The sequence below is a fragment of the Hyaena hyaena genome, unplaced genomic scaffold (genome assembly GCF_003009895.1).
Source record: "Hyaena hyaena isolate Hyena2069 unplaced genomic scaffold, ASM300989v1 scaffold_81, whole genome shotgun sequence".
NCBI lineage: Eukaryota > Metazoa > Chordata > Mammalia > Carnivora > Hyaenidae > Hyaena > Hyaena hyaena.
The window spans coordinates 3,040,886-3,112,974 of record NW_024080714.1 but is presented as its reverse complement, the minus strand read 5'-3'; the positions used below and the strand labels follow the sequence as shown (position 1 = coordinate 3,112,974).

The following is a 72,089-nucleotide window of genomic DNA, read 5'->3' as shown; positions in this document are numbered from 1 at the left end:
ACTCCCTTTTATGTGGAGACTCCATTGCTTGAATTTTTTCTACAGCTTTCTGATATTTTCTTTTTTTTCATTTTTTACCTCTATTTAATTATGAGTATTCTTTATCACTATATCTGCCAGTTCACTCATTTCTTTCTTTTGCCATCTAACCTACTGTTAATCTCATCCAGGGTATTTATCCTCTAAGAAATTGTATCTATCATCTTGAAAAGTTTAATATGGGGATACATACATTTTTTTTTCTATTTCTCTACTTAATGTGCCTAATCTTTCCCCACTTTCTTGAACATGTGGATGATGACTACAATAACTGTTTTAACAGCCTTATCAACCAATTCTGTCACATGCATCAATTGGAGGTTGTTTCAGTCAATTTTTAGTTTTACTTCTCATTAAGGATCATATTTTTCTGCTTCTTTGGCACAGCTGGTAATTTTCTATTGTTTGTCAACATTATAAACTTCACCTGATATGTTGGATATTTTTGTATTTCTATGAATATTCTTTACCTTTATTCTGGAACAGATAAGTTATTTGATATGATTCTTTCAGTCTTGATTTTCAACTTTGCTAGGCAAAAGCAGAACAGTATTGAGACTATGGTGAATTTTCACCACTATTGCAATAAGAATTTTGATATCTGATGAATTAAGAGGTTTTTATTCTGGCTGGTGGAACTATTCTCAGCCCTAGTTCAAGTAGTATTTTCACTAATATTTTAAGTGGTTTTTTCACTGGTCTTGGTTCCCTCACATGCATGTACTTACCAGTATACACCTATATAAAAAGACTTTAGTAGGAACTCTACAGGTCTCTCTAAATACATCCATCTCTTCTCTAGTAATCTGTCCTACAAATGACACCATGTTGACCTCCATGGACTCTCAGCCCTCTCTTTTCAGCTGAAGGAAACCAGTAGGTTCTATCTGGGTTTTAATCTCCCTGTATGTCATGAAATTTTTTTCAGGCAAGGAGTTGGGACAATGTTCAAGTTCACCTTGTTTGTTTCCCATTTTCAAGGCATCACTATCCTTTGTTGCCTGATGTCCAATATCTTAAAAAGAACACTTTCATATATATTTCATATTTCTTTAGTTATTTAAGAGGTTAACTTATTTAAGAGGTTAAATGCATTTCCACTGGAAGCAGAAGTCCCAGAATTGAAGATTTCAATTTACAAAGTACTGATCCCAAATTAAAATAGACTCCAAAATAGTATAATATACCCTGATTCTTCCAAAGGATATAATTATTGGTACAAGAAAATGGATGATTACTAAGAATGGTAAAGATTGATATTTTCTTAATATTTTTCATTTCATACACAATAAAAGGAAGAAGAAAGATTTCTCCCATTAAAGACATCTGAATCTGCCCCTACTTTTTATTCTCTCAACTGATATGGTCTATTAATTTTTCCATCAACTACTTCAAAGGAAAAACATTTCACCAAACAGAGTGACTGGTCAGCTGTCATTCTGTCTGGACACTGTTTTTTTTGCATTGAGAATAACACAGACAATCACTCTGGGAATAATTTGGGGAAGACTGTGAATAGTGTTCAGTTATGTTTCCCTTTTACTGCTGCTTTATATTGTACTTGGGCTGAAGTTCACAGAAGTTTTAATAAATGTATGCCCAGGGAACTCATAAACCATGTCCCAAATTCTACAACTGTAATTGTTCGTTATTTTTCTCTGCTCTAAGGAATGCTGACACACACCCATTTCCCAAAAAAATTTTTTTCCACTCTAACTTATATGTTTATTTGAGAAATATTTACTGAATGGCTACTGTGTCAAAACATTGTATGAGACACTAAGGTTGTAATATGAAACAAAAAAATAGTCTTTTTACTAGTGAAGTATATAATCTAGTGAAGAAATGGATAATACAAGTAAGCAAATAATTATTTAAATACAAGATGTATTAGGTGCTGTGAAGGAAATTAACTAGGGGCTATGCTACAGAATTTTCAAAAATCATTTTTTAACATAAAAGAGTCTTACCTAAGACAGTAAGTTAGTTATAAAATGACCCACTGAATGAAAAGAATCAATCACACGAATAGCACAAATGAGAATGGGCACGGAGATGTGTCTGTGCTGAAATTCCAAGAAAAATTAACTTGGCGTGTTCAAAGATATGAAATAAAACAACTGTGGCTGAAATATATAGCAAAGGAGATAGTAGAACCCGATGAGGTTGAAAGAGAAGCAGAAGCCATGCCTTACAGATCCTAAATGCTACAGTCACTGAAGAGTTTAAAAGCATGGGGACAGCAGAATCATCCTTATGTTGCTAGAAGACCACTCTAACTTCCGTATGTATAATAGATCAGAGGAAGGCAACAGTGGAAGTGAAGATGTCAAGTGGGAGACTAATGCAGGAGTCCAAATAAGAACGATGGTGAAATACATGGAAGTGCTGGAGATGCAGTGAGTAGTGATGACTATATTTGGACAGAGAGTTTGCATATGGATGGGGATGGGAGGGGGGATAAGTTTCTGGTTTGAACAACTAGGTTAAAAATGATGTCAATAGCTGAGGTGGTAAAAGACTAAGTGACAAAAAGCTTTCAAATCAACTGAAATCAATTTAGTTTAGAGATGTTAAGTAGCCGGCTGAATAAAATGATTTAGGGGAGGAGCTTGAAATGGAAATATTATTTTGATGGTTGTTAAAATTTAGATTATATTTTTAATAGTTTATTGTCAAGTTGGTTTCCATATAACACCCAGTGCTCATCCCAACAAGTGCCCTCCTCCATGCCCATCTCCCCCTTTCCCCTCCCCCCCACCACATCTTCCCTCAGTTTGTTCTCAGCATTCAAGAGTCTCTCATGGTTTGCCTCCCTCCCTCTCCCCCACTATTTTCCCCCTTCTTCTCACCCATGGCCCTACGTTAAGTTCCTCCTAATCTTCCTATACATGCAAACCTATGGTATTTGTCCTTCTCTGCCTGACTTATTTCGCTCAGCATAACACCCTTAAGGTCCATCCATGCTGCTACACATGGCCAGATTTCATTCTTTCTCATTGCCATGTAGTATTACATTATATAGATAAACCACATATTCTTGATCCATTTGTCAGTTGATGGACACGTAGGCTGTTTCCATGTTTTGGCTATTGTTGAGAGTGCTGCTATGAACATTGGTGTCCATGTGCCCCTATGCATCAGCACTCCTGTATCCCTTGGGTAGATTCCTAGCAGTGCTATTGCTGGGTCATAGGGGAGTTCTATTGTTAATTTTTTGAGGAACCTCCACACCGTTTTCCAGAGGGGCTGCACCAGTTTACATTCCCACCAACAGTGTAGGAGGGTGCCCATTTCTCCACATCCTCGCCAGCATCTAGAGTCCTCTGATTTGCTCATTATAACCACTCTGACTAGCATGAGATGGTATGTCAGTGTGGTATTTAAAGGCATGGGATTGAATAAACTCATCTAAGGAGAGAACATAATCAGGGGAACCTAGGGCTTACCTCAAGTGTGATGGTTAATATTATGTGTCAACTTGACTGGATCACAGAATGCCCAGATTATCTGTTTAAACATTATTTCTGGGTGTGTCTGTGAGAATATTTCCAGAAGAGATTAGCATTTGTATTGGTAGACTGAGTAAAATACATTGCCTTTCCCAGTATGGGTAGGCACCATCCAATCCACTGAGGACCTGAACAGAAGAAAAAGGAGGAAAGAAGTACTCTCTCTTTCTCTCTCTCTCTCATTCTCTCCCTATCTCCCTCTCTTTCTCTCTTTGCATATTGAACTGGAGCATTGACCTTCCCCTGTCTTCAGCACTTCTAGTTCCCAGGCCTTTAGGCCTTCAGACTCAGACTAGAATCTACACCACTGGCTCTCTGGCTCTCAGGCCTTCAAACTATGACACTGAGTTTCCAGCTAGAATATGGAAAATCATGAGGCCTCCCAGACTCCACAATCAATTGATACAATTACCAGATAGGTAGGTAGGTATGTAGATAGGTAAGTAGGTAGATAGATAGATAGATAGATAGATAGATAGATAGATGATAGATAGATAGATGATAGATAGATAGATAGATAGATAGATGATAGATAGATAGATAGAGAGATAGAGAGATAGATAGATAGATAGATTCTATTTCTTTGGAGAACCTTAACCAATATACACCAAGGAACTCCAACGCCTATATTTCACACAGAGTAAGAGGAGAAACAGAAAGTAAAAGAGAGCACAGTGTGACATCATAAAAGCCAAAAGAGAAAAGTGTTTTCAGAAAGATAATGTGAATAGGTTGTGGAAAGACATGTGTCAATCAGTTCTAAAGCCCAATAAGACTCTTGTGAACAGTTTTGTGAAGGATTAAGAGTGACAGCCAGATTGAATAGGGTGAAAAGAAGTAGGAAGTGAGGAAGCAGAGACTGAATGTGGGACAAACTTGGAAATATGATCTTGAAAGAAATCAATGAAGTACAGTAGTAAATACAAGGAAACATGGAGTCAAGGCAAATAAAGATATCTATAGATAAATAGATGATAGATAGATAGATAGATAGATAGATAGATAGATCTTTACAAATAAAGATATATTTTCCTCACTAAAACAGACCCGGAAACATTTGCCATGGTACCAATCTGAAGCATATAAATAAGTTATGGAAAGAAATCAAAGTTTCCAAACAACATCAAGGAAGAAAAGATGCCTACAGTCCTGAAAGACATGTGGAAATCCATTGTCCATCAATATTTGTGCAAACCAACCTATTGCAAAAATTCATTAGCATCAGCACAATTTTACAAAACAACTATCTAACCAAAAGATATCCTTTCTCTTTAATAAGAAGAAATGGCTTTTTGACACAGATTATTATAAAATTGCAGTAAGTCGTGTGACCTTTGTCACTATGAAAGCTTTCTTTTTCTGACTGTATAAAACAAAGCACAACCATCCAAAAAAGAAAAAAAAAAGCACTAAACACAACCAGAACAAAGATAGACCTCAGATTTATCTTCTAGGTGTGGTCATTAAGTTTACGACAAAAAGAGCCAAACTCACAGGACATTTTCAGCAAATAAGAGAATTCATTAGGTCTCCCAATATGGGTGAGATACAGAGAGGTGAAAAATAGATAAATAAGCTAAGATGAATGACTGAACAGAGCATATAGTTGCAAGGGAGCAAGAAACTAGTCTTATTATTTACTATGAAAACATACAAAGTTTAAGTGAAGGGACTATTTTTTAATTTAACAGTTTCCACCCAAGTAAGGCACCGAGCCTATTCCATTTGTTCTTGCTGAACACAATGAGGTTGGCCTTATTATTTTAATTTTAAAGATGAGGATTTTTATGGAATGAGGATTTTTATGGAATTTTAAAGATGAGGTTATGGAATTTAAACATCTTACCCAAGGACACACAACTGGTTAGATACCAGAGCCAAGGTCTAAACCCAGCTTTTCCAACTCCAAAGCCCATGCTCACAAAGATGCATAGTGATCAGCAGTAGAGGCAAGTGGTTAGGACTGTAGGCTGGAAACCAGACTGCGTGAGTTTGACACCTAACTTAACCCCAAATTAACTCTGTGAACTTGGGCCAGTTGTTTGTTCTACTCTAGGTCAGTTTTCTCATGTATAAAAGGGATCTAATATTTACTTCATAGGATTAGTAGGTAAATTAAATGAATTCAAACAAGACTTGGACCATGGATTTCAATAAATGACAGTCATTAGCATAGGAACAATTCAATCTGGTAAAGTCACCCTATTAAAAGAGTGTTCAGTGACTTCAGTGAGCAAATATGCTTGCCAGTCAAATTAGCCTAAACCACTTTTGATCTGGTACCTGAACACAATTAGAATTTCAATGTCAAATTATGGACAAAATCATCTTCAAATTATGTGTCTCCTTCTCTCTCTACTCTTACCCCCACTCGTGCTCTGTCTCTCTGTCTCTCAAAAATAATAAAAGTTAAAAAACTCTGAAGAGTCAAGATGAGACAACCTTCTAAGTAACTTAGGCCATACTTTAACTATCAACAAAATAATTAAGTTATTGGACTTCCATTTCCAAATGTAAAAACTTAACTCTCTTCTGATAACCATGAAGTCTCTGTCTTGAGTACACAGCTGAAAGAGAAAAATAATTGCATCTTTAGCACTTCTGTGATGGGATCAGTTCAATAATACCAATTGAAGTATTTACAATCTTCCTTCAACAAATAATTTAACATGGGCTAAATAATAAAAATATAGTAAGCTAATATTTTTATAAAGGTAGGTTTGAATATTTGACAAATTTCTGAAATAATCTTAAGCAAGTAAAACAGAAATAAACATTTGTCTTCTAATTGCTGTCGTGATGGAAATTTTCCATACATGACATATATCATTGAATTATACTACTCAGAAAGGAGCCTTAAGCAAATCATCAGCCTTAGGTCTAGATTATCAATGGCTACATCTCTGCCTTCCTGGCTAGATTATCAATGGCTACATCTCTGTCTTGCTGGTAAACTTAAGCTGAAAATACAAATATGTGGAGCTCCCACTATTGGCAAAACAGTGGCATTTATGATGACACCTGATTTCCAGAACCCTTTGTGGGTATCATGCCTTCAAAGCATTAATGTGGCAAATAAAGCCACACTCTAACACCTGTGAGCCTAGCCTAGAGTCTCACATTTAAAAGCAGAATTTGGGTCAAACTTGGCCTAAGTTTTTTATTACAGTTCAGGCAATTATAAACATTTTCTCTCTCTTTAAACTTATTTATCCTCAATAATGTTCAAAAATAAAAAAGTTTGCATTAAATATTTTCTAAAAATAAACAAAATATGAGATAATTTGTTTAGTAATATTTACTGCTCATTATACTTAATCAGTTTAGGCAGAAGAGGAGAAGAGAGTTTCAAGTGGGTATTAACCTTGACCCCCAAATATTTTTATTCCTGCCTTTATAAGTCAGCCAATAATCCAGAGAAAATAAGAACAATGAAGATGGTTATGTGTAGAATACCAGCCAGGTCCAGCCAGCACATTTTCAAAGAATAGTGTATGGAATTCTAAGAAGGGTTAAAGACAGTTATGTGCACTTAATTTAAATCACAGCATAAATGTGTGTGAGAGAGTAATTAGTTTGAGAAAGTCTATTAATGATGTTGTTCAAGTGTCTGAAATAATCAATACATGTTAAGAAAACTTATGGAAACAATTTGTGAATTTATTCATCTAACAACTGTTTATTGAGAAACTACTCTTGCCAGAAATTGGAATTAGTATTGAATGGTAGAACACAATAAACACACAAGTAACATATAATTAGTTCAACCTTAAAAGCATGGATTTAAACTGCACGAGTCCACTTATAGGGATATTTTTCTCAATAAATACAGTATAGTGTTGAGATTTTCCTTGAGATTTCCTTAATAACATTTTCTTTTCTATAGCTTACTTTATTGTAAGAATCTAATACTTTATTGCAACAGTGAATAATACATACAGCATACAAAATATGTGTTAACCAACTGTATTATCAGGAAGGCTTCCATCAAACAGTAGGCTACTTACAAGTAGTATAGTTTGGGGCTAATCAAAGTTATGCATAAATTTTCAACTATGTGGGTCTCAGCACCCTTAACTCCAGCATTGGTAAAAGACCAGCTGTAATTGTTGGATAGCGGTAAGTGTTAAATAAAGCTTAGTGCTATAAAGTAAAATCAAGTGGCAATGGTGTGTCCATTAGTTAACCATTACAAAAATTGTGACATTAAGCAATAAGTGTTTATTGCACATGTTTCAACTATGCTGATCTGGCTGGGGTTGGCTGACTCTAACTTGGTCAAGGTCAATCTCAGCCAAGGTATTGGGGAAATTTAGCTCTAATCCACATTTCTCAAAAGTCCAACAGGCCAGTTTGAATGGGTTCTCAGGGCCTTGTAAGAAGAGTGGGAGAACATATGGAAACAGCCAAGGCTTTTCAAGCCCAAGACCTAGACCTGAAATGGGCATAGTGTCACTTCTAGTTCATTCTACTGGCAACAAAAAGTCTTATTACTGAACCTAGACTCAAAGAACAGTGTAGGTCACCCTACCCACTGGTTTCAAGGAAGAACTGGAGTTAATAGTAAGGGTATAGACAAAAGGAGGGGTTAAAAATTGGGCTAGGGATACATCAACCACAGTGTGTTGAAAAGAGTAGTTAGGAAAGGGGTTATTGATCTATTTGATCCAATTGATCAGACACCGTAAAGAACCAAAGGAATGAGACATTGTGATTAATGGGAGACATAGTACAAATCCAAAGGCTATGAGGTAGTAAGGAGGCTATGAGGAGAAAGAGGTAGAAAATGAGGTTACACAGATGTTAGAAGGGGGTAGATTAAGGCATAACATTATAGGGCCTGGTAAGCCTTTGAAAGAATGTTCATTTTTTTCTAAGTAAGATGAGAAGCCATATAAGTTTATGAGATAAGACAAAACAAACCTTACATTTAAGGGGACTACATTTGACAAAATGCTGGGCAGGCTAAAAATTGCCATGAAAATTGAAAAATTAAGAACCATAGAGAAATATTGCCTATAGACAATAAGAATAATGGGTAAATTCTACATGTGGAATCATATATACAAAACTGCATACAATAGCCCCCCATTACTCACAAGGGTTATGTTCAAAGACCCCTAGTGAGTGCCTGAAACCACAGATAGTACTGAATCCTATATGTGCTATATTTTTTCCTACACATACAAACCTATGATAAAGTTTATTTTATAAATTAAGCATAGTAAGAGATTAACAACAGTAACTAATAATAAATAGAACAATTACATTAATATACTTTAATAAAAGTTACGTGAATGTGGTCTCATTCTCAAAATATCTTACTATACTGTCCTTACCCTTCATTTTCTTCATGTAATGGTATGAGACTATAAAATGCCCATGTGATGAGATTAAGTGAAAGAAATGACATGGACATTGTGACATAGCATTGGTGCCTCTTGACCTTCTGACTATTTCAGAAGGAGGATCATCTCCTTCCAGACTTTGGTTGACCATGAGTGACTGAAACCATAGGAAGCAAAACTGCAGATAAGAAGTGACTACTGTATACAGGACCTTGAAGGAAAACTAATGGCTATTCAAGGTAAGGTTAATTATAACATTCTTGTGCTGAATTTAGAAAATAGCCCAACTAAGCAGAGACTTCAGACTTCAGTATGAGCTACGGCCTTGAATTTATTACTGAGAGGCTCACTAAGCACAGATATTCTCTACATTATGAAGGATATGCATTTCTGAAAAGTTTTCTGGGGCTTTGAATTTTAAACAAAAGTAATTTCCCAGTGGCTATATTTTAAAACATTTAACCTCATGCAAAAACAAATTGAAGCCCCTAAAGTAAAAAATTTACCATATACAATAATGAAACTTAATAAAGTAACAGGTATAAAAAGTTAAAATACAAAAACTATACCACATACACATACACACATACATACACACACACCCCACATATATATGACACATATATGTGTGTATTATGTATATATACACATATAGATGTTAATATATAGTATAGCTTTTTATATGTTTATATATGTTTTTATATATTTATATGTGTAGTATAAATAAATACATATATATAACCAAATAGAAGATATAATAGAAAATAACACATTTGCAGTAGCAGAAAACAATAATAGCAATAATATAAGATACCTAGGCTAAGTTTTAACAAGAGATATCCCACCTCTATGAAGAAGTCTTTAAAACACTCTCACATGACATATAAGTAAGTAAAAGTAAACAAATGGAAAAATAGACCTTGTATTTAGGTAAGAGGAATCAACATCATAAATAGATCAGTTTTCCCTAAGGTAATTTTGAAATTTAATACAATGCCACTTGAAAAACATTAGCTTGTTTTTCTTTTCTAGAACTAGACAAGTTAACTATAAAGTTCATTTTTAAAAAAGCAAGAATATTAAAAAAAGAAGTGGAGAAATGGCTAGAGCAATCAGTTAGTAAAATATACTATAGAGCCTAATTAACAGTGTAGAAACTGATGCATAGAAAGACAAAAAGACTACTGGAACAGAATAAAACATTCAGAATAAACTCAGCTACATATATATGTAATACATATCACACAAATACATCACATAAAATATAGAATATGATAAGGAAGTGGCCTCTCAAGTCTAAAGGGAAAGATGAACTATTTTGTAAGTGGAATTATGATAACCAGACGGTCATATGAAAAAAAGATAAAAATTAGATCTATGCCTTACATCATAAATGAGAATGAATCCCCAAAATATCAAGAAGTAGATTGTAAACAATAGAACATCATAGTACTAGAAGTCAACATGTCTAAATTCCTCTATAATCTGGGAAAATTTGCCTAGCTTCTGCTCAAAATCCAGAACTAATACAAGCAAATATGGACACATTTGAATACATAAATTAAAAGTTTTTGCATGGCAAAAGATACCTTGAACAAATAAAAAAAAGCCAAATGATAAACTGGGAAAAAATACTAACTGAAGTGTTAATATCTCTAATATATAAACTGCTCCTAAAATAAGGAAGAAAGAGACTAATGACTCTAATCTTTTTTAATTTTTTTAACCATTTTTAAAGTTTTTATTTGAATCCAATTAGTTCACATACAGAGTTATATTAGTTTCAGGTGTACAGTAGAGTGATGCAACAATTAAATGACCCTATTTTTTAAATGAAACAGGAAACTTAACAAAGAGCACAAAGAAAAGTAAAGACAAATGGCTGGTTCTTAACTCTAAGGAAAAATGTTCCAACTTTATGGATAAGAGAAAGGCAAAGTAAAATTTCTAATATACCATTTCTCTTCTACCAGATTGACAAAAAAAATCGAAAAGACTGAAACCACTCTCTGTTGTTAAATCAATGAAGAATCAAGCACTTGCATATTTCTGTTAAAGCTGCAAAATATAAACTTCCCAATGAGAGGAGTTTAATAATATCTAGCACAATTATGCTGTATTTACCCTTTGATTCAGCAATAATTCCAAGAATCTATATAAGAGACATGCTGGCAAAAAATATATATGAAAAGCACAGGGCTTTTCATAGCAAAAGCCTGAAAACAATTCAAATGTCCACTAAAAAGGCATTAGTTGAAGAAACTATGTAACATCCACACAAAGGGGTTACATACAGCTATACGAAGGAATGAATAATATCTCTACATATCAGTCTTCTATCTTCAGAACATTTGTTAAAGTAGTAGATGATAAAATTAACACGCACAAAGTACAAGAAAGCAATAAGGAAAAAGAATGTATGATGTGCTAATAATTATCCAAGAAAGGAGGGCACTGTTAATATATTTATGTAGCTATTTATAATTTAAAATTTTATGGAGAAAACATAGAGTTAAAAATATCATTACCTTTAAGTTGGAGGAAGAGAGAAAAGTGGTGGCTAGAATGTAGCAAAACTTTAGTAAAGTACTTTGCATACTTCATTTTGAGAGTTTAAATTGCATATAAAACATCTTTTAATAAGCTTTAGAAATAAATTTAAAGAATTTATATTGAAAGTCATTTTCAAATTTTGAAAGTCTTTTTAAAACTTTTAAAAAATGTTTATTTTTGAGAGAGAGAGAGAGCACGTGCGAGCAGGGGAGATTGGGGATCTGAAGCAACCTCTGTGCTGACAGCAGCTATACTGCGCTCAAAGTCACGAACCATGAGATCATGAGCTGATCTGAATCCTGATGCTTAACTGACTGAGCCGCTTGGGGCTCCTCAAGTCTGCAAATCTGATTCAACTTTTGATAGCATAACATCAAGTTATTATCTATAAATAAACAGATACCTTGGCATGTGTGAAAGCACAGCATGGATGGACTGTATTTTTCACTGATAGGTGCTCCATCATTATACGGTGAAGGAGGAGATTGAGACTGATAGCAAGGTTTCTCAGTTGAAAACCAGGTTATCAGCCAAAACTAAAAAACAGTTCTTTAGAAATAAAAACCTCAATAGTAAATAATTGTATAAAGAAATAAAAATATGGTTGGGCTTCATTCTCTTAATGGCTATGATCTCATTTACATGAATGAACACAAGTATCCCAATATACGTCTCACTCTGGTTCTTCATTGGACCAGCAATCTGATTTTAACACAAAATTGACTTGTTTTTCCTCTAGCACTTATTATCTTCTGACAAGTCATAAATTAGTCATAAATTAGCTGATGTTTTTTTCTCCCTTTCCAACTTCCCCCCCCCCCACTTCCCTCCCTCCCTCTAGAATGCAAGATCCTTTAACTCAGAGACTTGGTCATTCTTTTATCCTAGTGCCTGATTCCAGTGCCTGGCATACACAAGTTGCCCAGTAAATATTTGTAAATAAATTAATATGTGAATGTTCTGGCCAAGTATCTACCTAAGATTTGTTATGGTTCTAGTATGTTTGACCATGTGTATAAATTCAGATGTTGATGATGGACAGCATAACGTCTAGGCTTTCAATGGCATTGGTGTGCATGAGATCAACTGAAGTCCTTCATTTCACCCTTTCACAGAGCCTACTTTACTCACCTGTATAGAAAGATTCATGATAGTGCCTACTTCATGAGGCTGTTCCAGATAAAGCACCTACCACTGTGCCTGACATACAGTAGGCTCCCAGAAAATGTCTTATTCATATTCATATGCTGTGAGAAGGGATTGAGAATGGAAGACTGAAGGAACTGGCCTCCTAACAACTCATTTCCTCAAGTCTCTGTTCTACTATGTTCCAAACAGGTGATCGTGGTTAAGTTGTTGAAATAATTTGAGCTTCAGTTTCTGAGTTAGTAAGATGGAAATGAAATGATTCCTAATCAGCTACCATACCCAGGTTGTTTCCAAAATCAAACTGGACAACCTAAATGGAATTGCTATGCTACTGTATGATGTGGAAAACAGATGCAAGTGAAAAATTAAATTTCCTTCAATCCACTGACAAGTCCTTGAGACAAACAGAATGAATGACCTTCTTCTGGGAGCTCAGCTGCCTCAATGATGAACTTTGCTAAGTGCCGAAGGCAATCTTAGTTTAACATTATTCTGACCCACCCAGGATGCTGTGAGTCAACTTTAATGGATATAAATTCTTTTGGAAACTTCTTTTATCTTTAGCCTCCCAGATGTACGTTGGCAACAATCTTCCAAGCTTATGGCCCCTGACATAGATCTGTAGCATTTCATGACTGAGCATTCCTAAACAGTAATAAACGACCTTGTCCTAGCGGTAGCTAGCACCTCCAGGTCCTGGAAACCTTACTTCCAAATTACCTTAGAGACATATGTTCTCCCTAACTTCCTCCCAGTTTGAAGGGATATCATCAGCCACCCATCACAATCGCAACACACCTCTTTCTGCCCATGGGTCTTTGCACCAAAATTGTCTCACGAATTCTTTCTTGGCTGTCGGCTCCAAACCCCAACACTTAAAACCACATCATTATTCAACTGTGCTGTGTCCTATGCCATATACCCATTCAAACCATGTAGTCAAGGAAGTCAACTGCTCAGTCAATCAAATAGTACCTACTTATGATCACACACCATGTGAAAAGCACTGAACTCCTCACCATGTGGAATGATTTAGCTGTTCGTGGAACTGCCCAAGGAAACCATAAAAAGATCCAATAGTGTCTTCTGACTTTTGTTTAACATCTGGCTGCTGGCACCCACATGTAAACATAGAAGCAATTTTCTTCACAACACATCCCTAGGTTCAAAGTTCTTTCTCATTTTCCATTTCCTCCCAGCAACTCCCTTTCTGTTTTCTGGTCATGCTCATCAAAAATATGGGAGTCCAAAAGCTATTATAGTTCTGGGAAATAATAAAAAGAGACTAAGGTTACTTATTGCACAAGAAGAAAGCATTAGATTTATCTTTGAAGCACAGTGTCATTCTCTTACCCACATTTCAAGCCCAGGAATGAGTATTCAAGTTCTGAAAATACTACCATGCCCGGATAACCTTTCTCTTTGTGTTTCATACCTCTGGGAAAAAGAGAGCATCATCAATTTAGGTGTAAGATCCACCCTCCTTAGATCTATCATTAAGCTCTTCTCCCAGGCACTCTACTCCCACCCCATTAATTTCTCTCTCTTCTCTTTTTGAACATGGAATTTCTCCATCACAGAATTTTTTTTCATTATATATTACCTCTTTTCTGACAATATGACAATCTTATTTGGTCCAGTTTATAGGTTCTCATTCTTTGTACAGGTCTCTAGATCCCTTCCATGGGGCTTCACTGAACTCAAATAAAAATTCATACATTAAACAATTCTGCCTTTATGCTTAGATCTTTCCTTATAATATTTTAATATATATAAGACTGACATTTTCTGAGGTAGTATACATGCAACATGACATCAAATTGAATTTTTTTTAAGTTAAGCCCTCTAGAACATAAATGAAAGTACTTTTTAAAAAAATTTTAAGATTATTTACTTATTTCAAGAGAGACAGAGACAGCACAAGCAGAGGAGGAGCAGAGAGAGAGGGAGAGAGAAACCCAAGCAGGCTCTGTGCTGTCAGCTTAGAGCCCAATGTGGAGCTCAAACTCACGAAACATGAGATCATGAGCTGAGCTGAAACCAAGAGTCAGACATTCAACCGACGGAGCCACCCAGGTGCCCCAAAAGTACTTTTTATGTGGTTATTTTGTGAGATTCTTTTTCTAGAAATGCTTCCTGTTTAAAGAACCAACCTTCAAATTGTCTTCAAAAAATGTATAAACCAAATATTTTTAAAAATTCAGCTCTATACTCTAAGGCTGACTATCTCATTTTACACCCCATATAAAATGACATAAGCACAATACATAAACTTGGCTCTAAATGACTTTTTTATTATGTTAGAAAATGGATCTTAACCTCAAAGAAAGAAAACTAACAATAACAGCTATTTCAAAGGATACATTAATAATTATAAAAAAGCACAGTTCCAGATGAGATTATTCTATCCAGATGAGATAGACTATCATTGATAATTCTGATGGTTTCTATCAGGAAATGTTTGAAAAGAAAAATTCCCATTTATTTTTATATTCAGGAATGTTCCCATAAACATTCAGAGTATACCTGACATACTGTACACTTCTGAGAGTCTCTTCATATTACCCAGATATGTATTTACATTTAAGAAGGCATATTAACATATTTACAGAGAAGTGTAAGTCCTGGTTTTTGCTCTTGAAGTTCTTAAACTTGTTTAAGGAAATAGCTTGACAAGTATTGTGGAAACACTAGAATTTTAGAAATTTTCACTTATGTGGAGAAAAATTGAAAAATTCAAAATAGGACTATGTCTGGATCATTTAAGAATTAAAAATTTTTAATAGTGTATTATCAAGTAGAAGCTTGGAAGCATTAGCTTACTTAAATCAAGCCTTACTATATGTCTGAATTCTTTCAAGAGAAGTCCAGAGAAAAGTAAAATTATAAGCTAAAAATGAAAGGAAAATAGGTAGTGTTAATCAAAGATATGTACTCAGCTTTCTTCTCACAAATTTGTTTTTGGTAAAGACAATTTGGGGATATTTTCATCACAGGATTTAGAAAGTACAGGGAGATTGGACTAGAGGTTTGGGTGATGGATATTGTCCTACATCAAATTTTGTGCAATCTATTCACTGAAAAGAAGAAAAATTATATGAAGATCAGAAGGACCCAAAGTTAAAAACAACTCTAAAAATTTATGCATTGCTTTCATTGTTCCAGTAAAAAAAAAGGGGGGGGGGTCACAGAAAAGACAAAAAATAGGGCAAAGTTATATTAATATATCTCTCTGACCCTGTAAATGGATGCAGATGAAGGCTAGAATATGTAATCCAAGATAATGGGCAGAAATTACAGCTGCAAAGAATCCAAGTTCTACCTAATGCTAACGTTTTCATAGACATTTGTTTTAATTTTGTAATAAAAATAATAAAAGAGGCACCAAGGTGTCTCAGTCTGTTGAATGTCCCACTTTGGCTTAAGTCATGATCTCACTGTTCATGAGTTTAAGCCCCGTATTGGGCTCACTGCTGTCAGCACAGACCCTGTTTCTGATCCTCTGTGCCCCTCTTTCTCTGCCCCTTCCCTGTTTGCACTCTCTTTCTCTAAAATAAATAAAATATTTTTATAAATAAGAAAAAAATCAAAGAAAAATCTATGATAGTTTAATCCCATCAAAAGCTCCATAAGGGTCTATATCTTTTGAAATCCTATTTCAAAAACTCACCATCTTAATGTTAACATAAAGATATTGGCATTTAGACAATTTTACATTATTATTTTACTAAAGGTGTTTAAGGGTGAAATGACTAATCAGTTGTTTGGTACAAGGGAATTAAGTTCTGAGATATTGCACTCCCTATGTCCAGAATTCCTCTCTCCACTGGGTCTTCACCACATTCCTGGCAATCAGTTGTTACAGAATGTTCACTGAAGGTTTGCTGAATTCCTCTCTCCACTGGGTCTTCACCACATTCCTGGCAATCAGTTGTTACAGAATGTTCACTGAAGGTTTGCTGTATTCTATCACTGACCAGTCTACACTATCCAGTGGGGCCAAAACAGTGCCTTATAGTCAGTCAACAAATATTTATAAAATACCTCCTGTGTGCCAGAGAAGAAAATGATCAAAATACTGAGAAAAGAAAGAATATGGCAAGTACAGAAAATTGTAAGTTGTTCAGTATTCATGGGGAGCAAAGTACAAACAGTGAGTACTCCAGAGATGAAGCTAAAAAGGTTTATGCTTAAAGACTATATGTAGCAGGAAATTCAACTTTATCCTACAATAATGAGCTAACAAACATGACCAATAGTGGCACAGTCAGATTTCCATTTGTAACGTCTCCTTTTGGCAGCACTGTGTAAGGTGAATGCATCGAGAGAGAGAGAGAGAGAGAGAGAGAGAGAGAATAGCTAAGAGGTAACTATTTAACTCTACAGGAGTAATAAAAGGCTGAGCTAAAAGACTGATAGCAAGAATGAGAGGAAATTTAAAAGGTAGAGTCATCAATCATGGTAATTGAATCTGGGAATAAAAAGGTAATTGAATCTGGGGATTAAAAGGGAGTGGGAGCAGTGTATGAATTTATTTAACAAATATTTAGATCATGTTTACATGTGCCAAGGACTTTTGTAAGTGCTTCTATTAACAACAACACATGTAATGCCCATTAAAGCCCTACTGGGAATTCAACTTTATAGATGAAAAAACTGGTTATTAGCATGTTAAGTAAATTGTCTACAGTTGCATTGCTTGTTTGTGATTAAAATGGGATTTTACCAATAAATGGGGCACCAGAGTTCATGCTCTCAACCACTACAGGATGCTGCCCTCTAGAAGTGCTGAGGATGGCTGCGCGGTTTCTCAGTTGGAAGATTCCGGGGATGGTGACACCATGAAGAGAAGTATGTTTGGATAAGATGCTAAAAATACTTTGGATGGATGGCATTTCTGGAACCCATGAGCTGTTCATGTAGGAAAATCCACCAAACCCCTGGGTATTAGAATCTGAAGCTTTAGATAAAGGTCAGAGCTGGAGATGTAAATTGATCAGGTCCATCATCATATAGGTTAAAATCAAGAGTGATTTGACATTACTTTGGAAAGGCATGTTGAGAAGGTTAGTAGATAGGATGCTGAAAAACATCAGCATCTACAGAACAAGTACAGGAAGGAACTATTAAAATAAATTAAAAGGTGTGATCAGAGTGATAGGATAATTAAGAAATGGAGTTAAGGAGAGAGACAGTGAAGAATATCAAGAAGACAAATCCTGTAAGACTGAAAATGCCAGTAGGTTAGCATTATGAAAGTCCCTAATGTCCTCAGAAATGAAGGTCAGATTTTTTAAAGTGTGAAGAAATATGAGGCTATGACAGAGGGGAAAGACTAAGGGCAAAGCTTGGATTAGAGATAAAGGCGAGAATAAAGTACCATTTTAATGAGAATGGAAGGGGCGTGATTTTATTAACACCAAAGTAAAAAGGTCTTTTGTACAAAGGCAAATTTGTAATGGTTTGAATACAGAATTAACATGCTAGGAAAAAGCTGCCACCATCATTTTCTATGTGATCTGTGAAGCATGGAAGTTCAAGGACAGGGGAAATGGGGAAATGAATCAAGAAAAAAGAAACACAGAGTAGTATGTAGATAAGAATGCAGGTTAATAAAGTTGGTTTAGATGAGTCATTAAAGGCTATGGTACAAACGAATGATTTGCTCAAGAACTGATTTTAACAAGATTTGTATGGCACTAACACATATGATCAGTAGATTGACAGGAAACAGAAAACAGGAAATATTTATAAAAGTCTAAACCCATGGTTCTGAAAGTGTGGTTTATGGATTCCTGGGGGGGCTCTAAGACTCTCTCAAGGGAACCATGAGGTCAACACGATTTTTATAATAACGCTAAAAGCTTATATAGCTTTTTCACTGAGTTGAAATTTGCATCAATAGTGCAAAAGACATGATGGGTGAAACTACTAGCACCCTCATAGGAATCAAGGCAAGAGCTCAAAACTGTGTCACTGTATTTTTCACAAACACATATTCACAGAGAAAAAAAAATATTCACTTTTAAAATGTCATTGACAGATCAGTAAAAATAATTAGTTTTATTAAATCTTGACCGTTGAGTATATGTCCTTTTGATATTTCAGATGATGAAATGGGAAGTAAAGCACTTTTGCCACCTCCCAAGGTAGAATGGTTGTCCCCAGGAAAAGCATTTCTGTGATTTAGTGCAAACTAAACTTAATCTGTCACTTTAAGGAAAACTGAAGATATTTCCTGCCAATGATAAAATTCAGGCTTTCAAGCAAAATTGGAAATTAGAAAATTTTTGTCTTTCATTGTAGCTTGACAACATACCAATATCTGAAGAAATTTCTTAGAATACCACTGGTGACATTAACAAATGTGATTTTTTAATATTATAAAGTAGACTATTTCATCATTCGGAAAATTGTCATAATCCAGTAAACTAACATTTTCCAAATCATCAGTGCATGATGTTATAAAATCATCCATGAGTAGCAGATTCATTCAAAATGGAAGATAAAGCAATGGCTTTTAATATAACAGAACACACACACAAATCACTATTTCAATTTCCACATTTCAACCTTTAAGTAACTAGCACTTGCTAAATTTGGATTTAGTATCAAAGAAAAACATCCACAATTATCTGCAAAGACTATTAAAATACTCCTCCCATTTCCAACTACATATTTGTGTATTTTCTTCATATCATTCAACCAAACAACATATTGCAACTAATTGCATGAAGAAATGTCTTCTTCTAAACCAGACATCAAATATAATTGTCTAATATAAAACAGTACCACTCTTTTCACTAAATATTTTACTTTGGAAAATATAGTATTTTCCTAAAGAATTACGTTTACTTGTAATAAATTTACTGTTTTTTAAAAAAAAAATTGTTAATGTTTATTTATTTTTGAGAAAGACCGTGAGTGGGGCAAGGGGTAGAGAGAGAGGGAGACACAGAATCTGAAGCACACTCCAGGCTTTGAACTGTCAGCACAGAGCCCAATGTGGGGTTTGAAACCAAGAATTGCAAGATCATTACCTGAGCCAAAGTTGGATGCTTAACCTACCAAGACACCCAGGCACCCCAAGTTTATGTTATTTTAAATGAATTGAGGTTTTTAAAGTTTTTTGTTTTAATTTTTAATGTGATAAGTTGTAATAATGATAAACCACATAAAACAAAGGTTTTTTTGAATCCTTGATAATTTTTAAATATGTAGAGTCCTGAGACCAAAAATATCTGAGAACTTTTTGTCCAAATATAAAGTGGAAAAAATAAATAGGATAATGGCAGTCCTCTATAACTGGAGATTGAAGAGAAAGACTCAAATAGAAATGAGAACCCAGATTTTAAGAAAGATATTTAGACCAATGAATCACTTAAACTAACTGCTTGAATTATTCAAAAGAGTTAACTGTTTGGATCCATAGACACTACCTTCAGGTCCTTAAAAGAATCAGCTCTTTAAGGTCAATTTTATGCTATTAAATATAGCGTAATGTTTCCACTAATTATTCTTTCTAATATTCAAGCCACATACAACAAGATATGAAATTCCAAAAGGTAAATTATAAATACTTTCACATACAATGGAATATTAGTCATTAAAAAGAATGAAACCTTGTCATTTTTGACAACATGGATGGACATAAAGTTTTATGTTACATGAAATAAGTCAATGAAAGGCAATACCAAATGTTTTCATTTATACGTCAAATCTAAAAAACAAACAAGTGAGCAAGCAAAATAAAATAGAAACAAACTGATGGTTGCCAGAGGAGAGGAAGGTAGGGAGACAAGCAAAATGGGTAAAGGGGAGTAGGAAGTACAGACTTCCAGTTATAAAATAAATAAATTACAATGATGTAATGTACAACATAAGGTTTGTGGTCAATGGCTTTGTAAGAGCATTGTATGTTGACCGATGGTAGCTACACTTGTGAGCACAGCATAAAGAGTTATTGAATTGCTCTGTTGTGCATCTGAAAATAATGTAACATTGTGTCAACTATATTTCAATTAATTTAAATTACAGGACAGCACCTGGACAATCCGAATAAAGAATTATCCAACATTCTCAAAATGTGAATCACTATTTAGTACACTTAAAACCAATATAATATTGTATATCAATTATAATTCAATAAATAAATATTTTTAATGTTTTAAATAAATAAAGTCTAAGGCTTTTGACCACTCTATCCCAGACATCTCTCTCTTAGGTTTATCAAGTTGAGGTAGTTGTGAAATTATTTTTTAAATTTTTGTTCTATTTTTACCATGTAAGTAAGTGTACCTGTTGTATTATACTGAATGTAAAAGCAACAATACAGTAATCAAGAATAATATTGTATCATAATGCAATTAAGTCCTTTAGTTATACAGATTTAGATGTTAGATGGCATAGTTAGATGGCATAAATATCAGTAAATAAACTCATAAAGTGTTTTTCTAATGAAACAGATGTCCACTTTTTTCCTGAACATCCAACCACTGTAATACTTTTATGCATTGTATTTATGTATTCTTCATTAATGGCTGTTAATCTTGTGTTCCATTAACGGACTCAAAAAATCAGGACTAAGCTATTTAAATATGTGTGGGGTAAAGGGAATTATATGAATAACTAAAGCCAATGTATTTTGAAATTCAAAGAAGAGGATTGTCTTTTAGCATTTGTTTAGAATCTATTCCATTACCAAATGCATTGCTTTGAAGCAAATATTTTTATGAAAAAAGTGTCTTATGATGAGGTTTGATATCAATGTTAAATCTTGAATTGTAGATAAGTTTTTCCCTCTTCAGATAGAAAAATCTAGGCTAAACAAGAAATGTTAACCAAAAAAAGCAGATATTCCTATTATACATATTAAGGAAATTAAAGGCTTAAGGAATTTAAAGATTATATGGCTAGAATCCATGTTATATAAAATAATTAAGCATGTAATAAATTGACTTATGTATTTACATTTCACCTCCTTTTCCAAGAGACCTGAGCTTTCATAGCAGGCTTAAGACCACTCAGGTACGGAACATACAATTATGGAGAAAAGGGAGAACACCCCATAAAGCAACTAAAATATAACAGAAGCTATAATTTGAAGTCCTTTTATAGTATATATTAAGTGGTATAAGTTTTTATTCCCATCACAGCTCTTCCCCTGGGTTTATCAAAACTTTCCTAAGATATTTATTTGAAAGAGAAATTAAGTTTGTTCTGCATTTTTCCCAAATTGTATATTGAATAGGTGGGAGATACTGAGATATAGATATTAAAATAATTTAAGAAAAGACTTGTGATGGTGTCCAGAAAATCCTACATTCAAAATAGAAATGATAATCTTCTTAATGAAACTTGAGAAAGAATAGCAGAAAAGGAAAACATCGAATTTCAGTTAAAAATATATAGTTGAAGCCCAGAGTTCAAATTCCTACTCAATAGAATGATTATATATTTATAAAATAGAATAAAAAACAAATAATGTTTCTAGAGAAAAACCATAGGAATTCATACTCTGTGACAGTAATTCTAAGAGAAAAGTCACATGGCTGGTCCATACATCTATACATTAAGTCCTGGCTAGTGAACAGAATATACTGACTTTACAAAAATAAATGTTATTATTATACTCATAAAAGGGTTTTGTTTTCAAGCTGTGCTATTTAAAAATCACCCAGATTATTTTAGATGAAGTATTGTCTTACTCAGTTTGGGCTGCTATAATAAAATACCAGAAAGTAAGTAGCTTATAAGCAAAACAAATTTATTTCTCACAGTTCTGGAAGCTGGAAGCCCAGGATCAGGGTGACAGCATGGTCAGACTCTGGTACAGGTCTTTTTCCAGGTTGTAAATTGCCAAGCTGCCCTTTTCTCTTTGTACCCTCATATGATCAAATATGGAGTTTCTTTTATAAGGGAAATAATCCCATTCCTTTTTTAAAATGTTTATTTATTTATTTTGAGAGAGAGAGCAAGGGGGTGACAGAGAGAGAGGAAAACAGAGAAGCCCAAGCAGGCTCAAGCTATGAGTACAAACCCAACACTGGACTCAGTCCCATGAACCATGAGATCATACCTGAGCTGAATCTAACACTAATCCCACTGAGCCACACAGGCTTTCCAACAGTCTCATTCCTGAAGGTTCTACCCTTATGACCTAATTGCCTCTCAAAGACCCCATATCATAACACTGAGTGTTAGTATTTTAACATATGAATTTTGGGGGGACACAAACATTAAGTCCATAACATTTATGAAACATATGCTGGACACCTGGTGGCTCAGTCAGTTGAGCCACAACTCTTGCTTTAGGCTCAGGTCATGGGTTCGAGCCCTGCATCAGGCTCTACACTGAGAATGGAGAATGGGATTCATTCTCTCTCTCTCTCTCCTGCTGACTTGCTCTCTCTAAAATAAAAATAATTAAAAGAAACATATGCTAATTGTATCTCAATTAAATTAACATATTATAGATGTATATATACTTAATACAGAGAGGGAAAGAGTCCCCTATGTATTAAATACTATGTAGTGAGTCGTCCTGCCCTCAGGAATCTTCTTGCACAATATATAAAGCTGGGAGGGTAAATAAAATATATCAAGTAGGAAGTAGGCATACAAAAGATGACAGAATCTTAATTCCAAAAGATTTTGTTACATTTGAATCATGAACTAGATCTAACAAGATGTCATTTTAAAAATCTATTGTGTTGTGCTCAGATTCCTCTAAACAACTATAAGTTTATAGGAGAGGAAAAACATAACTTATGAGGCATAAGAAATAAGCTCCAATTGTATCTAACTTTTAAAACTGCAGAACATGGCTCAAAGTAGACCTTTAATAAATATCTATTGAACTCACTTGGTTCATGTTTAGGGAATGTCATCAATACTAAATATAAGGAGAAACAATAAAGCAATGTGACTTCCAAAAAAAAAAATTTAATGGGGCCTTCTAATAACTGTATTGGTAGAAAGAAAACTTTACAATCTTGCTCAGTTTTTATTGGTCAAGCCAAACTTAGGGCACTGTTTTTAGCTCTGGAGCTATACCTTAAGAACAGAAAGAAGTAAGAAAGAGGGAAGGAAAGGAAGGAAGGAAGGAAGGAAGGAAGGAAGGAAGGAAGGAAGGAAGGAAGGAAGGAAGGAAGGAAGGAAGAGAAAGGAAGGAAGGGAGGGAGGAAGGAAGGAGGAAAGAAGGAAGAAAGAAAGGAAGGAAGGAAGGAAAGAAAGAGGGGAAGAGTGAAAGGGAGAAAGGGAGGGAAGGAGGAAGGGAAAAGGAAATAAGGACATACAAACAATGTGACTGGAAAAAAGGCAAGGTTACAGAAAAAAACCAAAAACTACAGTTTATAAGAAACAGCCAAAAGAAAGTAATATTTAAATTATAGAAGAGACTACTTAGTTATTTTCAAATATACGAAGTAGAATATTATAAATTATCATTACTAACTACTATTGTATTGTGTATCTCACTTAATCCTGCTAACTCTATTATTAACATTGCTTTTATACTGATAAGAAAACTGTCACTCAGTGTGATAAAGTAACATATTCAGATTCACACAACTAAAAGTTGTAAATCTAAAATTCACAAAATGATTCGAGTCAAACACCAGGGCTTATTATAGTGTGCCTATTTGCCTTTCATACTAAGTAAAGCTTAGATTGGTTCCATGTGTCCTCAAGACACCAAATAATGCCAGACAGATTTCAGTTCAGTGTGAGTAAATTGATATACTAGTTCACACAAGAATACGTGGTAAGGCATTTTCATTAGTCTTTGGGTAATCTCTGTAAACTTTTATTGCTGAAATTATACCCTTTAGTGTAAAAGGATAAAAATAATACTGAATATTGGCAGAGTTATGATTAGTGGAGTTTACCTATGAGTTATATTTTCAAAAAAAAAATGATAGGAATAGTATTGGAATTAAAGGTTTTTTCCAAGCCCTTTACCCCACACCTGTCTCTGTTCCCTGAGAGTGTTGCTTGCTACAACCAATTGAGGATACCTAATACCAATGTTTATTGTTAAAAGACATATACACACACAAATCCACACATGTACAGATATGAGAATTACTTCAGCATTAGTGTTAATTAATCAAAAAACAAAGAAACAAAAAACAACAACAAAAACATCTTGCCCTTCGTTTACTTACAAATTTATTTCTAAAATAGAAATATTTGGGGTCCTGGAAGTGAGGTATCAAATTTTAAAATGTATCAATATTCCTCAGCCTTGTATGGGCCACTCCAGTTCCAGATATCTATGGGATTCCTTTAGGAATCTCTACAGAAGGAAACAGACTGAAATAATGCAAATGTTTTATTTTGACATGCTTCAACTGAAAAGCACATGTCCATGTGCCTGGCAATAAAAGAGATAATAAATAAGTCTAAACAGATCTATGAGATGTAAGTGTGGAGGATCACCTTTATCTTTCGTTGAGTTTCCTGGATGCCACAATGCCCTGATTTATGTAACCAGTTCTTGTGCCTTTTCCCCACCAGAATAGAAATCAGTCATAACTAAAGTTTCTACTCAGGAGAAATTAAAGGAATATAGATGGAATGGAATACGTTTCCTACACAAAAGTTTCTTTCTCACTTCTTTTTCAGAGAAAGAACCACTTTTTTTCAGATAGGTTTGTAGGGCTCAAAATTCTCATTCAGTGATGTAAAAACACCTTTGCTTTGTGTAGACACGCAGGACTGAGACAAAGAGACTAAGGAAGAGGACTTTGTGTGCCCTATGCCAAAAGATTTCAGCATACTAGAGGGCTGGAAAAGGGTTAGGGGGTAAGGATTGTCCAGGTTGCACCAGGCCAATGTGTTCCCTGTCGTAATACACAGAGAAAACGGCGCTGGGAAAATAGAATGATGTCAGCCCCCTTTCTTATGTCTCCCTGCTGCCAAGAACTAACTCTCTCTCTCCCCCAACCCTTTCCTCCAACTCCCTTCCCCATTCTGCTCCTCCTTAGATATGTTTGCAGGGACGAGTACCGAATGGGGAGACAGACCAACTGGTTGGATCGTTTTGCGCAAAATCCACCCCCTTCTCTCTCCTCCCTCCCCTCCAGCCTCTGGATCCCGCACAGCCCTCCCTCCCCTCCTTCCAGTGGTGTTGGGTTGAGGATGTGTCTCTACTACTAAGGCGGAAGGGGGCTACAAGCAGCGGATAATGTCAGATGCCCAGCTCTCTCCTTCTGCCTGAAGCTTCTCTCTGGCTGCACCAGGGTTAGTATCTGTAAGAAACAGCAGAAACTGTGGTAGCGGCGGCGAGAGGAAGCGGCTGAGACGCGTGGCACCTGAAAAAGTCTGGGTGCTCGCGGTTCGCTCACAACGAGGTCCCAGCCAGGCGTCAGCACCATGGACAGCAGCGCCGTCCCCACGAACGCCAGCAACTGCTCGGATTCCTATTTGCACTCTTCAAGTTGCTCCCCAGCACCTGACCTCGGTTCCTGGGTCAATTTCTCCCACCTAGATGGCAACCTGTCCGACCCGTGCGGTCCTAACCGCACGGAGCTCGGCGGGAGCGACAGCTCATGCCCTCCGACCGGCAGTCCTTCCGTGATCACAGCCATCACCATCATGGCCCTCTACTCCATCGTGTGCGTCGTGGGTCTCTTCGGAAACTTCCTGGTCATGTATGTGATTGTCAGGTAAGGAAGGCGCCAGGGCTCCCAGCAGAGGGGAGCTAATAAGGGCCTAAAAGGATACCTGACCCCTGGGGCAGTGTTTGGCGGGAGGATGAGAGAAGAGAGGTAAACAGGGAGGAGGGGGGATATTATGGGAGCAACAGTGGATAGAGTGGTCGTTGTGAGTGCAAAAGTCTACTTTCCTATTTTTCCCTCCGCTGTTAAAGAATCAAAAATTTCAGAAACAGAGAAGTTGCTTTGGTAGAAGCTGCAAAGCTCTGCGAAAAATAAATAAATAAATAAATACTCTATCTACAGCTCACTTACACTGAGCCAAGAAAGCTCTTGGGCACAGAATCTCACAGTCCCTTCCACAGGGGCTGTGGACACAGTAACTTGTGAATAACGAAAGAGGAATTTTAGTTAGATGTCCTAATTAGGGGGCCGATCTCCTTGTCAGTTCTTTTCAGAGAAGAATCTTGGCAACTTTCCTACCCCCTGCTGGTGTCCCTGTACTTTTTGCACCCCCCACCCCTCCCCTTCCTTTGTCACACTTGCCCTTGCCTCACTAATCCTTCTATCCCAAGGCCACACTCAGTGGGAAAGTTTTGGTGTCTCTCCACAGTAAATAATGTTGCTTTCTTGTAATAAATACGACAGTTGTGTTGCCTAGACCATTTTGCAGTTGGCGGCTGTACCTCTGCTATGGGAGTCACAAACCGAATGGGGAATAGAGAGTGTGATTCAGGAGAACTGCAGGGTATAACCGTTTCTCTAATCTTCTGAAAATGAGACCCAGTTAAAAGTGACTAAAAGCGGCATAATTCTGGATTTACAAACTGTGACATAAAGAATGTGAAGAAGTTACAATGGTTGCTCATGGGGGAAGAAAGTGTCTTTACTCAGTGAAATTATTTCAGAAGAGTTTGTGGACCGTTTTCTGTTTACCCATATGCTCCAGGTTTATTTGGCAGAGTGTATGAGTTTTCAATATTAATTGAGATTAATGCAGACTGCGTTAGTGACATTGTGTATATTCAAATCCTACATGCTAATATGGAATACTATTTATTCATTTCTGTTTAAGTAAATAAAAAATTTCACACTTTAAAATGGGGTTTCTTCCTGCTAAGGGTTATTTGTATGTGGTGAACATGGTACTTTCATATTTAGTTACAGTATTCACTTCATCTGTTCAGCAAGTATTGCAGGGTTTAATGGAGTTCCTCAACCATTAAATAATCATTTTTCCTATTATACTTTCATGAGCAAGGTGCTGCAGGCTGCTTATAATCGATTCTTTCTTGTATGCCTGGTTTCTTTATTTAATGATTGTTAAAGAATAAAACTAATTTCTCTAATCTTTTGCTGAGGAATAATTTAAGTAGTGTCTCTGAGAAAAGAGCACCATCTATTGAGAAGAAAGCTAACAACAGAAGTGAAAATGCAGGATGGAAATCAATGGAAGAATTTCTTTTTGAAAACATTTACCTTGTAATAATCCAATACAAAGATTCAAAGACAAAAACCAAATGTCATTTGCAGTTATGATAATAAAAGTAAATAAATAAAACATAATTAGAGGACTGCCTTATAAAGAGGAAATATGTATCCCACTTGTCCTAAGAAAATGCATAGAATCACAAGCTGATAAGGCTAGAAGAGACCCTAGAAGTCACCTATCCTAGATGAGTAAGCTGAGGCACAAAAAATATCAATGATTTCTTCAAAGAAGATAGTTCATTAGTTCAATAACACTATTAGTTCAACATAATATCTATATTAGCCAATATAATTCTCTTTTTATTAGAGTGGCAAATTGTGATTTGAGTTAATTCAACTAAAAGACTGACAGAGTAGATTTAGTTAGCAGTAATAATGCGGAAATAATAAAGTATCCTAAATTTATGTCTGGAATCATGGACATGAAGAAGAGAAATTACCAAAGTGTCTAGAAATCTGTCTGAAGCATAATCTTTTATTTCCTTTTCTTTCTTCTCTTGGTATTTTCCTTCCTTATTTTTCTCCCTTGTAGTTTATGCTTTCCTATAAAGAGAGAAACAGTAAAATGGCAACTGGCTGTGAGCTAAGAAGACTGGTCTTATTTCAGTGTTTCAGAGATTGTTGGCTTGGTGAGTTTGTTTTCAAGACATCTCACCTCTTGATGGCTTGGAGATGGATAGTGACATTGCATCTTAGTGGACCATGATATTATGCTTTACTTTTCTGTTCTAACAAAAGGCAGTATGATTTGAAAGGTCATTCCAAACACCCACCTGTGGCAATTCCATAGTCAAGTAACCCTCTGGGAATATGACCACAAAACAGAAAAATAGACAGTTTGGTGGCCGATGGAGTGATGAAGAAAGCATCTGGGGATTGAAGAAAATATGTTTATTGAGCTTAGAATATATAATTGGACTGTCTCCAGGCTGTGAGATTTTTACTACAAAAATGATAGTTCAGAGATATTATTGCCCCTGTTAAAAAGAAGAGTAAAATGCTACATCTATTAGATCATTGAGGTAAAATGCTCACTTCCTGCTATTATTTAAAGTTCAACAAATACTTTTGAAAGGTCAAGTACAATTAACGGACAAGTTACAGTTTCTAACCAGATTAAGTTAATATTTATTAGTATGTTTTAATACATCATACAAACCATGAGACTCAAATGACTATGGCAACCAAAACAACAACAAAAGCAACTGGTCATACAGATACCATGATTAATACATTTGTGCTCTCTCTCAACTCCATCATCATCATACCTTCATCAACAACATTATTAAATATTATAATTTAAGTAGGATTCTTACACAGTGATGTTCTGAAAAACATGAGGGAGGAAAAGAGATACCATCATATGATCTAAAGATTTAAAACCCAGATGTTAAATGGTAGAAATGTTATAACTATTCATCACACAAAAATTTTTCTTGGTTTTAAAGTAAAAAATTAATTGCAAGATAATGTAAAATTACCACACAAATTCTAAAAAATATGGTGATAAAATATTATAAAATGTAGCAATTATTTAAAATGGGATGATGGTTTATTATTGTCAAGAGTATTTTTCAGGGGCGCCTGGGTGGCTCAGTCTGTTAAGCGTCCGACTTCGGCTCAGGTAATGATCTTACAGTTAGTGGGTCTGAGCTCCCAGCTAGTTCAGAGCCTGGAGCCTGCTTCAGATTCTGTATCTCTCTCTCTCTCTCTGACCCTTCCCTGTTCACGCAGTCTCTCTCTCTCTCTCAGCAATAAATAAAACATTTAAAAATTTTAAAAAAAGAATATTTTTAAAAAATCAACCAGAATAGTATACAAAGTTATAGCCACAGGAATGTTTAATTTTTGGAGAACACTTGTCCAAAGTATACAATTAATCATAAATATAAAAACTATTATCCCACATATATTTATATTTATAAGCTTTTTATTCAAAAAGATTGTCCATGTAGTCATGAACATGGTCTATGTAGACACTATTAAAAAGGAAAGAAAGAAAGAAAAGGTAAAGGATTTGGAAACTGTTAGATCTCTATGATCTGTGTAAATCACCCTGACCAATAAAGTTCCAATGAAGAGTGCCAAATGAATGATATTGCCTCCATTTTTCAGATTATTTCTTAATTTAACTCAATAAATTCTCAATATGATTAGTTACCAGAGCAGAGCATTTATATATATATATATATGCAAGATGTTATTGTCGCTTTTGTTTCACTCAAATGTATTTCTGACTTTAAAGCAAGTCCTATTGAGCTTATACTTGTTCTATATACTAAATATTTGATTCAGAATCAAACCACAAAATGATCAGGCATGACTGATTTGAACAGAAGTACAAGCTTTTTTACTTACTTCGGATATAAGTAACTGAGAAAATAAGGAATAACAATGTTTTATCTAATTTAACCATAAATATAAATTAATTAATTAATATACATAGATACATATGAATTAATTTTAATGCATAAATCCCTGAATATGGTCACTAGTAATTTTCATAAAATAAAAAAGATAATTGTTTATTTAGAAAGCTCAAATGCTAATAAAGCTTGCTTTCTTTTTTAAAACTATAAAATATCCATGTTAGAGGATGAACTTTTTTTTTGAGGATGGATTTAAAGGGAAAAAGAATCATACTAAATAAAAATCTATCCTTAACATAATGGTTTACAAGAAAACATAAGAATTTAATTGTATTCCTTTTACTTGCAATAGAGAGCTTCTGGTAGTATCTCTTGCAATTTCAACTTTAACTATTTCCCATACTGGTGCTAATTCTATCATGACACTGTTTTTCAGTGTGTCCTGAGAACACTAAGTTGCTTTTCATTTCCTCTGTGGAAATGTCTCTGTGTCTGTGTCTCTGTCATTCTCATAGAGCTATCACTAAGTTTCTTTTCCTTCTCTCCTTTCTTTCTTGAAAGAATGAGCTAGCTTATATTTTACAAACTATTTCCAACACAAAGGAATGTATAGAGACTAATAAGATTCTTCACCTTCAAAAATTATATGTATAATTATAATAATTATATATACTAGTAATATATATTATATATAATAATGTATTACATACTTTATATAATATATAATACATAATTACATATTTATACATTATAAGTAATATGTAATATAATGCATAATTATATATACATAATAACATATAATATGTAAATCATATTACACATATGATATATATATGTGTATATATATATCTTATATATATATATATATAAGAAGCCTCTTCATTTTTCCTATTATGTTGATTCCCCAAAGGCTATTACTATTGTAAATTTGGTGGTTATTATTCATAGATACATTTTTAAACTTGTATTCTGCAGTGCTTCCACAAAGTATAATCTTTTAAACATGCCCTTTGAACTTTATATATTAAACACTTATATTTTATATTAATATTAGTAGACATAATTTCGCTATTTTCCCAGAGCTGTTCTAGTTCCAGCAGACCAATGATAGAAATAAGATGTTAAAGAACTAACTTTCCTTTATACTGTTAACTTATCTCTAAATCTGTGTTAAAAAGTATTGTAAATATTTCTTCACAAGTGTTTTCCTGAACAAATATTTTCATTAATACTTACATGCAATATTTGGGGAAAAAACTTCTGACAACTGCTACAGTAAATAAAGCTGTTCATGAATAAAATCTAGGTATAATTTATCTACTTCTAAGAAGGAAATAAAAATAATTGGCTTTGGACCACTTCAAAATGTCTTTCAGGTGATGCTAACAATAGTTACTTTGGGATTTTGAATGTCTTAGAGAACTCTTTACACATAAAAGTTGAAACTGTTATTTCTTCCAGAATTCCACTTTGGATTTTAATTGAAATGAGATTATTTAGGTCAGCAGGAGCAGAAAAACTGCTTTGATAAATAACGTAAAACAATGTGACATCTTAAAATATATTAATGATAAATGCCAAAACTAAATGTTGTGTAAAGTTTTTAAAATATGAGAATTTCATACATTTAATCTTCATAACGTTTAATGTATATTAATGAACTAAAATAATGATATGACTATAGTCTCCAAACTTGTTTTTAGAGGTAGACATTTACTTCAAGAACTCCTGAGCCAATATAGTTGGGCAACCAACACTTTCGTGGGCATTCAGCTCAGGTCATGATCTCATGGATCAAGGGACCAAGCCCTGTATTGAGCTCCATGATGACAACACAAAACTTGCATAGAGTTCACTCTCTCCCTCTCTTTTTGCCCCTCCCTTGTTCCCATGCACTTGTGCTCTCTCTGTCTCAAATAAGAGAACTTTATTTAAAAAAAAACTTGTAAGCCAATATATAAAAGAGATCAAAGGAGCTTTTCAGGATGAATCACGTGCTGGGGCCAGAGAGTACTGCTCACCTGCTACCCCATCCTGCCCTCCATTGCTGTCCTCAGAGCTCTTTCATGGAATTTCCGGAGCTCTCTCAGACAATATTTTAAAATAATGGTTATCATATTGTTTCAGACCTTTGTTGTGCCTACCTCTCATCCTGCTACTCACCTTTTACTTCAGTGATTAGTATGACAGTCAGCTTTGCCCAGATATATCTTGGTAGCTTCCTACCCCAGCTGTCTCTACAGCCCTCGTTTTCACACCTGGAACTTCTCTGACTCTACCCTCCAAGGAAATCACCCTGGTATTCATAGGTGAGAAAGTATAAGGAAGTTCCCACCCCATGAAAGAACCCTTCCTTGACTGAGGAAATGGGAAGCTGTGGACAAATGGTCCCTTATGCTTCCCTCTCTACACTTAGGTACACAGTACCGAGGAGCAGACCATAAGGCACATTAGAAACTCTGGTCTTCATTGTGACCATTTCAAGAACCTACTTTTCCTTCTTTCCTGTTTTACCTTCTACTCTCCCACTTCTGTTCCCACTTTTATTCCCTCAAATGCTTCCCAAGATGATTTACCTTCACACCATCTCCTGTCTCATTCTGTAAAGCTCATCATTCCTGTTATTTTTATAATTGGTTATAATGTGTTGACACAGTAAAATCCAATTAATAAATAGAGCTTTGCAGATTCATTAAGTATAGGTTTTCCTGAATAATTAAAAGTTCTTAAGAAAAATTCTAATAAGTATCCCAAATTAGAACAATCAAGAGACTTCATGAGTGAAGCTTTTCCTTTTATTAGGATTCAGGAAAGGCTTTAGTATATTTTCCCTTAATTGACAGGAAGTAGATAACAGTCATGTGCAGTGTTCAGATTCTTTCTTGAGTTCAGAGTGATGGTAGCAATAGGCTCTCAGATATGTAAAAGAAATCAATAACCTTCCTGTGCCTTCCAATAAATTATCTGAAGACAAAAACTACCACCCCCTTCTCCACTGATTCCAAGTTATATAGTAACCATAAGAGTTCTTATAATAACTAAGCTCAAGAAAATTTCAAGGTCCTCAAAATGAGCTGAAACAACAAATACAAGAAATGTCATATACAATAAACATCATACTCTGAGTTTGTCCTAGCATCTCTTTTCTCTAACCTTCCATTCCTGCCTCAGGTCACTCCCTTTCCCACAAAATCTTCAGGCTGAGGATCTTTGAATCCAAGATATACATTTAGAATATAAAGGTAACATGCAAAAAAATATTTCTGCTTTGGCTCAGGACCCCATGTGCCAGTTGTGGCTCAATTTCAGACTGCTCAGTGCTTCATTGTCCTCAGCTATAAAATGTAAGAACTGAACTTAAAAAATCTTGAAGTCCCTTCTAGTACTAAGAATTCCTACGGCAACTTCAAGGACTGTTTCTCCATAATTTTTGCAACTATACTATTTAGAGAAAAAAATAATGATTTACCAAATTAAATAATGTTTTCAGTTCCACCTTGCCCCCTTGGATTCTAAATAAGCTCAAATGGATTCTGTCAGAGAAAGAAACTTCTGACATGCCCGTTTGGTGGTGGTCAATTAATACAATGAGCCAAACTGAAGGCAATAGTCAAGCCTTTATTCACTTACTGTAAGAATTTCATGTTCACATGAAACAAAATAAAGATGTCAGCTCCCCAGGGTTCCATTTTTACCCACATATGGCAGCAAGTCACATGAAGGGCTAGGAGTGGGAAAGTATTGAGTCAGAGAGAAAAGTTTCTTCAAGGACTCCTGATAAGGAGGTCTCAGCAGAGAGACCTGGAAATAGCTTTGTCAAGAGCTCCTCGATAAAGAGGCTACAAATGGAGGCAATTGGACTAGTGATGCATATACATCTTAGAACATTGTTGTTGAGGTGGGGGGGGGGTGGCATGAGTCCTTGGTCACAAATTCCTCTAGATTATATACCAAGTCTGTTGTGAGGAGGACAGCTTCTCCCTGTGAAGCCTACCAGGTAAAGCCTTTGTTATTGTCTATGATTGGGCCTCAAAGATAACACATAAGATTTGGCCTGGACTCAGACTTCTCAGATTCAGCTTAAATCCTGACACTTCTCTTTTTCTCTCCTGTTCTCTCCTCTCCTCTCCTTTCTCCTCTTCTCTGTCTCCCTCTCTAATTCCCACTCTCCTTTTTACCCCTTCCTCCCACTCTCTCATTCTCTTTTTAATTCATATATTGTTTTAATATTTGCTTTCAGAAATTAATTATATTCACAATATTGCATTCTAAAGCAGGGTAGATAGGACTCTCACACTTAAGGGAGCCCTGGATAGGTTCAAATGAGAGAGAGATCACTCTGTTCTGGATTTAAGCTTCTGCCCAGGCAAGAATATTGTCAAGTACATTTTTAAAATTTGATCATGTGTTATTAGTTGCATATAAGTAGGTGCCCTAAAGTGAATCAAATGTAATTATTCACATTTAGTAAAAATAATTCTTTGTAATTTAAGTTAATGTTTAAATATATTAAACCAACCTAATACATTCAGTCTCCAAATATGCTACATATTAATTTCCTCCATAATTTTTGCTTTTTTTAAATTTTCCCCTATCATCTACTTTTTCTAATAAAATCCTTATTCTTCAAGTCTCAACTTACAGCCATTTCTTTTTGCAGCCTCACCAAGGTACATCTACAACCAAGCTCCCTTCACTGTAACCCAGGATAAAGGCTCTGATTGTGAAAAGTCAGCATTTTCTAATACTTTTACAAAATGTCACTTGATAATCCTTGAAGACTTAATATACAACTACCTCTCTGTGATAGCTAAGAAATTAAAACATCTCAAAGTTGAACAACAGAACCATGAATCTTTGAAATATTTTGTAATTCAAAGTTTTCACATTTCAAATTCACCTCAAAGTATTCAGATATAAATTCTAATTCAGAAAATTCCCTCAATTCACTACTTTATTCATGAGTATTTAGCTTTTATAACTTGAATCATGAAAACTGATCTGTACCAATGGATTAATATCAGCAAATCATAAATTCACACACACACACATATCTATTTATGCATATATGTAAGTCCAAAAAAATTAAATAGGAAATAGATTGTACCTTTATAATTGAAATGCAGAAAGTAAAATTTTAAAGAGTAAAATTAATAAAAAGTTAATAAGTCAATTCTCAATATTCATGATAGTTATGTTCTACAAAGTCATTGTGACTATTAAATTAGAAAAGACTGAAGCTTTGCTTCCAGGAGAGATTTAGGGTTAGGTTCCTGTGAGTCACCAGTCACATTTACATCAATTAATCAAAACATAACTTTCTGTTATTTGTGATTCTGTATAAAGGCATCTATTTAATGTTTATTGTTGATTCAGTAACAGTGAGTGCATGGTCAACAGTATTATAACCAATGCCTGTATGAAGCTCATTTAAGATACCTACTTCCTCTACTAGACACATCACTGCCATCTTGTCTTTAGGAACATGAGAAAGCACTTCAGCACTCTTTGAGGTCCACTTTAAACAGTAAGATTGCCAACAAAAAATACAAAAATACTATAAATGTGTCACAGAAAGGAAACATTTACAGCCTGAGAGCTCAAATGGGAAAGCGGAGTGTTGCTTTGTTTGACCTCCACTGAGAACTTGCCCATCAAAGCAACTCAAAGTTTCCATCACTCTGTACATATCTGCAAATGACCATAAAACACATCAGTATAGATTTTAGGGTTAAAATAAATTATAATAAGTAAGGTTGTTTGCAAATACAGATCCATTAATTATGAGGACTGACTGCATGTACAAATGTTTTTGTAGGAAATATTTTAAAAACAGAGCTGAAGAAAAAAATCAGAAAGTGTGTTCCATATTAAATATGACAATTTCATGACAGGAAGACAAGTTTTGTATTCTTATTATTGTGTTTCATAATCAGAGGAAATAGCTTGAAAATAAAATGGATTCCCATATGAATCAATCATCAGTATATCACTAGATACCTACATTGGTACACAAATTTAAGAACATACTGATGCACAGGGGTCCCTTTTTCTCCATACCTGTGCCAGCAATTGTTACTTCTGGTCATTCTAAGATGCATGAAGTGATATCTCACTGTGGTTTTAATTTACATTTCCCAAATGCCTAACAATGTTGAACATTTTTCCATGTGCACATTAGCTTTTTGTATATCTTCTTTGGATAAATGTCTATTCAGGTCCTTTGCCCATTTCTAAATTGGATTTTCCGGTTTTATGTTGCTGAGTTATATTAGTTCTTTATATATTTTGGATATTAACCCCTTGTGAGATATATGGTTTGCAAATATTTTTCCCATTCCATTGGTCATCTTTTCACTTTGTAAATGATTTATTTTGGTGTGTGCATAAGTTTTTCAGTTTGATATAGTGCTATTTGTTTTTTTTTTATTTTGTTGCCTATGTTTTACTTGTCATATCTAAAAAATCATTACCAAGACCCATGCCAAGGAAACTTGTTCATGTATTCTTGTAGGAGTTTCATGGTTTCAGGTCTTATGTATAATTCTTTAGTCCATTTTGAATTAATTTTTGAGAATTGTGTAAGATACGTGTCCAGTTTCACTCTTTTACATGTAAATATATGATTATCCCAGCACCATATATGGAAGAGACTATCTTTTCACCACTGAGTATTCTTGACTCCATTATCAAATATTAGATTAATATTAACCATATATGTTTGGGTTTGTTTGGCTCTTAATTCTGTTCCATTGGTCTATTTGTCTGTTATCACGTTAGTACCATATTGTTTTGATGATGATAGCTTTATAATATAACTTGAAATCAGGAAATGTGATATCTTCTGTTTTGTTCTTCCTTCTCAAGATTTCTTTGGCTATTCAGGATCTTTTGTGGTTTCATACAAATTTTAAAAGTGTTTTTTCTACTCCTGTAAAAATTCCATTGGGATCTTGATAGGGATTGCATTGAATCTATAGAGAGCTTTTGAGAATATTGACATTTTAACAATATTAATTCTCCCAATCCATGAGTATGAGATACTGTTTCATTTATTTGTTTCCCCTTTGATTTCTTTAATCAATATCTTACAGTTTTCAGAGTAGAGAGATTTTATTTCTTTAGTTAAATTTATTCTTAAGTGTTTTATTGTTTTGATGCAATTATATATGAAATTGTTTTCTTAATTTCTCTTTCTGATAGTTTGTTATTAATGTATAGAAGTTGAGAAAATTTCTCTGTATATTGACTTTGTATCATGCAACTTTATTGAATTCATGTGTTAATTCTAACACGTTTTTGGTGGAGTTTTTAGGATCATACAAATATATATTATCTTGTCTTCAAATAGTGATGGCTTTATTCTTCCTTTCCAATTTAGATTTTTCTATTTCTTTTTCTTTTTCTTCTCTTTTCTCTTCTTTTCTTTTCTTTTCTTTTCTTATTCCTCTGGGTAGGACTTCCAATACTATATTGAATAAAATGGCAAGGATGGGCATCCCTTTCTAATCTTTAACTTAGAGAAAAGCTTTCAGTTTTCCATTGTTGAGTATTAAGTTATCTTTGGGCTTGTCATATGGCCTTTATTATATTGAGGCCCATTCCCTTTATACCCACTTTGTTGAGACTTTTTGTCATAAATGGGTATTGGATTTTATCAAATGTTTTTTCTGCATTTATTTAAATGATCACATGATATTATCCTTCATTTTTATTAATTTGGTGTATGTGTCACATTGATTATTTGTAGATGTTGAGCCATCCTTGATTTCCTAAAATAAATCCCATTTGATCATGATGCATGATCCTTTTAAAGTATCATTGAATTTGGTTTGGTAATATTTTGTTGAGGATTTTTGCAGTTGTTCATCAGGAATATTGGCCTATAATTTTCTTTTTCTGTGGTGCCTTTACTTGATTTTAGTATCAGGTTAATGCTGGCCTCATAAAATAAGTTTGGAAGCATTCTCTTCTCTTCAATTCTTTTGGAAAATTTTGAGAAGGACAGGTATTAATTATTCTTTGAATGTTGGGTAGAACTCACCAGTAAAGACGTTTAGTTTGGACTTTTATTTGTTGAGAGGTTTTTGATTAATGATTTTATCTCCTTGCTAGTAATCATTCTGCTTGGGTCTTCTATTTCATCATGAATCAGTGTTGTTAGGTTGACTGTCTTTAGGACTTTATCTATTTCTTCTAGATTGTCCAATTTGCTGATTAAAATTGTTCAGAGTAGTCTATTATGATCTTTTGTATTTCTGTGATATGAGTTATATCTTTTTTTTTTCATTTCTGATCCATATCTGTCTATGTGTCTATCTTTTTTTTTAGTGAGTCTAGCTAAAGGTTTGTGAATTGTGTTTATCTTTTCAGCTCTTACTTTTATTAATCTTTTCTATTGTTTTTCTATTCTCTATTTCATTTATTTCCATGTTATCTTTGCTATTTTCTTCCTTACACTAACTTTGGGCTTTGTTTATTCTTTTTTTTTCTAGCTTATTTAGGTGTAGAGTTAAATTATTTATTGGGCTTTCCTTGTTCCCTGAAATAGGACTGTACTGCCATAAACTTTCCTTTTTTTTATTCATTGGTTGTTCAATAGCATGTTATTTAATATCCACATATTTGATTTTTCTAGTTTTCATCCTGTAACTGATTTCTAGTTTCATACCATTGTGGGCAGAAAACATACTTGATATGATTACAATCATTTTAAATTTAATGAGACTTGTTTTGTTGCCTAACATATAGTCTATTCTTAAGATTATTCCATGTGCACTGGAGAGGAATGTGTATTTTGCTGCTTTTGAATAGAATGTCCTGTGTGTATCTCTTAAGTCCATCTGGTCTAATGTGTTTTTTAAAGCCAGTGCTTCCTTACTGATTTTCTCTCTGGATGATCTATTCATTGATGTAACTGGGATAAGGTCCTCTACTATTATTGTATTGCTGCCATTTTCTTCCCTTTTGTCTGTTAATATTTACTTCATATATAGGTGCTCCTATTTTGGATGCATAAATATTTACAAGTGTTCTATCTTCTTGTTGGAGTGACCTTTTTATCATTATATAATGCCCTTCTTTGTCTTTTATTATGGTCTTTTTAAAAAGTCTATTTTGCCTGATATTAAGTATGGCTACGCCAACTTTGTGCATGGGATATCTTTTTCCATCCCTTCACTCTCAGTCTCAGTGTGTCCCTTGATCTGAAATGAGTCTTTTATAGGCAAAATAAAGATGAGTCTTGCTTTTCTTATTCATTCAGCCACCCTATCTTTTGATTGGAAAATTTAGCCTATTTACATTTAAATTACTTATTGCTCATGGTTTTGCCACTTAGTTGATTGTTTTCTGGCTGTTTTGTAGTTCCTCTATGTTTCCTCTTTACTTACATTCTTCTCTTGTGATTTGATGAGTTTCTCTAATGTTCTGTTTATATTTCTTTCTCAGTTTTTTATGCATCTACTATAGATTTTTGTTTTGTGATTTACATATTACATCCTATACATCTAACAGTCTATATCAAGTTAATAGCATCTTAAGTTTGAACATATTCTAAAAATTCTATATTTTCACCCTCCCCCATAGGTTCTGTTTTTGATACCATATTTTGCAACTTTTATTTTGCATACCTCTTAAATAATTATGGTAGTTATAGTAAATTTTACTACTTTTGTCTATTAACTTTCATGTTAACTTTGTAAGTGGTTAGTCTACTATGTTTACTATATATTTGCATTTATTAGTGAGATTTTTACTTCCATATGTTTTCTTGTCACTAATTAATGCATTTTCTTTTCAGCTTAAAAGAGATCCCTTTAATATTTCTTGTAAGGTTAGTGTAGTGTTGACAAATGCCTTTAGTTTTTGTTTGTCTGGAAAATGCTAACTCTTTTTTAGTCTGAATAATAAACCTCCTGGGTAGAATATTCTTGTTTGGAAGTTTTTTGTTTTTTTTTTCTGTCAGCACTTTGAATATATCATGCCACTCCCTTCTAGCCTGCAAAGCTTCTACTGAAAAATTAACTGATAGTCTTATCAGTTTCCTTTGTATTTAAAAAGTAATTTTTCTCTTGTTGTTTTTAATAATCTCACTTTAACTTTTGACATTTTAATTATAATGTGTCTTGGTGTGATCTCTTTGGGTTCATCTTATTTGTAACTCTGCTTCCTGAACCTAGATGCCTATTTCCTTCCAGGGAGCTTTTTAGCAATTATTTATTTAAATAATTTTTCTATCTCTTTCTCTCCCTTCTCCTTCTGGGGCTTCTGTATGTAGATGCTATTTCTTTTGATATTTTCCCACAGATCTTTAAACCACCTTCACTATGTTTAATTCTTATTTCTTTTGTTCCTCTGATTGGGTGGTTTCCACTGCCTCATCTTCCAGGTCGCTGATCCATTCTTCTTTTTCATCTAGTCTACTGTTGCACCTCTCCAGTTTATTTTTCAGTTCAGCAATTGTATTCTTCAACTCTATGACTTTTGTTTGGTACCTTGTTATGTTTTTTTCTTTGTTAAAGTTCTCATCATGTTGATTCATTCTTCTCCTGACTTCAGTGACCATTACCTTGAACTCTTTATCAGGTAGATAACCTATCTTGATTTCATTAAGCTATTTTTCCAAGGTTTTATCTTGTCCTTTCATTTGGAATATATTCTTTTGTGTTCTCATTTTGGTCAGCTCTCTTTTCCTCCTTATTAGATGAAATAAAGCATGTCTTCCAATCTTGAAAGAGTGGTCTAGTGTAGGACAGGAACCTTGTCATTCAATCTTGCCCTGAGTTTTTGTTGTTTCTCAGACTTCTTTGATTGTTTAAGTAGCCTGATTGGTTTTTGAGGGTCCCAGTTGTTAAGAATGTGCCAAGACCTGTCAGAGTTCCATAAGTATGGATCTCAGACAGGGCCTGGTTTTAGGCTAATTGTAAACCAGATCCTCAGGCACCAGCTTTTAAGATAGATAGATAGATGATAGATAGATAGATAGATAGATAGATAGATAGATAGATAGATTAGAGATACAGATACAGCTAGAGATCATAGATATAGAGATAAAGGTAGAGATATCTTATGTATATATAGGTGTTTCTGCAATCATAAATCCAGCTGACTTCAAGACCAGGACATTTAGATGTGACCCTTCAGCAACGCTGGCAAAAAATTGTGTTAGTCTTATATATAAAAGCTCATATCTGGGATGCATCGGGTAGCTGTAGCAAGATGAAGGGAGGACCCTAATATGGTATCTCCTTGCCCACACTCCCAGGGAGTACTTCTGTAGGATCTGGATGTGTGGCAAACCTGAATCTTGCTCCTCAGGCTGAAGCTCCAGGATAAGAAAATAAGCATTTGTCTCATGAAAATAGGATATGTTTCAGTCTGCTGTTTGTTCAACATCTAGGGATGGTAGGCTGCAAAGGACTGTCTCTCTGATTATTTCAGACCCATAAGACCCAGAAACACAATCTCCACTGGACACCAGAGCCAGGCACTCAAGGGGCCTCTCTGTGTGGGCTGCACATGCCTGTCATCTGTGTAGAAAAAGGCTGTGGTTGTGACATGCTGGGACTGGGACAGGACAGCCCATAGTTGAGATGCAGTGTGAAGTACTTGTCTGTCTAGCAATGGTGCATTAGGGGCAAAGCACTCAAGGACCAGGGCTGCAGTGTGAGGGGATGAGGCTTCCACTGGAACTAGCAGGCCAGAAGATGGGTACAAAAAAAAAATGGTACCCGCGAGCCCCAGGACCAAGAAGGAAGAAGGTGAATGCAAATATGACACCTGCCAGCACCTTCACCCACAGAGTGAGTCTCAACAGGTTGTTTCCTATGTGGCAGACACTTTTAGGTTAACATAATGAGTCCTCTGATACGGATTAGTCACCTTTCAAATAGTTGCTTTTGTATGGATCCCTTTGTGAGTGGGTCTGTGCTGAGCCCTTTTAGAGTAGTTTTCTGTTCCTTATAGCCCTATTGTTCTCCTGGAAGCAAGCCCTGTTCGTTTATGTTTAAGTTTTTAAATTTATTTTGAGAGAGAAGGAGTGCACGCAAGCAGGGGAGGGGCAAAGAGGAGGGATAGAGAGAGAATCTCAACTCACAAACCGTGAGATCATGACCTGAGTTGAAATCAAGAGTCCAACATTCAACCGACTGAGCCACCTTGCTGCCCCGACTCTTGTTTGTTTTTAAGGCCAAACTCTTTGGTGGCTCATTTGTCTGGTACAGTTCCCAAGGGTTGGGGTACATAGTATGGGACAAAAACCCCTCACTCAACAGGGACAAGCTTTGTATTATGAGATCCTTCCTGACTATGGGTCATTACACCTGGGGTGGGGCTTCTTGCAAGACCATGTCTCTCCCTCTCTTGCCCATCTTGCTGTGGCCTTTTTATCCTTCTTTTGTAGACACTATTCAGCTAGCTTTCAGTTCCTTTTCAGAAAGAATTGTTCCACCTGTTTTTGTGGGTTTGTTGTGTTTATGGTAGCAGGTGAGTTCAGGATGTTCCTCTACCACTACCTTTAACCCTCATAGCACCAGAAAATCAGCAATAATCATTACCATCTTTAGCCAGTGATTAGGGAGCAAGTGCTTAGGAAATAGCATGCTGACAAGTTTCCCTCAATTGGACATGCTTTGTGGTTATCTTAAATCAGTGCAATTTTTTAGGCTTTTTCGCAGTATTTTCATCTTCAACTATTTGAAGCTTTCAGGAAAAACTGAAACTGTCATCTACAAATTCATATTAGCTTCTTAGCAAATACAAAATCTGTCCTCAAAGACACCTATGTCTACATACCAGCCACTCTGCACCCACCCCCATGCACCCAGATGGTGACTGGCAGCTTCATTTCACTCAACCTCTCATTATGCCCTTTCAGGCACAAAAGCTCACTGCTTGGATTTTTTTCCTTTTCTTTCTGATTTATGTAACTTGCTCATTTACAAAAAAAAGTTTTCTGCAGTTCTCAAAGTCTGCTTTGAAAAATGTTATCTTTCCTGTTTTAGTAGCAGCTGGCTAGCTGGGTAAAAGGAGCCCTAGTTAGGCCAAAGCATTCTGTGATGCTTGTAATCCTTGGTTCTTGTCCATGGTTTTACTCAATGATTTTTCTAAGGACTTGCTGAAATCTCTATTCTTCCTGACTCAGTGTCTTTACTTTAGTCCCCCTCTGTCTCCAAATGACTGTTTCTTTGAACAGTTGTGCTCAGAGAAAACTTTCTGGCATGTACAGGAATTCTTTAGATTAGCCAGATAGCTTCTGGGTCTAAGTGTGCAAGAAGAGCAAAGTTGAGGAGAGATTTTATTGGGCAATATACAGTCCAGCCAAAAATTCTATAGTTCCTAGAATCTCTTAAGTGAGAATGAGATCTATATTTTATCAAGGAATCCGGATAGGTTAAAATAAATAATTAAATTTGAGTGTCTTTCCAATTAACTCATGGAACATCAGAACTATTGCATAAATCTTGAAATATGCCTAGACACATAGAAGAAGTCCTCCCAGATCATCCATTCCAGTGGTGCTCAATCTTGGCTGCATATCAGAATCACCTGGGAAGTGATAAAACAAAAATAGAAGCCTAGCTTCACCTAAGACTATGGTTGATTAAATCAGGATCTCTGGGGATAGATTCTGGATGTAGGCAAGAAGGCCTCTTAATGTGCAGCCAAGACTTAGAGGCATGGATCTGGTCCAACCTATTCATTTCATGGAAGAGGAAACTGAGGCTTATCTGTCAAGGAGGTTTATGAGGTCTGTCCATATGTCTTACTTCTCTGAACTTTAAGAAGTAGTTTATAGAATAAGTAGTAAATCAAACTACCTTTAAGAAAAGCTAAAGTTCAGGGTGCTTTCAAAATTTCCCTAAAATTGACAAATTGCCTCTCCTCATAACAGGCATGGTGGAGCAGGTAGAGTACTAAGAAGACTCATGTTTGAATCTCTGCCCCTTGCTAGTTAACACTGTCACTCAAGCTCCCTAAATCACATTAGTAAAACTTTACTAGAGAAACAATAACCATATTCAATCTCACATGGACTTTAGTTCCAAATTAGATAAGATATATGGAAGTGTGTGATGAACATTAGAAGTGTTTTATGAAAGCAAGGAGATTTGTTATTTGTTCCCCTCCTACTGAGAATTCATCTTCCCACCCACTAGACTCAAATGCTTTGCTTTCTCATAGGTCAGATATATTATCCACTATAATATTTTGAAATGCAGTTTATGTCTTTGGAATCACAATTTCTCCAGAGGCAAAGCAAGGCACTGTATAGGTGTCACTGCTGTCATTCTCTTGGTTTCAGTCAGCTCCTTCCCAATGCTGGATCATTCCAAAATCATCTTGCTGACTACCAAGATGATGAGAAAAGAAATCTAATGACAGAGAAGTGCAACTTACTTAGTTCTTTATGGACAAGTCTTTTAATATACTGTCCACTGAATAAATTCAGTGGATAAAAAAGATGCAAATCAATTATAGGGGAGAAGAAAAATGACTATTTTGTTACTTAAATGTTTCACATTTAAATTGGGGTTACAGCCAGAGCATCTGAAGCAAAATTTAAGTGTAAATGCTGACTGCACGTGATGAAACTTTTTTAGACAGCAGCGTTGTTTATTTGGATTAGAAGAAATAACATATAATATTGATGTTCTCAAACACTACCTTTGAAAATTTAGTCATTTAGATTCCATCTCTGGGGAGACTCCTAGCTTCTTTGATGAGTCTGATTTACTCACTAATCACAGTAAAATTGGTCAAAAAAGTAGAGCTCTTCATGATGAATGCCTTAATGATGACACAGTGAGTCTGTGTGTCTATCTTTTCCTAACACCTTCATGATAGATTTTTTTTTTCAGAACTTGCAAAGCAATGTCCGTAAACATCCTAAGGATAGTAAATTGTATAAATAAGCAAACACAGGGTAGAAAGTAACATCCATGGGCTTAGTGTTCTCAAAAATAAAGATTACTCCAAGTACAAAAGCTGTGGAAAACAAGAAGATCAATGAAAGGGAAGGTCTTCCTTGTTTATGAGCATTTTTCCACTGAAATAGTGGGTTCAGTGCCAATGAGAGATTGAGCCTTTTCTGGGGGACTATTAAATGTTAATTGAAAAATGCTGCCAGCAGTATGACCTGAACATCAGAAACTGACTGTGCCTGCCAAGAAGAACAAGGGAAATTATTATAGACATTATAATTTTATACTTATTCAGCCCCCATTGGCTATGAAAAGGCAACCACATGAGTTGAATGAAATTAAGGAAGAGTGTGCTTCCAATGCTGCTGGTGATCCAAGGCCAAAGAAATAAGAGGTCCTATTAAAATCAGACAGTGTAAATTATAAATTGAGATCTGTAGTCTGTTCTTGTGAGAACAACAACAACAAAAAAAGCTAATTTAACTTCTTTGCAAAATAAATGAAACACCTATCTGAATAATAAAGATTATATCTTACAATTTTAAAAGACTTTAATTTTTTCATTACATTGAGTAATTTGAGTTCCAAAAAAAGTTTTGTGATCATAGACAGGGAAATAATTAACTCTACTAATATGAAAGAGGATGAAACTGAGGCTCATGTATTTATTTGTTATGCTTATTGAGCACTCTCCTTGAGGGTTCCAGATATACCAGTGAGAATACTCATATAGTCTTCCCTGTCCCCCAAAATACAGTCTAGTGGAGAAGAAAATACTCACCAGTTGACAAATGCTTAGGATAGGTCCAAAACAACTAACCTATGATCTTTAACCACGCTATCAGGCAAACACTATTCCCAAGCTTTTTAACAATGAATCAGTATAGTTTTTCTTTCTCTATCACCAAGCCCAGCAATGGGATAACTCCTGATTTGAATGCTTATTCACTTATCCAAAATTTTTAAAGGTATTATTTATGTCTCAGAGACATGATAGAGAAAAGTGAGTGGACAGGGCCCTGGTTAATTTAATAAAACAGTGAGAGAGAATCCTGTCAATCATAATTTACAAGTTTCTTAAAGCATCTATTATAAACATTTTACAAATAATAAGGCAATTGTGGCAGAATAGTAGAGTCCTGAATGAATAGAATATGGAGGGAGAAAAATCTCAGGAATCATTGCTCTAGGAGATTTATTAGTGCCACTGTACATCTTCATCTGAACACTTTGTAACAGGCAACAGAAAACTCAAGCTGGAAGTCAGATGGGAAATTTGTATTCTTTAAAATTACTAACCTTTGTGTGGAATTTAGGATATAAGTATCAAAGAAAAAAATTGATGCCATCTTTTGAAAAGATTGTTTCTCTGAACAAAAGAGATGTTTCCTGCATGCAAACAAATGTCACATTTCCACAAACGACATTGTTCCATGAGTCAATGCCACAAAGCGTATAAGAAACCATGTAAACCACACCAACGACCATTTCCACAAGAGTATTATTTTCTCAACAATTTAGAAACTCAAAATAATGGTACATGAACAAATGAATTAGCATGCTCCTCTACACAACCTTGTTTTAATTGCTTTTTAAAATACATTTTATATAAAGATATAGGTCTTCTACGCTATCAAAAAAGTGAATTCTAGTACAGTGAAAGAAACCATTCTTTGGTGTGGCTAAGATGTTTTGTTCACACAGTTGTTTGAAGTTAAGCTGATATGTAAAATACAACATAGCAGTCGACATTCTAGTTAAAATAAACAATGTCATGGAACTTAATAAACCAAAATATTTTGTGGAGAGATAATTGGTCAAAGAAAATAGTTGTGTTTTTTAGAACAATCATAGGTCAGGATGCATCTTTAGCACACATGAGAAAATGTTAGAAACATTATTAGTGTAAGCAAAACAAAAGTAACACTTTCGTAAATAATAACATTTATCAGAGTCTTAGAGAATAGTGCTAGCCTCATTACATTTGAAGTCCATGAGAAGCAGAGCTATCATCTTAGCTAACATTAGTTGAAAGTTAATACGTGTTAGACTCCATGTAAAAACCCTTCAGTAAACCATCTTTTAAAATTTTCATCATTACACAAACCATCTGAGGAAGGTACTGATTATATCCCAAGTTTTACAGAAGAGAAAAATAGAACTCAGAAAATTTAAGTAATAACCCCGTTTGTCCAACTAATAAAAGATAGAACGAAGATTGGAATCAAGTTCTATATGACTCTGAAACTTAACTTCAAAACTGTTATGTTTAATTGCATCAAGGAAAAATTTTCAAGCCAGTGAGCAAGGCTTCATCAGGATGGCTGATAGCCGCCTAGCATATATTCTACACAATACTCCCAAAAATATTCCCTAATTGACAATCTGTTCATGACTTTTCCTTTATTGGTAAGCTGTGCTCCCACTGAATGAAAATGAAGTAAACAGAGCACTGGTCTCCTTATAGGTCTAAATCTGGAGTTTTTCTTTAATATTGGACTGTGACATTTCGAACTGAACTTATGTCTTTGGACTAACTGGATCTAGGTCTCTATCTTTCAACTGAAAGGTAGACTGATTAATTCTGATTAAAGAATTCATTAATTATTTGTGAAACTGTTAATTAGAAAGACTCAGTTGTGATCTAAAAGGGCAGTCATATAGGGGATAGATCCCCAATAGCGTAACTTGATCTGCTGGCAAGCAAATATCAACACACTGATCAGGGGACGGTTTATATTCTAGACTCAGTTTTGACAGCTATAGGTTAAGCTTGGATTTTGGATCTATTATCTAGCCAAGTACCATGCCATTTTCATATTTCCATTTACATCAGGAATTCCTTTCTACATTTTGGGAAAAAGGAAATTTCCAATTTAGAGAATGTAAGCTCCTTGAAGATTTGACTGTATACTTTTTTCCACTCTTTTATCCTGAACCCAAAAGAGTAAGAAACAGTCATAGGACATAGGATATTGCTGAAATGTTTCAATCCACTTAATTAATTATATTGTATATTAATGTCAGATTTATTTCAGCCCTCTGTGTTTAACTGTCCTGATTCTGGTTTGTGAAAAATAATAACTTTTGTATCATTGCTCCTATGAGAGTTAAACTTAGAACTCCTAAAAGTAAAATTCTTGTAAAAGTCATTGTCATTGTTTAATTTGGGAGCAAAGATATTCTCTAAAATTACTTTCCACATTCAAGAAGAGAACCTGAGTCCATGGAGTCTGCTTTTTTCTTCCAACTCACTGTCCCAAGGAATCCAAATGGGAGTAGAGCTATAAGGGGATAATAGTGAATGAGAAACATTGAATCTGGGAGAATTAATTTTACAAGAATCTAAGAAGAATCAATCTGGAAGAAAAGATAGGCTTTTATTCAGGATTTTGCTAAAGATTCACCTAATTAAGTTCAAAGAAAACATCCTATACCATGCCCTTATCTCCCTGGTGAGCAAAACACCAGATGGAAGGCAAATTAGTTGGAATTACTGCAGATGAAAGTAGCAAGGCATGTCAGTGTTACTCCAGAGAGGCTAAATAAAGTAAACAGAAATCTTCCCTTGTCACTCATGACTCTTACCTGTGACACTTTTTTTTTTTTTTTTTTTTTGCTTCTCAAATGGCTTAAGGAGCCACTTATGAAATGTATGGAGCTATATGGTCAACTAATCTTTGAGAAAGCAGGAAAGAATATTCAATGGAAAAAAACAGTCTCTTCAACAAATGGTGTTGGGAAAACTGGACAACAACATGCAAAAGAATGAAACTGGACCACTTTCTTACAGCATACACAAAAATAAATTCAAAATGGATGAAAGACCTAAACGTAAGACAGGAAACCATCAATATCCTAGAAGTGAAAGCAGGCAACAGCCCCTTTGACATCAGTTACAGCAACTTCTTACTAGATATGTCTCCAGAGTCAAGAGAAACATGAAAAAACAAACTATTGGGACAAATTATCTTGATTTATCATCAAGATAAAAAGCTTCAGCACAGCAAAGGAAGCAATCAACAAAACTAAAAGGCAACCTTTGGAATGGGAAAAGATATTTGCAAATGACATATAAGATAAAGGGTTACTATCCAAAGTCTATAAGGAACTTATCAACCTCAACGCCCAAAAAACAAACAATCCAGTTAAGACATGAATGGACATTTTTCCAAAGAAGACATGTAGATGGCTAACAGATGCATGAAAAGATGCTCGATATCACTCATCATCAGAGAAATATAAATCAAAACTACAATGATATATCATCTTACACCCGTTAGAATGACTAAAATTAACTTATCAGGAACAAGAGATGTTGGGTAGGATGGGGAGAAAGGGGAACAGTCTGATACTATTGATGGGAATGCAAACTGGGATAGCCACGCTGGAAAACAGTAGGGAGCTTCCTCAAAAAGTTAAATAAAACTATCCTAAGATCCAGCAATTGCATTACTAAGTATTTATCCAAAAGATGAAATATACAGACTCAAAGGGGCACATGTACCCCAATTTTTACAGCATTACTATCAAAAATAGCCAAATTATGGAAGGATCCCAAATGTCCATCAACTGATGAATGGATAAAGAAAATGTAGTGTGTGTGTGTGTGTGTGTGTGTGTGTGTGTGTGTGTGTATAGAGAGGAATATTTCTCTGCCACCAACACAAATGAAATCTTGCCAGTTGTAGCAGTGTGGATGGAGCTAGAGTGTATTATGCTAAGTGAAGTCAGTCTGTCAGAGAAAGACAAATATCATATGATTTTACTTATATGTAGAATTTAAGAAACAAAACAGATGAACATAGGGAGAGAAAAAGAGGGCAAAACATAAAACAGTCTTAATTATAGAGAACAAACTGAGGTTTGCTGGAGGGGAAGTGGGTAGAGGATGGGTTAGATGGATGATGGGGATTATGCGGCACTTGTGATGAGCTTTGAGTGTTGTGTGTAGGTAATAAATCAGAAAATTCTACTACTAAAAATAGTATTACTATCTATGTTAACTAACTGAAATTTAAGTAAAATTTAAAATAAAAAATATATATAATAGGGGCACCTGTGTGGCTCAGTTGGTTTAGCTTCTGACTTCTGCTCAGGTCATGGTGTCATGGTTTGTGGGTTCAAGCCCTGCATAGAGCACTGTGCTGAGAGCTCAGAGCTTGGAGCCTGCTTCGGATTCTGTGTCTCCCTCTCTTTCTGCTCCTTCCCCACTCATGCTCTCTCTCACTCTTGCTCTCAAAAATAAATAAACATTACAAAATTTAGATATGTATACATATAATATACAAAAAAAAATAAAAGATGTCTTTATTTTAAAAAAGAAAATATAAATGTATCTTATGAATATTAAAGATATGCCTATAATTCTATTTCATAGTATAAAGTCCCATGTAATTTTTATCTTAAGATAAATGTGAAGTGTATAACTCTGATCACAAGGTTAGAGTTTTAAATACAACAAAATATTATCAGAGTTTGTCTCTACATGTTAAGCTTATGATGTTTTGTATTTCACTTTTCATGTATTCTTCAGATTTTTACAATGGATATGTAATGGTATAATGAAGAAAAACACAATCAATAATATTAAAATAAGAGAGGAGAAATTTTTTAATGTAATAGTTGATCTTGAAAAGCAATACAATATTCATCAGATGGCTTTTTCACTAAAATATAAGTGAGATCATGTTTGAAGTTTTCCTATTAAAAATACAGTTACATACATTAATTTGTGACTAAAAATGTTGATAGTGCCAAATAAGTCTATTCCAAGTTGGAAGACAACTCCACATCATTTTAATAACTCTTTTTACACCATAAGACTAAATTTTCAAATTCTAAAGACAAATGGGACTTTTTTGCTGTGCCAAATTACTGGTTTATTTATGAATCACTTTTTTTTCTACTAACAATTGCTGTTGAATTCCCCACAGGGGAAGGAAATACCTACCAAAAAAATCTCTCTGCATGAAAATATTTTTAAAACCCCAATAAACTGCCTTCTTTTTCCTAGAAAAATCCCAGGTCAGCATGATCATTAAGTTATAAAGAATTTATAATGTTTGGATGGAAAGCAGTCATCATAAATACACTACTTTACATAAGTGAAGATCTAGAGGAACTAATTGTATTGCCTTTATTTCTCCTTCAATTGGCCCTGAAAAATTTTGGACAGCTACTGTTGCTGGAATTAATTGAATGCCAAAATATTTAGATATCAGCAGGTTCTCTGACACATTAAAAAGAATGCACATCAACAGTTTTGACAAATGGAATTTGAAATTAAGTCTTCATGTATCTTAATTAAATCTCTCTGTTGCAAAACTCAGGAGTGGGGTACCTGGGTGGCTCTGTTGGTTAAGTGTCTGATTCTTGATCTCAGCTCAGGTCTTGATCTCAGGTTCAAGCCCCAATTTGGGTTCCACACTGGCCATAAAGCCTAAATAATAAACCACTCAGGAGCAATGAGAACATTCCTATTTCAACTCACTACACAGCAGCATGATATATGATTCTTTCCAACATGCTGTATGATTGTTAAACACTGGTAATAGTTATTCTACAGACACACACACAAAAAACCACACACAATATGTAGGTATTTTGCTTGCATAGCAACAAAACACCCAGGTATCTCAAATGTATAGTACTAAGCATGTCTGTCTTTCACACTGCTCCAAACCTCAGTTCTCTTTAAAATGGGGACAGGGGTGCCTGGGTACCTCAGTCAGTTGAGCATCTCACTTTTCATTTTGGCTCAGGTCAGGATCCAAGGGTTGTGGGATCGAGCCCCAGTTCAGACTTCACACTGAGTATGGAGTTGGCTCAAGATTCTCTGCCCCTGTCCCCAACTTGCTCTCTCTCTCTCTCTCAAATAAAAATAAATAAGTAAAATAATTAAAATGGGGACAATAACCATAGTTGCTTCAGCTATCAGTAGGACTTTTGTGAACATCAGTTTACACAAATGTATGTAGAAACTTTATTACACTTTATTATATTTATTTATTATATAGATATTTATTATATAGATTTATTTATTATATTGTATTTATTATATAGATAGCTTATATTGCATGGCATGTGTTGCAGCATGGCCATCTAATAGTGAAGAGTATAAACGGTAACAGATATGTATTTAAATTCTGCTTCTATAACTGTCATTCTTCAGCAGTTATTTCATCTCCATGAAGTTTATATCATTGATCTACAAAAGAAGTGATAATATACCATCCAAAAGTCTGTTACAAAGACTGAATAAGAAAACCCAAGTAAACTGCTTATGGTAGTGCCCCCTAATCTGCAGTTTCACTTTCCGGAGTTTTGGTTACCAGTCCCTTAACTGAAAATGACTCTTCTTGTGACAATAACATCCAAAGGCCAATAGGCTAATGCTATGTCACAATGTCTATCATCGTTCATCTCACGTCGCCTTATCACAGAGGCATTTTATCATCTCATATCATCACAAGAAAAAGGGAACATATTGATGGGAACATATTGATGGAACAGAGACCACACTCACATAACTTTCATTAAAATATATTGTTATAATTGCTCTATTTTATTATTATTGTTCATCTCTTCTTGTGGCTAATTTAGAAACTAAACTTTTCATACGTATGTATATATAAGAAAAAACAGTATACACAGGGTTCGGTACCACCCATGGTCTTGGGCATCCTTGGGGATGTACCTCCTGCAGATAAGGGCAACTTCTATATAGCAATGCCCAACATAAAATATTCAATAAATATTGGCTCTGATTATATTAATTAAAAATAGCACCCATTACCATCATCATTTAATGTGTTTTCATAGTAATTTTGAAGTTCAACCACTTGGCCAAAATCACAAGATACGGCACTCACACCTATGTATCTTGATTCTAAACTGCATCTTCCTCCTAGACTATGCAGGACTGTTTTACTCCTACCTTGATCAAGAAGGTAAATTGGGAGAAAATTAACAAAATCAAGGTAGTTTTAGTTATTCACTGCTCTGTGGGTTCATAGCACTAGAACAGAACTGGCCTTGCTCTTCAGAGTAAGTAAACAGTTTCTATGACTTTAGAATCACCAGGAATGTTCCTACCTTAAAAGTTAAAATGTTTGGTTACTTAATCTCCTAATACGTAACATAAAATCCAGGAAATACTGGATTTTAAAATCTGAAATATCTGTAGAAGATATTGTAAAGGAACACTATAAATATGAAACATATGGCTATAATTGAACAAGCAGGTTTTTTGCTTCAATGACTCCTAGACCTAAAGAACACTACTTGAAGAAATGGAGTGCATTGTAAATGAAGAGTTCCCTTGGGCATGGTGAGGATCCAGCGAATGGCTCAATGCATGGCTGTGGGCTCTGAAAGAGGGGAGTGGCTCTGACAAAAGGTGAGATGGTATCTAATATGAACCTTCCGACAGCATCTGCTACAGGCAGACGTTGAGCGAATTCATGTGCCAAGATTCCAGGCAGCTGGTGTGGCCGTAATGCCCTGTAAGTGGCCTGTGCCCATCTGTGGACATCACCGGAAAATTCCTAATGCTCCTTTCAGTTGGTGATTGCTGTTGGCCTGCTGGTGCTGGTACAATCTCCTGAGCCAAGTACACTCTACTATCAGTGCTTACCAGCTGATAGCCACAGGGAATACACCTGGAGCCAAACACAATCAAACTTGTTAAGCTTGCTGCAGCGAGAGACCACCAGGGGAATTTTAGTGTCTCTTTGGTGTTTTAGGATAGGATTCAAGGAAGCAGAGGTCTGTCTGCACAGGGTGCTATCTCAAAGCATGAGTAATTTGATGTGTGAGCATCAGTGATTTTTTATCTAGGACACAGAATTCATAAAGTGGGGCTGGAGTCATCACTGAATAAGAGGCAGCCATCACTTAATGTTAACCAGGAGAGGAAAATGTTTGGCATTTTAATGGTTAGGGTGATTTGGATTTTATCTCTCTTCAGACATAGTTATAGAGTCAATTGTTTTTGTCTTGTTGCATCACGGCCATGAAGAGTTCTCCTATGTTGATATTACATAGAATTATATTCCACAAAAAAATACCGCAGCCTGGCCATTAGCAAATAGGCTAGGTCCCTGAAAGCTGCCAGGGTCTTTCCCCCTCAGATTCTTCAGCCTACTACCATTAAGTACCACCCACTTCTCTCCTCTGGCAAGAGGGGAAGGATAAAAATGGGGATCAATATGGAATGGTAAGAGTTGATAGGAGGAGAAGTTGTGATTTATTTCTGTTGCGGATGATGAAATCCCTTAAGAATATGAAATGAACAGGAACGTCATATTTAAAGAGAAGAAATGGGCATAAGACATGAACAGACACTTCTCCAAAGAGGACATCCAGGTGGCCAACAGACACATGAAACGATGCTCAGTGTCCCTCATCATCAGGGAAATGCAGATCAAAACCACATGGAGATACCACCTCACGCCAGTCAGAGTGGCCAGAATGAACAAATCAGGAGACTATAGATGCTGGTAAGGATGTAGAGAAAAGGGCACCCTCCTACACTGTTGGTGGGAATGTAAACTGGTACAGCCCTTCTGGAAAACAGTGTGGAGGTTCCTCAAAAAATTAACAGTAGAACTCCCCTATGACCCAGCAATAGCACTGCTAGGAATTTACCTAAGGGATACAGGAGTGCTGATGCATAGGGGCACATGTACCCCAATGTTCATAGCAGCACTGTCAACAATAGCCAAAACATGGAAAGAGTCTAAGTATCCATCAACTGATGAATGGATCAAGAAGATGTGGTATATTTATACAATGGAATATTACATGGCAATGAGAAAGAATGAAATCTGGCCATGTGCAGCAATGTGGATGGAACTCGAGTGTGTTATGCTGAATGAAATAAGTCAGGCAGAGAAGGACAGATACCATATGTTTGCACGTATGGGTGGATTAAGAGGAACTTAACGGAGGACCATGGGGGAGGAGAAGGGGAAAAATAGTTGGGGAGAGGGAGAGAGGCAAACCATGAGAGACTCTTGAATACTGAGAACAAACTGAGGGCTGATGGAGGTAGGGGAGAGGGGAAGGGGGGTGATGGGCATGGAGGAGGGAACTTGGAATGAGCACTGGGTGTTATATGGAAACCAACTTGACAATAAACTATGAAAGAAAAATAAATAAAGAGATAGATAGCTGTGGGCATTTGGATCAAGAGAATTCACCATGTTGCTTGGGCAAGCAGACAGTAGGGTAGACACTGAGCATGGTCCCTATACTTCAGAAGCTTACAGACCAAAAGACAAAACAGGTAATTTTAACATAATCAGCACATGTGTTACACAGCACCAAGATTTAATGTGCCAGCATGCACAAGGTTGAAATTTACTCTCAAATTCATTAATAGCACAAAATTTGCCTTTATTGACTACTCAAATACTTGTTGAGAATAAATATCATATGATGTTTCATTTCCAGATCAACTGAGGACAAGCACAGCACTCCACTCTCAGCCCCCAAACTCTAGACCAACTTTTAGGAATTACTTTTTAAGTAACATAATTTTGGGCATAAATCAATGAATAGCTAGATGTACATCTATGAAAATTATAGAGAAATTCTTGATAGGCCATGAGGATGTTTAAAGGGGCCCATTAAATACCAGGCCTACTTTCCTTGAGGATGTTTGAACCAACTAAGACAGAAGATGATACGACTCAGCGAATGGAGAAAATATATCAGCATTATTAGGATAAGTACTTTGCTGGTACAGTGACTTAGATGTGCAGTATTAATAGCTTCCTATAATTCTAAATCCAGAATGAAACACACTAACCAACCCACCCATAGTCCTGGACCATCAGTGACCTCCCTATATGGAAATCAACGTCTTTAATATTTAGAATGTGAAGTAGCTGCATATAACATGAACAGGAATGTCATATTTTAAAAGATAGATGTGGACGTTTGGATCAGGAGATGCTACATGTATTTCTTCTCAGACTGTGGCTGTTTATTTAATATTATTTGTGGTGGGTTTTTTTTTTTTTTGTCCTTTATATGTGTCAAATTTTAACTTCCCTTATGGTGTGCGTGCGTGTGTGTGTGTGTGTGTTCACATGCATATTTTTCACAAAGGCCTCTTTTACTTTATTTCAGACACTGAAAAATTGTCTCTGAAATTTCCTTTCAATAATTTAAACATTTTTCAGAATGTATTATGTTTATTTTTTAAATTACTATTCTTATTAGAGAGAGAGAGTGTATGTGAGAGAGCAGGAGAGGGGCAGAATACGAGAGACAGATAGAGAGGGGGAGAGAGAGAGAGAGAGAGAGAGAGAGAGAGAGAATCCTAAGCAGGTTCCATGCTCAGCATAGAGCCTGATGTGGGGCTCAGTCCCACAACCCTGGGATCATGACCTGCGCTGGAATCAAGACTCAGACATTCAACCAACTTAGCCATCCAGGCACCCCAGAAAGTATTTTTAAATTTTAAAAATTATGCATGCTTAATGCAAAAATAAATCAAATAATGCAGGAAAGTACAAAGAAGAAAATAAAATATAAATTGGAACTCAGCTCCTTGGAAATAGCATTTTGGCCAATATCCTTCCAAAAATCTCATACACAAGAAGAGTAGCATTTATTAATACTGCTATATGCCTATTATCGCATTAAACAATTTATGAAATTTAAGAGAAATTGGCATCTTTCATCACCAGGATGAAATTATGTTCAGGTATTTCTTTGATAAAGATTAAGTGGAGGTGCCTGGGTGGCTCAGTTGGTTAAGTGTCCAACTTTGGCTCAGGTCATGATCTCACAATTCGTGGGTTCGAGCCCCATGTAGGGCTCTGTGCTGACAGCCAGCTCAGAGACTGGAGCCTGTTTCAGATTCTGTGTCTCTCTCTCTCTTTGACCCTCCCCTGCTCACACTCTCTTTCTCTTTCTCTCTCTCTCTCAGAAATAAATAAAACATTTTTTAAAAAAATTTTTAAAAAGATTAAGTGTACTTTTTAAGTAACCAAATAAAATAAGCAGTTTTGAATGCCTACTATGGGCTGGAGGGAAGAATACCAAGACTAAAAATCTCTGGCTCTGAGGGACCTTTTGTTTGTTAAGGGGGAAGGAACACACAGCAGTAAACAGACGTGGGGTCATCCCTGTTCTGTTACTCACCGGTTTTACAACCTTGTGTTAGGATGCTTATCACTGAGCCTTAGTTTGCTCATCTGCAAAATGGGAATGATAAAGTGCCTGTCCCATCATGAAGGACAGTGTTTGAATTGGGCCCACTGGTGATAATTCATTGTAGCTCAATTTTAGCCTCAGTTTCCCTCGTCACACCTTAGAGATATTCTCCATCAAGTACTCTGAAGTCTCCTCTTTAAGGACCCCCTACTCCTTTTCAGACTCATACCTCCTCTTCTCTGGATCTTGAATCTGGTGCTCCCTCAAAACTGAGGATCCCCATCCATCATTGTAACCACTTGTTTTGCACACTACAAATCTCAAGTGAGCACCCAACATGGCCAGGAAAATGTTTCTTCGCTGAAATGGACTCTTCTGCTCTCCTCTCTGGCCAATCTCCCTTGTTTCTCCCTCCATCCCCTTTGTTCGCTGATGTCTCAGACTTGTACTTCATTGTCTCATTTAACCAATATTTATTGTGTGTCTACATGGTAGAACTGAAGACAGTGAACATAGATTGTTTTTTTCCAGCAGGTTTGCTGAAACAAAAAACAGAAATGGAAACCACAAAATGAAAAATGAAGTCAAGAGAAGGATTTCACTGGGAAAAATATAAGCAAGCAAAAGTCTTCAATGAGCCTTCAGACCTTTTCTGTATGTGTCTCCCTACTTTTAGTCTTGCTGCTAGTAATAATCAAGGAGGAACAAGCCACTCGTGTGTGCTATGAATCCCACGTCCTTTCAGTTTCTCAAGGACATTGCCCCACTGGCACCTTCTATTTCCTCTGATTCATCAGACTCCCATTGCTACATGATTCCATTAGCACACACACATTCGTTGATATATCAGATCAAGGTTTAAAAAAAGACCCTTTCCTGACTCACATTCCTTCTGTTCTGCATTGCACATAATCTCAAAAGCATTCTATACCCTCCTTCCCCCTCACTCTCCTTTGCTTTTTAACTTTAAATATCTTCCAACGCCCCCCCACAATTCCATGGCACTGGTCAAGACCATTAATAATGTGTAATTTGCTAAACCCCATAAACATATCCCTGCCCTCCTCTTACTTAATCTCTGCAGCATTCTGTGAATTTGACCATTACAGACTTCAGGACACTCTTTGTTTTCTTGGTTTTCTTAACCCCAGCTCTGGGTTTCTTCTTTAAACTTTGGCTATTCCTTACCCTCCATCTTTATCAGGACTTTAACCTGGGCCCTTTTTTCTTCCCTTTACAGACTTTCTTCTCAAGCTTTATATACTATATATTATATACCTTAGTAGTTAACTCTTGTTGATACTTCTTCCCAATTATCTCAATTCACCATTTGTTACATCTTTTTAAATGATGTTACTGATGATTTTGTTGTCACTGATTGTGGTGATGGTGGTGGTAGCAGTGGTTAAGGGGTAAGAAAGAATAAATACTTTGGGGGAAATACTGCATTCGTGAAGCCAGTAGCAGGTGGAGATATCTAAAAGAGAGCTGCAACTTGTGAGAGAGGTTGTGGATCAATTAGGATTCTGAGAAAGTAAAGTAAAAGGAACTCAGCTCTTCTTTTTTAAAAATGATTCTGCTACAACATTCAATATAATGAGAAAATGTCTCAAGATTTTCAAGATGTTCCCAGCATGGCCATTTATGAGACGAAGATTAAAAAGCTTTGCATACCTAACATGTTTCAGCTAGATAGTGAGTCAAAGATGGCTGGGGCAATCTACTTTGCAAAGTTCTCAACAATGGAATCCCAGAAACGTACATGACCCACATCACAGTACAGAGGCACATCAGAACTTTAGGTGGAGCCTAAAGAAATGGAGGGAAAAAATCTCAAACATTCATACGTCTTTCTGTGTTTCAGGGTCTCTTATAAAAGAAGGTGATCAGAGAGTGTGGTTTTGAAAGCCTCTCTCAGTTCTTACTTGTCATTCCATGACCTTTTTGACCAAAGTTCTCTTTAATATGACAGTGAGTTGACAAGGAAAAAGTAATATTCCCCTATTCGTTTTTACTTTAAAAATTCCTGGTTCCCTAAAAAAGTTTGTCTTATCTTACTACAATAAATAAAATACTCCAAACCCTTCTTTCTATATTTAATTCCATTCAACAAGCATTTACTGGTCCCCATTTTGTGCTGAGTTCTGTGCTGAATGGATAATCTTCTCTATTTTTATTTCTTTTAGCTTTTCCATTTGTGTTACCTTTCATATTTTACTTATATTGAGTGATTATAAGCACATCATTGCCAAAAGTGTAAATGAAGCCTTATCTTTCTTTCATTAAATACAATAGGTAATAATTTTACAGGTAGACTATGCCTCCTAAAAGTTTACAGTCTATAGCATATACTTCAGCTTCTGTAGAAAGCAATTTTCTAAAGTTGCTGTTGGTAGAATTGTTTTATCATATTTTGAAGTTATATTCTTTTTTGTTCCTTCATTATTAAATGAAAGTCTAGGGATATATTATTATTTGAAGTTACTGGTAATGTACACCTTGATTATTTTTTATGTACAAAATGCTCAGATTCTAAAATAGGAGAAATTTCTTTTTCTCTTAGAACTTCCAAGTTTCAAATCTAAGATATTTCTAAGTTCTCAAAACCAGGTCTCTAAAATAAAAGTGAAAAATCATTATCTATGAACCAAAAAGCTTTAGCTCTGAGGTAGATGTTCTCATGTTATATTTGAAGTCCATTAGTCTATAGATATGAGATTTTTTTGTAAACAAAAATCTGAAGTTATAAACAAGAATATTTCAACCAGTAATAATGGTTAAATACCTCAGAAGATTTAAAATAGTAATATTTTTCTATGATACATAAATATTATTTATCACAAAATATAGCCGTCAAGTTAGCAAAATATATCTTTTCATATAAACTTCTGATGAAATAAATGGTATTCATGTCCTGAAGTAAAATTTTCAGAAATGAAATAAAGCAGGAAATAAGCACTTTCAAAAAGTATAATCCCGAAAAAAAAATGGTTAAGCAAAGTCTCTTGGCCAGAATGGAAGTCTCTCATTTATTTTTCCTTTAATCAGAGGCCATGTTCTCACTCCATCCTCCACCTCAGTTCAATTTCCAAAAAGAGAATTTAAAAAGCCTTATGAAATGCATACAATAAAATCAGAGAAATAAAAATGAAAATAGGCAAAGAGGAAACCAACAGAGAATGAAGTGATAAGATCATCAGTAAGGTTGATTAATAGATAGAAAGGTATTAGATTTTAATGTCATTAGGATTCTACACTATTATTAATAAGAAATACAGATTTTACTTTGATTTTTCCAAGCCACAAATGCAAAAAATAAATATATAATCACTCATTCATTTTACATTTTCTATTTAAAAGATTCATCAATTTAATCTACTTCAAGAGAACAGATTTTTTTTTCCCCTTGTGAATTGTCATTAATGGGAGATGGAAGAGGAAGAAGGTAAGATTAAGAAGAGAACAAAAAACAAAGTGGATAAAGGGAGAGTAACACTCAGCCAGAAACATTCTGATGGTCCTCACATTCTGGTTACCCAGAGAGGGAAAGAACCAATTAACCTCTGGGAGGAGGTGCCTCTTTGTTGAATTTCCTGTAAGCCTCTCTGTCTTGTCATATGAGCCAGACTCCAGGCAATAGTCACTTTCTTGTCCACAGGGCTCAAAGGTCTGAGGTTACTATTCTCTCCTTTTTCTAGTATAAGCTTGTTGGAAATTTGGTCATTGACCACATAAAACCACTTTGAAATAAATGTAAGTAAAATATTTTAAAGCATTTTATAATAAAGTAAGGAATCCCCTATCCTCTCTTTCCTTAACCTAGTGGTGAACATAACAGAAAATAACAAATTACTATATGATTTCTTTCTATGTTAACACCTAATGAGAGTATCTTCACTAGCTTTGATTTTGGTTCTTGTTTTCTCTCTCTCTCTCTCTCTCTCTCTCTCTCTCTCTCTCTCTCTCACACACACACACACACACACACACACACACACACAGGTGCTTGCCTGAAATATCAGGATGAAATGGACAATAAATGAAAATTTTAAGCAGGTAGTCATATGCCCATTTTTGTCCGTGTACAAAGTAATTTATTTTCTCTATTAAAAGTGCGAGTTTCTTTTTTTTGAATTTTTTAAATATTTGTTATTTTTGAGAGAGAGACAGAGTGTGAGTGGAGGAGTGGCAGAGAGAGAGACAGAGAATCTGAAGCAGGCTCCAGGCTCTGAGCTGTCAGCGCAGAGCCTGATGTGGCGCTCAAACTCACGAACCTTGAGAACATGACCTGAGCTGAAGTCAGAGGCATAATCGACTGAGCCACCCAGGCACCCTTAAATGTGTTAATTTCTTTTTTATTTATTTATTAATTTTGAGAGAAACAAACACAGCGGGAGGGGGTAGGGGCAGAGAGAGAATCCCAAGCAGGTTCCACTCCGGCAGCACAGCTCAAACCCACAAAGCGGTGAGGTCATGACCTGAGCCAAAACTAAGAGCCAGACACTTTACCGACTGAGCCACCTAAGTGCTCCAAAAATGTGAATTTCTTTATGTGAGGTAGACATAAAAGTCACAGCAGATGCAAGAGAAGTATCTTTCCAAGCACAGTGCTAGAAAGGGCTCATTGAGTCCTTACTGGGTTAGATATCTTTCTACTTGGCTGGTATTAGCAAAGGAGAAAAAAAGGGAGAAACACTCCATTTGGTAAAAACATGAAAGAGCAGCACTTTAGTCCAAGAAGAGATGAGGATCTTCCACTCATCCCAGTTGACTCTGTTGTAAACTCCCAGAAAAAGTTGTGGAGCAACATGAAGGCAGACATGGTACAAGCTGACAAACTGGATTCTAGAATATGTTCTTCAGTCTTTTCAAGTTTCCTTGGTTCATTCTGGCCAGAGACAAGGCCATCATGATTCAAGAATTAACTCTAAATAAAAAAATAACAAAAGATTTGCAAAGCCCATGATTACACACAAGTAATTTATTCAGTGTGGCTTCATTTAACATATGTTGATCACAATCAGTGATGTTCTGGCTAGTAGCAATAGTTGCAAAAATGACATCAAGAATGGGTCTGAAGATGAATAGGCATTCTTTTATAACCACAAAGAAAGGTAGGACATTTACAAACAAAAATGTTTATGAAAAACGGGAGAATATTTGAACTGCCAGTGAAATGAGCTTCATAATGCCTCTTCCCCAACACAGCATCTGGAAGCTTCCCAAAATGGGTCAACATTGAAGGTCCTGAGAATATACTTTTTAAAAAAGTATTAATTGTATGGCAATATATTTGAATTTATATGGCAAATAAGCTATTCAATCACCTAAAGCAGGCTTAAAGAAATATATACTAGGAAAGATTCAGTGGGATAATTAGAAAAGAATAAATAGCTTGAGACTCTGCCTAGAGGAAAAACCCCAATTCAATGGGCACAGTAAGGCCAGTCAAGGTCAGGAAGGCCCTAAAGTCCAGGTGAGACACTCCAAAAACATGCCACGTATCCCTCCAGTCACGTTGCCGATTTTGTCACCAAACTTGTTTAAGGCACATTAAGAAGGAATAGGTACAAAGGATAGACAAAGGCTTGTGTGTTAATATCCAGGACCCTACTCAGATCCACTCAGGTAAACTAAGCAACAAAGACGGTCCTTCCTTCAGCTCACCCCTTGGGCAGGTTTGCAAACTCTGGTGTGTGTGCTTTTATTTGTGGGATGACTCTGAGTGTTCATGTAACTTTTCTGGGGCAACATTCATACCACTGCATCAGAACAGAACAGGATGATAAGCTCATGTTTGCTGGACTGAAAAGACCCCTTTTCTGATCAGACTGTCCCTTTAGAGTAAAGCCTTTGGAAATAGGTTGGAGGCAATTGGAATTCTGGAAGCTTTGGTCTTACATATATTTAGGAAATTGTGAAACCCTCATTTATATGTTGCTATGACTCAAAGTGTGAGTAACTGGGGTAAGAACACTGGCTATCTTTAGAGGAAGACTCTTTGGATGAATTGAAAAAATTCAAGCAGCATTGTTTCTGTGAAATGCCATTGGAAACAGCTATGGTAGACAGTCACTTTTTCTTTTGTGATTTAGGACCCTAACCTAATTTTGTTTCACAAACATTTCTTTCTGGGGGAGGAACATCTTTTTAACTGAAAGAAACATACATGAATAAGTACCTAGTGCTATGATGAGCCTGAAGAAAAGGTTAGAGGTATGTTGAGTCATAAAACTGACAGTAAAGAACCTGATTATTCAACAGAATACACTCCTAAAGATAAGATGTGAAAGGGAAGGTCAGCTGGGTGAGAAGATGACTAATGCAGTGGCTCGTGCCTTTGTATTCTGCGCATCTGTTATCAGTGGTGGAGCTAGTAAGGTTCTTTTCTGCTTTGTGGTAGAAATTTCTTTTTATAAATATAAAAAATTTTTTAAATGTTTTTATACTTTATTTGAGAGAGACAGAGACAGTGTGAGTGGGGGAGGGGCAAAGAGAGAGGGAGAAAGAGAGAATCCCCACCAGGCTCCACACCCTTAGCACAGAGCCTGACATGGGGTTCAAACCCATGAGACTCACAAAATCATGACCTGAGCCGAAACCAAGAGTTGGATGTTTAACCGAGTCACCCAGGCACCCCATATAAGTATCAAAAAATCTTTAAGCTTCTTGAGCATCTAGGTCACTTATTCTAAAATCCTAAAAGTTGTAGTTTTAATTTTGATTTTATTTGTTTGTTGTTGGACTTTGGAGGATCTTATCTAAATTACCTTTTTTTTCTGTTTGCCACATTTATAGTCCTCACTAGAATCAAACTGGTTTACCTCCTCCAGTTAAATTGCTTTCTCTACCTTTTCCTTTTGAAATATTTTAAAGGAATAAAACTTCTTAAGCAATTTGAAAGGTCCCAGGTCTGACTTTCCTGCATTAATGCAATTTATGTGATTATAACAGACAAGATAGAGTATCAGAATTTTAGAGTGGAAAGAAACAATTCAGGTCTGTTGACCCTACCTAAGAAGGTTCATGAAATCCTCCATTATAACTACAGCTTCCTGGTGCTTATTGAAAATCAAAACAAAGCAAAAACAAAACAAAGCAAAACTTTCTTGAACACTGAATTAAGGTCCTAAGAAATGAGTCCATAATACTATCTCCACCAACCAACAGCCATCTGGGGCTGAGTTAGCTTCATAATCATGTGACTGAAAAATATACACAAGCTGAAGTTTAAAGAGAATTTATTGCACCAAGTAAACAGAAAGTACAAGGCTTCAGGTTCTTCTCTTACCCTTCCAAATCCACATCCTCTGTGTTGGATCCACTTTCTTTCTTTTTTTTTTTTTTTAAGGAAACATCTTTTTAACTTTTTAAAAAATGTTTATTTATTTTTGAGAGAGAGAGGAAGATGGAGCATGAGTGGGGGAGGGGCACAGAGAGAGGGAGACACAGAATCCAAAGCAGGCTCCAGGCTCTGAGCTGTCAGCACAGAGCCCAACGTGGGGCTTGAACTCATGAACCATGAGAACATGACCTGAGCCGAGGTTGGATGCTTAGCCAAGTAAGCCACCCAGATGCCCCCAGATCCACTTTTAAATAGGCTCTTCCAACAACTACATACCGTACATACTCTCATGTTTAATTATTTAAAAATAGTAGAGTCTTCCTCCAGAAAGCCCCAGAAAGTCTTATTGGCTCTGGTTGAAACATGAGACTATCCCTGAACATTCACCATGGCCCCGGTCACTTTACATCTTCGTGCCCTGAACTAGTAACAGAGCCCATTGCAAACCACACAGACTGAGAGTGGAAAAAGAGTGGTTTCCGAGAGTGAAAACTGAGGTACTGTTCCTAACGTTAAGGTAAATAGATGTGGAATGTCAAATACATCCGCCAATTTGACAATACATTTGTAGGGTATCCTTCTACCATAAGATATAATTCATTAGTGCTGTCAATATACCTGCTTATCTCTTCTAAGTTCTAATTTCTGTGATTTTGAAGACATATAAAACTCCTAGAATACTTACAAAGGGAAAGAAAAACCTATGTCCATGCAAAGACCTAATGTTCATAACAGCTAATTTTTAGTATCCAAAAAAGGAAATGCAACTCAATTCCCACTAATAGATGAATGGATAAACAATACTATAATATCCATATCCATATTCAGTAATAAAAAAGAATGTATTATTGATCCATGCAACAAAATGTGAATGAACTCAAAATAATTATGCAGAGCAAAAGAAACTAGACAAAAAAAGGGTACCTGCTGAATGATTCTATTTACATAAAATTCTAGAAAATGAAAACTAATCTATAATAACAGAAAACAGATCAAGATCAATGATTGCCTAGGGCTTGGGGTCAAGGCAGGGAAAGTAAGATGGAAAGATTAAAGAGCTGCATGAGGAAACTTCTGAGGGTGATTGATATGGTTGTTATCTTGATCAAGAGCTGGCATTTCTTGCCCTGTAAAGGGCAAGATAGTAAATATTTTAGACTTTGCAGGCCATATGGTCTCTGTCACAACTACTCAACTCTGCCATTGCGTTATCAAAACAGCTATAGATAAGAAGTAATTAAATGAAGCGGAGTGTGTTCCAATAAAACAGGTAGCAACCAGATCCGCTCCGTAGGCTGTAGTTCACCAATTCCTGATCTTGATTAAGATGACTGTTTTGCAAGTGTGTACATGTGTCAGAACTTATCAAATTGTACACTTTAATTATATGCCACTTATTGTATGTCAATTATGTCTCAATAAAGCTATTAAAAAATAAAAACAAACAGCTTTAACTTCTTCAGCATGGATTGGATAAAGTCCTATCTCCCCATCAGGGCACACAAATCCCTCCAGGAACTGGCCTCTATATGCCCACCCTATCAGAATTATTGCCATTCATTCTCTAGTGGGATTTTACCCTTCAGCAGTGCCAAAACACACACCATGTCACGCCTTTGTTTAGAATGACCTACTCTTACCAACTGTAAGATTATACTTGCACATTTACAATTCCAGGATAACTTTCTTCTTCCCTTACCCCTTTTATTTCCTTTGTTTCTTCTTGGCGCCACCATAATAGTGTGTGTGTGTGTGTGTGTGTGTGTGTGTGTGTATACAGACATATGTACATACATACACATAAACACACTTGCAATATTACATCGACATATATACATACGTATTCCTGCATGACTACACTTTTCCATAATTTTAACTATATACATCTGAATTTTTTCTCATGCATAGAGTTAAAATGAATTACTATTCATTTTATATCCATTTCATGAATATCAATATACTTGAATACGTGACTGAGAGCTCCCTGTGTCTATTACATCTATCACAGTGCCTGGCACATTTAAAAAAAAAGTTGATAAATCGGCATCCAGCTATTATAACCAATTTACAAATTACAAATGTATAATTTTACAAATTATAAAACTGATAGGTAGAGAAACTATGTATTTAGTTCATAGACACATGCTTATAAATAATACTTGTATTAGAAAGAGTTCTTCCATATCTCATCTCAAATGCTTTCCACTAACCTTTGTAATGTATTTTATTACTGGAAGCTTATCTATATTTCATGTTGGTCATTTTCTGATTCTGCCACTGCTCCTCCTTCATCTCCTAGATACACCAAAATGAAGACTGCCACCAACATCTATATTTTCAACCTTGCTCTGGCAGATGCCTTAGCAACCAGTACCCTGCCCTTCCAGAGCGTCAATTACCTAATGGGAACATGGCCATTTGGAACCATCCTCTGCAAGGTTGTGATCTCCATAGATTACTATAATATGTTCACGAGCATCTTCACCCTCTGTACCATGAGCGTCGATCGCTACATCGCCGTATGCCATCCCGTCAAGGCCCTGGATTTCCGTACTCCCCGCAATGCCAAAATTGTCAATGTCTGCAACTGGATCCTCTCTTCAGCCATTGGTCTGCCCGTAATGTTCATGGCAACAACAAAGTACAGGCATGGTAAGTTGCAAGCCTGACGAATGAAGGGCTTATAGACTGATACGCTGGTGAAGGCATGCATCAAGTATGGAGTGGTCTGACTTCTTAGTCAAATTGTAATTTTAATGATTTTTTTCTAGCAAAATGCCTTTGAAGTTTTTGTAATAGGAACTTTTCCCTAAATTTTAAGCCCACTAAGCATTTTGAAGAGAACATATCCTATTGCTTCCTGATTTCTCTACATTTACTTCATCAAAATGATGGGGAAACTAGACAGCTCTTCCAAGAGTAATTAGAACTTAACCTCACCCCAGGGGCGCCTGGGTGGCTCAGTTGGTTAAGCATCCGACTTCGACTCAGGTCATGATCCCATGGTTTGTGGGTTCGAAACCCGCGTCGAGCTCTGTGCTGACAGCCAGCTCAGAGCCTGGAGCCTGCTTCAGATTCTGTATCTCCCTCTCTCTCTATGACCCTCCCCTGCTCACGCTGTCTCTGTCTCTCTCAGAAATAAATAAAAAACATTAAAAAGTTAGAACTTAACCCCTCCCAAAAAACATTAAGTGGAAGCTTGTTTTAAAACTTTGAGTGACTGCCTACATGACAAATTTATCTTTCTAGAATGATGATCCACCGATCAAAAAGTGGAATGAAAATATCCGTTAGCTGGAAACTCCTATAGACTTTGGACAGTGATTATATTTTTATAATATAGAACCCCCATAGAACATAGAACATAGATCCCATAAAGGATCTAGTTCACAGTGAAAGGTCCGCAACTGTTGACTGAATGAAAGGTTAATGCAATCAAAATAGACAAAAAATGAGATATATGATGGGGGAAAAAACTAAAAATGAACTCTTTCTGAAAATCAACAGAGAGCTGAGTTTTTCCCTCAATTTCTTTATATCTTCTCCTATTGGTTTCCCATCATGGCTTTAAAGTAGCTCTGGTCAAGGTTACAGTTAGATATTGCTGCTAATTCTTCCTTATAATCATTGTTTCCTAGGTTCCATAGACTGTACACTCACATTCTCTCACCCAACCTGGTACTGGGAAAACTTGCTGAAAATCTGTGTTTTCATCTTTGCCTTCATCATGCCTGTCCTCATCATTACGGTGTGTTATGGACTGATGATCTTACGCCTCAAGAGTGTCCGTATGCTCTCTGGCTCCAAAGAAAAGGACAGGAACCTGCGAAGAATCACCAGGATGGTGCTGGTGGTTGTGGCTGTGTTCATCGTCTGCTGGACTCCCATTCACATTTACGTCATCATTAAAGCCTTGATTACAATCCCAGAAACGACATTCCAGACCGTTTCCTGGCACTTCTGCATTGCTCTAGGTTACACAAACAGCTGCCTGAACCCAGTCCTTTACGCATTTCTGGATGAAAACTTCAAGCGATGCTTCAGAGAGTTCTGTATCCCCACTTCCTCCACCATTGAGCAACAAAACTCCACTCGAATCCGTCAGAATACTCGAGACCACCCTTCCACGGCCAATACAGTGGATCGGACTAACCATCAGGTATGCAGCTTCTGGGATTGGGTATACCTACCGGGGATGGCACAAGCATTATAGTCTGTACCAATCCAGCCTTAATCCATTAGAAGTGGATCGGTAACTAAAGGATGGAGGTTCCTCCCATGAGGACTGAGGGAGGAGAGCAGGAAATTATAGTCATTCAGACAGAGGGGTGCTTCATTATATAAACAGCTCTATGCACTGGTATGTGTTTGTTTAGATACATAGATATGCCTACTAGAAATCCATAAAGCCACTAAAAATCACTACCTTCACAGCTGTTGTTTCTATGCGGAATTAATGACATTAGCACATGGTGGAAGTGATCTTTTTCTGGAGTTCTTCTAATTTACCCCAATGTTCTATGTTTCATGCACATCACTCCAACACCTCTGTCACTTCTCAAAAACCAATCCTGCTCTGCCTCTGTGGTTAAACAGATAGTGTCATCACTTTGCTCACTGTGGTGATGAGTGCCAGGTGTTCCCAGAAAATCAGTGTCATAGCAAAGGAGAAAAGAGAAGAAAAAAGTGGCCAGCCCTAATGTGTTCAGCCATTAGTTTGTCCATTTTTGTACCTGAACTCGAGAGGACATGACAATCATACTACTTAATTATTAGAACTAACTTAGTTTTATAAGTGTCCTTATACTAGTCAGGGTTAATATGATGAGGAGTGACTATTTTTTGGAAGATGTATTCCTAAGCACACAGTATGGATGCGAGGCTGCACAGAGTCAAGATGTATACACAATACTATAATCACATGAGAACCAAAAAATAGAAAAGAAAAAAAATTCTCTCTAAATTAATATGACCCCAATAAGCCACCAATGTGCAAAATTTGGAATCTGACCTATCAGATAAATCAAACATACTGCATAACTATTAACATTAATTTAAATATGTAAATTTTCAAATGATAGTGCCAGCATCCAAAAATCGTAGCCCCTGTAATTTTATAACACAGAACTCAAATTTTAACTTCTTGTGAAGTAAATCCTTGAGTCAGAACCTTAAAACTTCCTAAGGTCAGAGGGCAGGACTGTCAGAACAGGTGACTCCATAAAAATGACAAGGAAGTTGAATTGGGGAGGGAGAAGGAAAGCCTTACAGTACAGAGCAGCAGAGGCTTCCTCTCCTTTTCTCTTTCCTGTGCCCTTCCCCACTCTGTCTCCTCTTACCCCCTCTCTGGCCTGCAGCCCCACCCTGCTCAGGCTCACCCCTTGCAGTTGACCACAGACCTAATGTAAAGAGGCACAGAGGGCCTGCCGTAGGGGGTGCTGATCCTCACACCGCTGGTACTAAATAAGGTCAAAAGGGACAGGGGCCATTGGGCCTCCTAGAGAGTATAAGGGGATGATGGCAGACCCGCTTCCAACCAATGGGAAATTACAAACTTACTAAGTGTCACCTCCAATTTCATTTCAGAAATAAAAGCCAGAAAGAAATGTTTTTCTATTCTGCTTCTTTTCCATTTTTTCCAATCAAGACCTCTATACCTGCTTCTTCTAGCTCCCTCTCAGCAACTACAAAAGCTTGTGAGTAACTTAAAAAAGGGTAGGGATTTACATAAGTTTTCTCTGACCTGAGGATAATATATTGTGGAAAGCAATTTAAAACTCTGAATCCTAAACCCAGGTTAACATATTTTGCATTGGAACAAAGTACTTCCACTGGAGTGCAATGATGGAGCCTATTATATAAGTATCGCTTCTTTCTCCGCCAGAGCCTGCCCTACCTTCCCTCTCTTGCAGGCACTCTGTGGTGTGGCTGTGGGTAGTGTGACCCCGGGCCACTGACGAGGACTCCAGTCCCATCTGACCCTCTCAGCATTCTTCCCTCACCTGCTGTGCTGGAAACAGCTCAGCTCCCAGCCTGTCTGGTGGAGCGCTTCTCCTGAGTTCACTATGATTGTCCTTCGGTTGCCCAGACCCTGCCCTTGACTCCCATCCATATCCAGCTTTTCCACATTAATGTGGTTCCTGCACAGCTAGAGAGAGGGGAAAGGAAGCTAATTGAGGAAGCTCTGTTCTAAGTAACTAAAAGGTTTGCTTTAAAAATACATCCAATTAGGGCTTATCTTCATTGCTGCCTCTATGAAGCAGCATCAGTGTCAGATAACAGCAGAAACACATTAGCCCTGGAATTGGCTGCTTTCCCAAAATGCCCAGCTGGGAGGACCGGACAGAGAAGAGCGGCTGCCAGGAAAAGAGGAAAAGACACTCTGACATATTTGAAAATTAAGATAAATCAAAGATCTCTTTCACTAATCTCCACTGATGTGTCATCGTTAGAATCAAAGCAGTTACACACAGACATCGGGAATGATACAGAAGCCTTTGGCGATAGTTTCAATAATATTTCAAAATAATAAAACTATTTAAAGGGAAAACCAGAGACTCTATGGCTGTGTCTATAGTACATAGTTGATTAGTCATACAGGTTTTGGGGGTTTTTGTTTGTGTGTGTGTTTCCGTTCTTAAACTGTGAGCTACTATGTTGGGAAACAAAGCTAATCAGACTTGCATGAACTTGTTAACTGCTTGTTTGGAGTTGGTACTTGTAGATGTATTTGAATTTTCTCTAAGAGATATACTCTTGTATATGTATGTCATGTTTCAAGCACATTAGCCAACTTCATATCCTGCAGATCAGAGATCCAATATCAAACCTTCCCAGGGTGTCTGTATTCTGACAAAAGTACACTGAGACCATGTCCATACAGCGCAAAGTGAAGAGTTGGCAGTTATCAAGGTAATTTGACAAGCTGTATAAGAAAATTCTGTGCCCCAAATAAAGTTTGAATCATGTTTATGTAGGAAATGGCTGCTCAGTCAGCTTTTGCTACATAACAAATCATCCCAGAACATAGTGGCCTTAAGCAACCATTGATTTAGTTTGTGCTTCCATAGATCAGTATTTGCCCCTGGGCTGAGCTAGACAATTCTTCCGGTCTCGGCTGGGCTCACTCTAGGGACATTAGCAGGTGTCAGAACTGCTGTCAGGGAGCTAGTCTAGGAAGACCCCTGCAACAACTGCAAGCTGCACATGGATTTTCATCTTCCAGCAGATCCTCATTTTCCTTGCTGTTCTCATGGTGGGCACAGGTTCTAGATTCAAGGGGAGGCCAGACAGACCTCACCTCTTGATGACAGGAGCTGCGGTTACATTGCAAAGGGATGTGGATATAGGGAGGGAAATCATCGTGGCCCCTTTTGCCAGCTGTCTATATTGTAGGCACATGCTGTGTTGCGTAGGCATAGCTTCTTGAGAGCACAGAACGTATCTGCCTTGCTCTTTCTCATTGCTCCAGTATCTACCTAAAACAGTATCTGACACATTAAAAAGTACTCCAAAAATATCTGCTGAATG

General features: G+C 36.0%; 1 protein-coding gene across 1 annotated transcript; it reads left to right on the top strand.

Moving 5' to 3' along the window:
• Positions 1–25,790: 25,790 nt before the first annotated feature.
• On the top strand, positions 25,791–71,412 carry OPRM1 (opioid receptor mu 1). The gene is made up of 4 exons (XM_039234089.1): positions 25,791–26,271; positions 66,859–67,211; positions 68,198–68,718; positions 71,368–71,412. Exons 1-4 carry the CDS (start codon positions 25,979–25,981, stop codon positions 71,410–71,412), a joined length of 1,212 nt encoding a protein of 403 aa, XP_039090020.1. The 5' UTR covers positions 25,791–25,978.
• Positions 71,413–72,089: the final 677 nt, after the last annotated feature.

Coding starts and splice junctions, on each gene's coding strand:
- OPRM1 (XM_039234089.1), top strand. CDS start 25,979: ATGGACAGCAGCGCCGTCCCCACGAACGCCAGCAACTGCTCGGATTCC. Junction 67,212..68,197: donor AACAACAAAGTACAGGCATG/GTAAGTTGCAAG, acceptor ATTGTTTCCTAG/GTTCCATAGACTGTACACTC. Junction 68,719..71,367: donor TGGATCGGACTAACCATCAG/GTATGCAGCTTC, acceptor CATATCCTGCAG/ATCAGAGATCCAATATCAAA.